This window comes from Nanorana parkeri, unplaced genomic scaffold, assembly GCF_000935625.1.
Source record: "Nanorana parkeri isolate BGI_ZX_2015 unplaced genomic scaffold, ASM93562v1 scaffold284, whole genome shotgun sequence".
In the NCBI taxonomy this organism is placed as follows: Eukaryota; Metazoa; Chordata; class Amphibia; order Anura; family Dicroglossidae; genus Nanorana; species Nanorana parkeri.
In genome coordinates, this window is record NW_017306552.1 from 790,982 (window position 1) to 851,188 (window position 60,207).

Consider the following 60,207-nt stretch of genomic DNA (forward strand, 5'->3'; position numbering starts at 1 on the left):
CCACCTCTTTTCAAGCTTGGCCCTGGCTCTGGACAGGTTAATAACACCTCCTAGCTCCAATTATACAAATGCAATGAACACCTGGTTGCGACTAACAGATTATGTGGATTGGAGCAGCATTCACCATATTTATTCCCAGATAATTTTTGTAAAAGTCATTCTGAATTGAGAAAGCTGGTTGGATGACCAGTGAAACATCCTCAAGAAAAATACAGCAAGTCCAGTTGCCTTTACTTATTTTTTACAGATATTAAAGTAAAACTTAGCCAAAATGTTTAATTTTTAGCTTTGGGTGTGTAAAGACAAAGCTGGATCCCATACTGGAACTTTGTCAACCTGGGCTGTGCCGTGATCTGAATTTCTTAGTTCCTCTTTCTAAAGTATACATTCCATACATTGCTAAGACGTTTCTAGTAAGGGGAAAGACAGTGGCACCAGCGTTATCGTACAGATTTATGGGTCGCCAGCCTCCATGCAGATTCTCAGAAGGAATAGATAAAGAATGCACTCTGGGAATGGGAACATGGACGTTCAGCTTACCTGGTCATGTTAGCTGGGAAGGGGCGAATTTCCAGCTGTGGACTACAGTCAATACCTGCAAAAGGGTTGGAGTTTTATCTCCACCTCTGTAATCCTATTTAACATGGCTGCAGCAGTATTAACTGGGTATTTACAATGCTTAATAGTTTCTTTAGTACTAAGCTGTTTTAAAGAACAACTCCGGGCACATACAATTTTTTTTTTTACCTTGCAGTGGGGCAGCCCTGCACTGCAAGAGGTAAGTGCTTGTTTTGGGCTAGCGGCTGGAATAAAGCAGAAGTACTTACCTGATCCTGGCTCCCTCTGGGCTTCTAGACCGGTCCTCGCAGCTTCTTCTCCCTTGGACCATTGACATCATCACGTCTTATGCAGGCCCATTGACATACATGAGACGTGAGAATGCCAAGGGACATTTTACAGCCAGAGTGGAGGGGGAGAGAGGTGAGAGCTGACCGCCATGGAAGTCAGGATCATGCAAGTAAAACTGCTTTATTCTAGCCCCCCAAGACAGATTGAGCACTTAAAATGACACTAAACTCAGGAATGAAACCTTAAAAATGCATTTAAGTATCTGAACTATTCATAAAAATGTATCTTATTTGTGTATCACTCGGCTGCAGATCCTCAAATCATCTCCGAATTGGTGCTGACACTGTCCTTCCTTCTGGAGGTTGACTACCTTTGTCCCCCATGGTCTCTGTGTGTGTTGTAACGTAGTCACCGCTCCAAGCTCTCTCCCATCATGGACTACAATCTCATGTTTAGTTTATTCATCTATACTGAGATTGTAGTCCATCACGGGAGTGAGCTTGGAGTGGTGACTACTTTACAACACACACAGGTAGTACATGGGGAACAAAAGTAGCCACCCTCCAGAAGGAAGGACAGTGTCAGAGCCAATTCAGAGATTATTTGAGGCTCTACAGCCGAGTGATACACAAATTAGATACATTTTTGTGAACAGTTCAAGTACTTGAATGCAGATGATTTAACGGCTGAATTTAGTGTCACTTTAGGCTGGGTTCACACCTAGGCGTATCGAATATGCGCGTTTGTCGCGCCTTTTTAAATGCGATTCGTGGTAAAAAAATGGCGACACAGGCGCGTTTCCGAGGGCTACCTGGCTGTATCCCAATGGATACGCGCGGCAAATACGCCCCAAAGAAGCTCCTGTACTTCTTTGGGCGTAGGGCGTTTTGTAGCGAATTCATACGGCCTGTAATACGCCCAGGTGTGAACCATACCCATAGGAAATAATGGGATTTCGGTGTTTGAGCGTTTTGCAGAGCGTAGGAACGCGCTACAAAACGCCCATGTGTGAACCGGGCCTTAATCCTTGCAGTACAGGGGAAGCCCCATTGCAACGGTAATTTTTTTTTATGTGCCCAGAGTTCTTCTTTAAAACAAGCTATATGGATCCATGTCGTGTGTGTGTGTGTGTGTGTGTGTGCTATGGCTCCATATCTCATCACTAAAATATAATATAATAGCATCATTTCTACTCCAATATTTCATCATTCTTTCCATGTCATCTGCCAGAGTGGAACCATACGTTTCACATTCGTCATATCTGTGATATTTGCAGGTTTACCTAATACAAGCTGTGGCCAGTAGGTGATCCTCTTCATTAGTGGATAAGTAACTACCAGCAACAAGGAAGAAGCTCCTAGACCAATGCTAAAAAGAATGTAAGAATGAAATGATTAAAGTAGATGTAAATCATTACTGAAGCACTGTGTATTATAAACAATTGCCATTTTTTAACATATTGTTTTCACCTTACTTTAATCTTCTGCTGCATTTCAGTGCTGCTGATCTCCCGCAGCCCCCTAGTAGCTACTTCCTGTCTACATGAACTCGAGCAATGCCTGCATGGCATTTCTCAAGGTGGGTTCCCTGACAGTGACAACAGTGGACCAGTCTGTGTAATGTACAGTATGCTGAAACAGCCACTTGTGATCTCCATCAGAAGCCCAGGTGACACAATTTCCTTACATAAACATGTGTGCCAGTTGGTGAACAGAGTCGTTTTCGGCTTAAACCTCTATAGAGCAGCTTCGCATTGTGTTATCCCTGTGACAAATGTTACAGAGAAGTAAACCTGTTCTTTGTCCTGCATGGACAGCCTGACTGTAAGGGGGGCAGGCTCCACTGGTATTGGCAGCGGTAAATCATGCATGAGACAGGGACACCTCGGAACAGTCCAAGCAGGTTTGTGCTGTACTTTTATTCAGCAAGGCAGCAAACAAACAGTCAATGCAGAAGGGCATCGTACAGCAGGTCCATAGTGTAAACAAACAAAACATCTGCTCATCCAGGCCACTAACTTAACTCAGGTCAGTTCCAGACTAACAGGGTTCCCCAACACAGACAGCTTAAGTACAGGTGATGCATGAATAAGTACAAGTATTGAATACGAAATGAATTACATGTTTTTCAACATATACATTGAATTATGCATTACTGTTACACCACATGAATATAATTGACCTTAAATATACTATACCAAGGTGTACAATAAGCGATACAGAGTCAAGTAATAGGAGAACATAAGATCCAAAGAAGATGAAAAGCAATATAAATGTCAATAATAATCTCACAAATAATAATATAAACAATGAGAAGAAGAAGAAGAAGAAGAAGAAGAGGAAGAAGACCAGAGCATCTATGTTAAAGGGATGTTTTATTGCAATTAATGTTGCAGTGCGGAAAATGAATCATGAATTAATGGAAGTGAAAGAGCTAGATCATGGATGTGAAAGGGGCGGTTATGCCAGTCATTAAATCAATGCTCGGCCCGTCGTAGCTAGTATGAACGCCTGTAGATCGTCTTTATGGTTCACGGTTAAATCTTTATGGATAAAACCTTCCCATTCCGATATGTCAAAGTTTTGTTCTGTGGTTTGTGCATTCTGTTCTAACAGGTCCATGGATAGAAACTTGAATAAGATATGGGTCAGGTTAGAGGAATTGGGAGGGTCTTTTGATATCCAGTTGTGAAGGATACACTTTTTGGCCCCAAGCAGGCAAGGGTGTTCCCAGCGTGTCAACGGCGGATTAAGAGGAGCGTTTACATCGGCAAATGAATGGAATAGGCATAGCAGAGGGTGTGTGTTTCGGGTATTGCCCGTAACTTTATGCATATACAATAAAGTATGATCCCAAAATTATGCAATTCTTGGACAGTTCCAGAAAAGATGATTTAAGTCAGGTAATGGAGCGTCGCATTTAGGGCAAGAAGTAAGTCTGTCGGTGTATGTGTTCTTAGGTTTGAAATTAAAGTCACAGTAGGCTCTATTTATCAGTTTAAACTGTATTTCCCTCCATGCCTCGCTGGTGGTGACTTTACGTATTCTTTGCCAACTCCTAGTGAGTATGGTTTGAACCTCCTGCGGGGGAAGATCAAGAAAGAGAGCCCATTGTATTATGTGGTTTTGGGGAGATTGATCGTCAGTGGTGGTGTGGTCTCTAAGTATCTTGTAGATATGTGACAGGGACATTTTTGATGGCAAACGTCGAGTTACCATGGTGAAGGGCATAGGTGCCGTGCTTCCAAGAGAGGGAGGCAAGTTTCGTCTAATGAAATACTTGGACTGGTAGTAGTGTAGTAAATGTGATGGAGGTATGTCATATATACTCTGCAAGGTGGTAAACGAGATGCAGTCACCATGAGGTGTGAGAAGATGTTGTAACCGTGATATTCCCCTCTCTTCCCATTCCTTAAAGGGTTTAGACGATGCCCCTTGTGGGAAGCCTGGGGTCGATGTTATTGGCATTAGTGGAGATACCTGACCCTGGATTCCCAGTAGTTTGCGTGTTTCCCTCCAAGTGATAATGGTGTCTCTGAAGAGAATGTTATGTTTTATATGAGCAGGGAGTAAAGGCAGTGGTGTGTGTATGATCCCTGATAATGACCATGGGGTTGTGGCCGCTTCCTCTAAAGTAAGGTTGGAGTAGTGTGACGAACTGAGTAACCAGTCTCGGACGTGTCTAAAGATGCATGCTAAGTTATAGAGACGTATGTTAGGTAAGTTGGTCCCCAGCTGTGAGGAGTGTTTGTATAGCTTGTGGGCGGCAATGCGGTGTTTCTTCCCCTTCCAGAGGAAATTCAAGAAGGCATTCATGAGGGCCTTGTTATCTCTATGTTGAAAAAGGATTGGCAGTATTTGCATGGGGTAGAGGAGGCGTGGGAAGCTAATCATTCTGATAAGGTGACTTCGCCCTAGTAGAGATAGGGGTAAGTCTTTCCACTTCTGTAAATCCTGCGTTATTGTTTTGATGAGTGGGGAGATGTTGATAGAGTATAAATTAGTGGCAGAGGGCGGTATACAGATGCCTAAATAAACAATGTGTTTAGTCTGTAGACGTAAGCCATAGTTCTTGACCCATTGGGACTCTGCACTATTGCAAGACCCATTGATATACATTAACTCGCTTTTCTCCATATTGATTTTTAGACCTGAAAAGGCCCCGTACCGATTTACGAGTTCAAACACAGTAGGGATTTGGGTCCTGGGGTGGGACAGTAAGAGAATTATGTCATCTGCAAACATGGCAATTTTTACTTCCTGAGTGCCAATCTGAAGACCTTTAAATGTGGATGGTGATGAGAGTGACCTAGATAAGGGTTCCAATGCTATGTTAAAAAGTAAAGGAGATAATGGGCAGCCCTGGCGAGTCCCCTTCTGTAGAATAAATGGGGAAGATAGTGGGGTTGAAGTGTAAATTTGGGCAGAGGGAGCCGTGTACATCGTGGAAATTAGATTAAGGAATGAAACGGAGAATCCCATTTTGCCCAGCACCTTTAGGAGCCACAGCCAATTGACATTGTCGAATGCTTTTTCCGCATCTAGGGATAAAAGAGCCATGGAGTGCGGAAAAGGTTTGGACAGTCTGGCGTGTTCCATGACCAGGATGATCTTCCTAACGTTCATGCCTGCGGATCGACCATGAACAAACCCTGACTGATTGGGCCCAATAAGGCGCGGCAGGATCTTGGCCAGTCTATCAGCCATTATTTTGGAAAGAAATTTGGCATCTTGGTTGAGTAACGAGATTGGTCTATATGAACCAGCTTGAAGGGGGTCTTTACCTTTTTTTGGGAGAAGTCTAATATAGGCTTGGTTAAAAGTGGGCGGATACACAGATGTTCGCAAAATGTGGTTGAAAAGTGGAGTTAATGTTTGAGGGGTTTCCTCAATCAGTATTTTATAAAACTCGCTAGGTAATCCGTCAGGACCTGGGGTCTTAGCCTTAGCCGCTCGTTTAATTAGGTCCTGGACCTCCTGGGCTGTGATATCTCTGTTGAGGTCGCTTAGATCTTCTTCTGACAGAGAGGGTAAGTCTATCAATCCCAGAAAAGAATCTCCCCCAGTAGGGTCTGGGAAGCTGGCAGTATATAGGTTCTGATAGAAGGATCGAAATATCTCCGACACTGAATTGGCGTCCTTTCGGACAACACCCTCAGAAACTATCAGGCAAGTGACATGTGTAGAAGACCTTTGGCCTTTGACCAGATTAGCTAGTAACCTACCAGATTTATTGCCGTATTTAAAAAAAGTCAGATCGGTGGCAGATCTAATTTGTCTATGTAGGAGTTGTATCCAGTGATCACATTGCTCTTTTGCTAGTAGCCAGCTTGAGCGGGTTGCCTCAGATGGATTATTTTTGAAGAGGAGGTAAGTTTTCCTGACGTTAAGACAAGCTGCCCTGTATTCCTTTTTTGCCAATTTCTTTTTACATGCCGCATAGGCCAAGATCCTGCCCCTAAGTACCGCTTTACCCGTTTCCCAAAACAATACATGGTCATGTGTATGTTGCATATTATCAATACAGTATTCATTCCACCAGGTTTTGAGCGCCTGACAGAATTCACTATCAGCATTCAAATAAGTGGGAAAACGCCAAACAACTGGTGGAGTAAATCAAACCTTGTAAGGATACCACGATATGAGCATGGTCCGATATGATTATGTCCTCAATGTCAACCGATTCTATTTTGTGGAGGATGGAAGATGCAGCAAGGAAGAGATCAATCCTGGAGAGGCTGTGGTGCACGTGAGAGTAGTGCATGAAGTCTCTTTCTAGAGGGTGGTAATAGCGCCACACATCTTCAAGTCCACTGGCTGACAGGGCAGATGTGAGATGTTTGTCTTGCGGGGTCCCAGCAGAGCTTGAGCCGTCAGACCGTCGGCGGTCTTCCAGAGGAGAGGGTACCGCATTGAAATCCCCTCCCACTAGAAACATAGCATCCGATTGTTGTGAGTTCGCTTTGTTGAGGATGAAGTCACAGAAGTTCTTGTTGTCTGAGTTGGGCCCATAAACGTTGAGGAGATCCAGTTGGCGGGTTCCGATGCGGAGAGAGAGAAGTGACCATCTGCCATCTCGAGTGTCCTGCTGGTGTTGAAGGACTTCGTGGGGGAGGTGTTTACTGAGGAGTGTTATCACGCCAGCCTTCCTCCCTATGGACGGAGCCCCAAAGACCGATCCAACCCAAGATTTCTTGAGCCTCTGGAAGTCATCGCCGGAAAGGTGAGTTTCTTGAAGAAGGGCTATATCAGCATGTAATTTCTTGAGGTGCCTGAGGATTTTTGACCGTTTGTGCGGTGATCTAAGACCTTTCACATTCCAGGAAATGATTTTCAGGGGGGGTCCCATCGGACATTTTTAGATATGTGAGTCCAGGTAGGAAAATGTGTCATCAAAGAAAGCTTGTGAGAGCCAGGTGTCCCAGTGCCCCTGGTCTTATCAGAATCATGTTCCGCAAATGGATGTATGGTTAGTGTGAATGCAAAGTCTAAATAACAGACTGTAATGGCAGGGGTGCCCCGTGCTGAATCCCCTGTAGCCAAAAGAAGGAGGTACTCTGATCTATAGATCAAAATAACAAAAAATAAAAAATTAAAGGTACAATAAAGACCTGCAACAAGCAGCAACATGTTGAAACTGAAGTAACTGTAGGGTGACTTCCTTTTTTCCTGAGAGCTTGCAAACTGCATGTAGGAGGTATATAGACCCCCCGGCGTGTAAATCGCCATCGGGGCCTACAACCACTAAAGAACTGCTGTGAGTTCTAAGTGCAAGTTCCGAGAATAAGGTCTCCGTCCCGCCAGACGAATGTTAAATGATGCGGCTCACCTTAAGCCCTTATGGAGTAGCATCTGATCTCTTCTTCCGTGGAGGACTCTTGATAGGTGAGGAGGAACCGGCGTCCGCCATGTTCTGGAGAAAGGTGCGCACCTTTTCTGGGGAGGAGAAGGACGAAATAGTGCCATCTGGGCATGTAATGCGTAGTGTGGCCGGGTATGCCAGGGCGAATTTAATCCTCTGATGGACCAGTGTTTGGCATATTTCGTGGAATGCTCTTCTGCGTTTGGTAAGGTCGGCTGAGTAGTCGGCAAACAATAGGATCTTGTGGCCTCCCGCCACCAGGTTTCTCTGTGTGCGATAGGCCTGGAAAATTTGATGTTTGTCCTCAAAATTCAAGTATCGGACAATGACCGGACGTGGTCTGTTATCATCTCTCGGCGCCCCAAGCCTGTGGGCCCGTTCTGCTACGCAAGGATGAGAGAAACTCAATGCCCTGGGTATGGCTTCTGCACAAAATGGGAGAAGATCGCACGGTTTCACTGATTCAGGTAGGCCTATGATTCGCAAATTGTTGCGGCGGGCCCTGTTTTCTAGGTCATCCAGCTTTTCTGACATTATTAGCATCTTTTGTGAGGCGGCCTAGAGGTATGTGCCGTTATCAGCTGTGTCAGTTTCTATTCTTTCAATACGCTGTTATGCAGAAGCCAATCTTTTATGTTGAGAATCTAATGCCGATGATATGTTTCCCAGATGTAGTTTAATGGCATCAGCTACAATGTGGGCAATATCATTTTTCAGGTGAGATGCTACCTCGGATGCCAGTTTAGTGTAGTCGATGGGGCATTGGGGTTGAGAGATCTGCATCTCACCTTCTGAATCCTCAGTGGCACTGTGTGAGGTAAATGCAGCCGGCGCCATCTTGGCTGCAGTATGTTCTCCCTCAATGCTGTCTGCTAGTGATCGTCTCGCCGTCTGGGGACGGGATACGAACTTATCCATGGCGGCCAGCGGGTTTGAGTAGTCCTGTCGGCGGTGTTCGGACATGTAAGGCGGCGGGTAATTATCTCGATCGGGTGTTCGGCGGGACGGAGAGAACGGGATCGCCGCTAGCTCATCAGGCGCCGGAACCGGAAGTCCTGTTTAGTATTTTGTCAGCACTCAGCCTTTTCACCCAGCGGCAGAGAGAGAGCCCTGAGCATCAGTCAGCTCACATATACTGTATATAGGCCTGTGGACAGCTGAGACTAATAATGAGGACTGGATACCAGGTACGGTGTGGACCTAGGAATGGAGGCTTTATCCCACCCAAAGCTCTTTAAAGCCTCCATGCTTCAGGATCCAGACCAGCTCTTGTCCAAACCAGACAAATTTGGGAGCTCCTCACTGTGTCTATGGGGGAAACTGAGGTAACACATACAGGGATCCCAACCTGAAATAAGTTGTTTCAGGGAGGTGCCCTTCTCATTTCAGGAAGGTGCCCTCTGTCAAAAATAGCACGCTGGCTATTGTACCCGCCCTCTGCTGCTGTCAGTCAGCAGAAGAGGACCTGATGCAGAACTTCAGGTCAACTTCTGCTGATTGACAGCAGCAGTGGGCGGGTGCAATAGTTAGTCTGCTATTGGCTATTGCAAATTGAATGCCAATAGCAATCCAGCTATTCATTCCTATGCCGTTTTTTTTTTTTCTGACTGACGGCGGCCCCGATAAAAAAAAAAAATAGATCGCAGAGAAAGGTTTACTCTGTTAGATCCAGCAGAGTAAACCTTTCTGGGAGAAAATGTTTCTCTCCCGGGTGTCCGGGAGCCGCTTTCTAATAGCGGGAGACTTCCGGAACATCCGGGAGCGTTGAGATGTCTGCACATATACACCAGCCCTGCCAGCCATTACCTCAGGTGACCACATGAAAAGTCATTGACAGTGTTCCAATCATGTCCACACATACTTCCATAGTGCCAGCTCATTTGCGGTTATATAGACGGGTCCCCTGCCTACTCCTGTGTTTTTATGTCTTCCATTACCAGCTCAGTCAGCATTGCATGCACGGTTTACCAGGAAATCTGCAAGCTCATACAATTTCAATATTCAGAATGTACAATCTCCCATTTTCAGGTCAACTCACCTGTAGATATTTAGACACAAAAGTACACATAAAGCCAAGCTCAGCTGACCGCCAAGGAAAACCAAGGACTGGAACTGTGAGATGTCACCCACTGCAATGGGCCGACTTGCCGTTCTCTCCACCTTCAGACAAAAAAGAAATCATATTTGGAGGCTCTTATAACCAACGGCTGAGGCTGTAAACTATCCTAAAATAAGACATATCTTAGCACTGGAAGCACTTACAAGTGTATGTAAAGCCAAACATTGCTTTTTAGTTTCAGAGTGGTAGAACCTCTCAACTTCTATTGATGTCTCGTTCCCTGTTGGGGGAATTCATCCTAATTTTTCTGACAGATGGGTGACACCTCCCCCGCTGGTCTATTGTATCCTGACAATGGCAGAATGCCCGAATATTAACTTCAGGTGATTGGCTGCAGTCACTGTTGGGTTGGGATTTTCAGACCTTCTCCTTTGATAAAAGTTAATTGAAACATCAATATTGTTTTTAATGGTGGGGGGGGGGCTGGGGGCAACACACTGGTCAAATATCAATATGGACAGCAGGAGGAGATTTCCCCTCACTTTTTGTTGTGTCTCTGGGATAGCTCCCTACTCTATCCCAAACCAAATAGTCAACTCAACTTTTTTTTTAGAATGTTCCAATAATCCAGGGGAAGGCAACTCCGGCCCTCCAGCTATTGTAAAACTACAAATCCCATGAGGCATTGCAGCCACGGAAATTACTCCAAGAGGCAGATGCATGATGGAATTTGTAGTTTCAACACAGCTGGATATCCAGAGTTTCCCTATCCTTATACTAAACTCTGCCCTGTGTTCTGCCAGGAAGACGGTGGATTCATATTTGTGAATTTCTTTTCCCCAGCCCACAGCCACCATGTTTTTATGCACTCCCTTTCGCTGACTGAGAGGTACATTTAAAACCCTACTCCTCCTACTGCCCCAACCTAGCACCGATATTCCATAGACCACCCTCTAATTCAGGACTTCAGTGCCATATGAGAATTACATCACACTGTCCTGTCCCAGGGGTGATAGGAAAGATAGGGATGCTGTATGTGTATGGGCCATTGCTGTATAACTGATGAGCAATCAGGCAACTTCATTTGTGCTTTAATAACATAATAATTACAAAAACTAATATGAGAGTATTAACACCCAAAACACACCTGCCAGACCCATGTGCACCCATTACCACATGTGAACTCTGCCCCTGCACTGATGAGTCCCCGAAACCTCCTCACCCAGACTAATCACCACCCACAACTAAAAATGTGCATCCATAACACTTACCTCCCCAAAGTCTTACTGAACTGCTGAGGAACCAGTTCTACCAATGGGCACCACCTATGCCACGCTGCGCTTAGTTTACTATATACATTCATACTTTATACTAAACATTCATATTCAATTTTCTCGTAATATTCATATTTCATTTTTTCAAAATTCTTCTTGCAGAAATCACACAGCATAAGGGCCTATGCCAAAGGGCTTGGGCTTGCTTTCCACTTGAATTGGAGGTGCTTCTGGGGAATGACAGGAATGTGCGACTTAGTGGTGACCTTCTTCAAAGCTGCATCAACCCTCTTCAAGCTGCTTTTGTATTCCGATTGACTAGCATGGAGAGAGAAGTAGTTCTGATACAAAACACAAACCTGTCAGCACTAGCCCTATGTCAGCTAATCAGCAATACGTTATTTCTGAATGTATTAAAGGGCCTGCTAGGCTGAATCAGGCTTTATATATGTCTTTAAAATGCCAATAATGGGATCTCCCTGCCATCATTTCTGACATTACTCCTGTCCACCTGGGAGCTTTGAGTGTTCCGTCCACCTCAGTGTGTTCCTCCTGTTACATTCGCTGTAACATCATGTACATACAAAATCCAAAGAGCCAAGAACTAAGCACAGAGATCTCTCCAATAGAGTTCCCAGGAGGTATAGGACCCTGTCAGGTAGCTTAAGACCCCTTTCAGATTGCTGGGGAGTCAAATAAAAAAATATACGTCTAATACAGTCCATTCACCTGCATTAGACATGAGGATGCCAAGGGACATACCACAGCTAGATCGGTGGGAAGAGAGGTGAGCACTCACCACCACAGGACCAAGGATCAGGTGAGCATATATTTTGTATTCCAGCACCTAGAAAAAAACGAGCAGTTAACCCTTGTAGTGTGGGGGTAGCCGCACTGCAAGGGTTAACTTTTTACATGCCTGGAGTTCATCTTTAACTCTCCAGCTTGTACTAAAAACTGAACTATTAGCTTTACGAGGACTGGTGCTTTAAATAACACCCAAAAATCTCCTATTTATTTCCCCATTTCTTTCTCATGTCCACCATTTAATACATTGGCACACTTTTGGCAGTCACATTTATATCTAGGCAAACCTTGACATGTCTATATACAGCATACCTTTCTGTCAAAATCTTTATCCCACATGTCATTAATAGTGCAGCCAGCACCCCGCATCAATATCGCTCCTGTGCCAAACAAGGCCAGCATAGAGAGGTCAGGCAGGCTCCCCGGATCTGCTGCCAGGGCAATGCTCCAGGTGCAGGGCAGGTATAGCAGCCAAGTTCCTGCAATGCATAAAAAAAAAAAAAAACAAGTTAAAATTGGATGACGACATTCACCTTTTGGGGTATATTTATAAGACAGTTCATCTCACATTCGCCAAACATTCATTACAGTTGAATCTTTTTTGTGAGTGTATGTGTTTTAAATGCCTGTGACCGATTTACTATCAGTGAATGTTTGGTGAAAGTCACATTCACTAGTTTAGAACTATGCCCCTTAGTGTTGTATACTATACCAGACTCAATTTGCTGCAGCTTGATGCATCTCTTGAGATTGAAGGACCTCCTCAATGGCATCACCAAAAAGTAATCCACCCATTACTATTGCCAAGACAATGCATTTAAAACCTTGACGTATGTTGCCTAACTGAACCTTCAGTCTGAATCTGTGAACACATTCCAAGTGCATAAAAAAACAAAAGGTGTGCTAAGCCTTACTGTTCAGTTTTCTTTAGAAAGTAGCCACGGTCAGAGTAGAAACACCTGTCCCCCGTAAGGACGCTGGAGAGAAGGACCCTCGCTCTCTGTGGAAATAGTGGCCCCTCTGCAGAGGTCCAATATGCTCCACCTGCTGAGTCAGAGCTAGAGCTTTTCAATTAACAAAACTCATGCTCCCTGATGATTGGACAGCTCTAGCTGTGACTTAGCAGAAGCCAGGTCACACCTCTGCAGTGAGACCACTGCTTCCACACAGAGCAAGGGACCTTCTAAGCAGCATGCTGGCAGGGGACAGGCTTTTCTACTCAGGCTGTGGTGACTTTCTAAAGAAAAGCAACAGTAGTATTTAGCACAGCTTTTGTTTTCATGCACTTGGAATGTGTTTAGCAGATTGAAACTAAGGGGGCTATTCACAAAAGGGTGAAGGGTTTGGAGAAGGCAGGAGGAAAGAACAATTAAGGCCAAAATAGCTGATTTGGAAACATTCTCCAATTCAGCTCACTTTCCAGTTCAGCTATGTTGTCCTAGATTGTTCCCTTCTCCTGCCTTCTCCAAACTCTTCACCCTTTTGTGAATAACCCTGTAAAAGTTCAGTTGGGCAACATGCTTCAGGGCTACAAATGCATGTTCTTCATCTACATTTCTCATTTAGGGCCCGCTCACACCAGTTGCAGTGCGTTCCGGCCCGATTCTGGCCGGAACGCACTGTTTTACTTTGCGGCCGACTAACTTTTTTGCCGGGCTGGAGGGGGCGTGGCGGGCCATTGAAGTGAATGGCACCGTAGCCACGCCCTCCGGCCGCAATGAGATCGCCCACACGGGCTCGCAAGGCACATTGTGCCTGCAGTGCGATCAAAATGCTGCAAGCACTATTTTGATCGCACCGCGATCCCATTGCGGCCAGAGGGCATGGCTACGGTGCCATTCACTTCAATGGCCCGCCACGCCCCCTCCAGCCCGGCAAAAAAGTGAGCCAGCCGCAATGCGAGGCAGTGCGTTCCGGGAAGAATCGAACCGGAACGCACTGCTTATGGTGTGAACTAACCCTGAGTGTTACATTCCCACTTTGCAGCTATGAATAAAATGATGTGCCGCGTTAAACATCTTTCCTAAAAAATGAGTTACATGGCTGTCTCTGACTCATATTTTCTGAACAATTATGCAGCTGTTGTCATCAGGACTTCTGTTCTGCACACATGTTCCAGGTCAGTTCTGAAATCCATTAAAATGAAAAGGATCACCAGGGTACAGGCATAGGGGAGTAGAGGGAGAGACCAGCCATGGCACTTTATATAGGTATCGTAGTAGAGGTTTCCATTAGTAAACATTTATAGATTAGGTTTTGATTTACATAAGTCATGTGTAGTGTGAGTTTTCTCTCTCACCTATAGGTTTATCCAGTCTCATAAGTCGCAGGTAAGGCTGGACATTTTTTGGCATTGACTGAACCAAAGTAGCAGCAGAAAAGGGACGCCTTGTTTCACAAGGGTTGCCCGTTTTCAGAGGTGAACTCTGAGACCTGTATGGACTCCAGGTATTTAGGAGGGGGGTGTATAAATAGTGTGCACAAGGCCAAGTCGGATGCAGTAATGAGTTTTTGTGGTGTTGGTTTGTGTGCAAACAGCTAGGCCAGGTGCTATACACATTAGAGGTGCAAGGTCTGTATAACGATCTATGCATGGACATACATCCTCGTAGTAGTCCCACAGGTATCACAGCCATCTTGGATATCCTACCTATAAATTAAAAGAACAAAGGTTATTAGCATCAAATTTGTTTTGTTATGCAAACAACTTCAGTATCTAAAGCAGTCTTTCTTAAATTGCCTCTTTTTTATTGAACAGATTTTTTCAAGAAAATAACATAACACAGTCATTATAGAGATCTTGCTGTCGAAGGTTACGTGTTATTTTCTCAAAACGTACAGCGCTAGCCGTCCTTCAAAGGTGAATATAAGAAATCAGACGTTAAGATCAAGATTTGACAAGTGCTATTAAAGAATATAAAATGTATCAAACATTCAGTGAAGGGGTGTATCTCAAAATACTCAATGTGAATGGTTGTGTAAACAATTTAAAGTCTATACAATATCAAATCTGAATTTATCAAATAAAAAGTGATAGGTTATGAATTATGTATCATGTGTGGGTGATTCTTGTTAATAAATAGTGAATGAACAAACAATGTATACCAATTAAATAAAATTAAATAAAATTAAACTTTTAAGGTTACGTGTTGCATAAGGTATAAATATACAAATACTGTACGAGCAGTCTTTCTTAACCAGGGTTCTGTGAAACCCTGGGGTTCCTCAAGGGGTTGCTAGGAGTTTATTGAGCAATTAGCAATTTCCATTTCTCACATAAATAATCCCCGACACCAATGATTTATTTAGCTATCTGTACGGGGCACTCTCCCCACTGAGCACCAGTGTAAAGGTGACCTTTTCCCAATGAACCTAATAATAAAGGGGACATTTTCCCAATGTAAGAGGGTCCTTCCCCCAATGAAAGAGGATCCTTCTCCCAATGACGACCAATGTAAGAGAGTCCTTCTCCTAATGACGACCAATGTAAGAGAGTCCTTCTCCCAATGACGACCAATATAAGAGGATCCTTCTCCCAATGACGACCAATGTCAGAAGGTCCTTCTCCCAATGGCCACCAATGTAAGACAGACCTTCTCCCAATGACCATCACTGTAAGAGGGTCCTTCTCCCAATGACCACCAATGTAACAGGGTCCTTCTCCCAATGACCCCCAATGTAACAGGGTCCTTCTCCCAATGACCATCACTGTAAGAGGGTCCTTCTCCCAATGACCACCAATGTAAGAGGGTCCTTCTCCCAATGACCACCAATGTAAGAGGGTCCTTCTCCCAAAAGAACACAAAACATTTTTTAAAGTCCCCCGACCCCCCCACATGCACACGCAAACATGCGTCGGGTATGCCAACGTGCGAAAACGATGATTCTGCCTATTGTGCCGCACATGTTGCATATCGCCGCGAACGTCGGAATGAGAGCAATAGTTTTAGGGCCAATTTAGGGTGTGGTTGTTTTCTGCGATTTCACAGGCGCGCGAAATTTAACTACCTCCGGGCCGGCCGTAGTAAAAAAACAGACGACCAGGAGCTCTCTCGATCTGAGCGGGCGTCTCTAGACGTCTGCTCAGACACGCCCCCTTGGCGCGTCAGGCGCGCGCGGGAAATGCCGGTATTTAAAAACGGGCAGCGATGCCCGTTAATATACATGCGATCCGCCGGCTGTAGAGCCGGCCGATCGCATGTATGGGGTGCCGATCGGGTGCCAAGGTCATGTGAAACCCCTTCACTACCACACATCTGGGAGGTCCCGTGTTTGGGCATACACAAGCACACAGCATATCACACATAGGACATTACACACACAGAGCAGAAGACACACAGCATATCACACACAGCACAAAACACAGGGCACAATACACACTGCGCAAGGCACAGGACATAACACAAACAGTGCACTGCGTATTATACACACATTACACATACACAGACTGCATAATACATGGGGCACCCAGACCCATCTCCATGCCCCCCACCCCCAATCTAATTACTTGCTGGCACTGCATAAGTAGCTCTCCTCTAGCACATGGTCAGTAGTTAGTCCTCCCTTGGGCTTCCTGTGTGCATTTCTCTTTTAAAGATCGCCTCATTGGTTTATAATGCGGCGGCCATCTTTAAAATGGTTTACAATGCGGCGGCCATCTTTAATAAGGTTTACAATCCGTCGGCCATCTTTAATAAGGTTTACAATGCGGCGGCCATCTTTAATAAGGTTCATAATGCGGCGGTCATCTTTAACATGGGCAAGACACACGGAGGTGAGCTACAGTGATGTGTCAAATGCTGTTCCCCCATCGATGTGTGTTACCTTTGCTGCTCGGCTATCTCTGTAACCGCTCCTCCTCCCTAGAGCAGCATCTGAATCTCCATAGCCCCGCCTCCCTCAAAGCTCCAGTTTTCTTCACAATCTTTCATGCTGTGCTGGCTGCGCTCTGCTCTCTGTCCTCTTCTATGCTCCAGAGGATGAAACAGGATTCCAAATAAACATATTTTTATTTATCAGTATATGTGTGTGAAACTGTGAATGAGAAACTTCCCAGACATATGATTATAGAGTATTGTCATTTTCTAGTCATATAAATTCCATACCGCTCATAATCCGCACCGCTCATCTGAAATTGTGTCACCACAAAATTGTTGCTGCTTGCCATAAAGTGTGAGGGCTATTGCAGTGCAGTTTTTCACAGCATTCAATGAGTGCTCACAATTTGGGAGTAAAGTTCAAAATCCATAGAGCAGGGCTGCGCTGGAAAGCAGTACCAGGTACGTATAGTACAACTGTACTGGCAGAGAGGAAGAACTGTTTGCCGAAAAATAAGTGTGGGGAGGGAGCAATTTTAGTGGTAATTCCATTTTCCCAAATGAATTGGGAAAGTAAACTTACCGTTCAATGCACATTGTGCGTGTTAGAGATTGCTGCTGCCTGGCTACCACAATATGGCACAAAGTGGAATGGTGGCAGCACTCACTCGACAGGGATGGTTTAACCCCTTCATGACTGAGGCCCTTTTTTCATTTTTTGATTTTGATTATAAATTTTTTTATTTTTATCACTTTTTTTCCACTTAACTTTATTGCTATCACACAGGGGCTAACAAGCAATACTAACTGACTTTTGTCTGACTAATCCATCACTTTTCACACGATTCAAAAAAGTTTTCCAGCCTGACAGATCGAGGAAATTCGGCCAAAAGTACAGTAATTAAAACCGTTGGTGTCCCATCAACTGATCGATTATCGCTCGAAAGACCATTCCTGGACGATTTCCGAACAAAAATCGATAGATGGACTCCTTTAGCATTGAAAAGCAAAAATGCAAATAGCTATTTTATAAATGTGCGGACTAACTTAATGAGTTGTGTCCTGATATACTTCTTTTTGTTTTCAGAAGGGGGTGCTGAACCATACAGTACCCTCCCAACCTTCCAGAAAAAAAAAAACATGCAATCTATCATCTATTGTTGCTGTACAAATGAGCAAAATTGATAAATAAATGAGAATCATCTTTATGAAGGTCATAGAATACCAACTATTAGTAACTTTGAACTGGACTAGTTCTTCAGCCTTGTCAACTCAAGGCTCCCTGCCTTGGAAATCACCCGGGATGTCCCCTGATTAAGGAGGAAGGAATGTATTCCCTCCCAGCAATTCGCAGGGGTGGAAACAGGTGTGGTGACATTGGGGAGAGTAGGTGGAGTGCGTGGCCCTAGATAGGGCCACATAGAGGATAATCATGCTTTCCCCTACAGGTGGAATGCAGTGGGAAGTGAGGTACCGAGTTGGTGTATGGACAAAGACCAAATGAAAGGTGACTGTGGGTCACATGGATCATAAAAGGACAATTATGTGCGCATATCGCTGCTTTCCCCCTCTTGCAGAACCCCTGCAGCTGATCTTTGTCCATTATTGACTTATTGTGCCTTGTTCTTCACTGTGCCTGTAATGGAGGTGGCCATTTTGGTAAAAGCAGGGTTTTTACTTCCTCGTGTCAGAGCCTCCAGCAAGGAGAAGTGAGCAGCACACTAGGGTCATCACCAAATCTCACTCCAAATCTAGTAAGACTAGAAGTCAGAGGCAGCAACACCTTAGATCTTACACTGCAGATATACAGCTATGGGGCTGTAGGCACAGGCAGTGGTGTCATACGGGGGGTGCGGAGGGGTGACACCAAAATGACTAACAATCATTTTAGTGTCACTCCCTCTAAAAAGTCGGGCACTCGGTCATGGACCGAGGGCCCGACTGTGTCAGGGGGTACAGCTGAGCCGTGAGCAGAACCCACTGGAGGTCCGAATCAAGGTACAAGAGGGGAATCCAAAAGCGCAATCAAGTCCAGTCCGGGTCGAGGCACGCGGCTAGGTGCAAAAACGGGAAGGCAGGCCAAAGGGTCAGTAACCGGGAATCCAGATAAGGGGTCAGGAATGGCAGCACTTGCAACCACAAGGGGCTGGGTGATCACACCATATAGGTAGAATAACTCAGCAACAACCCAGGGCTCTGACTGGGATTTATATCCAGGGGAACCTAGGACCATCCCCCGGTTGCCGAGATGATGAGAGGGAATGGGCGGACAGTGTGTGCTGGGAACCTCCCCCATCAAGGCCAGCACCTGACAGTACTTAATGGGCACGCACGCGCAGTCTGTCCACAATGCGTGTGCTCCCGCCACGAACTACAAAACACCTCTCCACTCCTCATCTTCAAAGCATAGGCAGAAGTAGGGACAGATGTGGACATGTGCCCTGGGTGCTTGACGGTACTGATACCCATGGTGCATACACATAGGGACAGTGAGAACCCCTTATCGTGAGCAACTACTGACTGGCCCTTACTCACTCTTGCCTGTTCAATGGAGGTGTCTCACGAGGTGGCGAATGCTTTTTTTTTCCTTTTCGAGGACGTCAGCGGCGCTGAGCGGCTGAGCGTCACTGTTGTGGGCGGAGCTACAGGCGGAATCCTCTGGGCAGTCGCTGGCCAACCACATTAGGACCCCACCTGGAGCGCCCCAACAGCAGTGACCCGACGCTCCTCCAGCCTGCCCAGAGGACGGTAAAAAGGACCCCACGGACGTCAGCGGCGCTGAGCGTCGCGTCACTGTTGTGGGCGAAGTCCTCTGGGCAGTCGCTGACCAACCACATTAGGACCCCACCTGGAGCGCCGCCCACAGCAGTGACGCAACGCTCCTCCAGCCTGTCCAGAGGACGGTAAAAAGGACCCCCCGGACAGTAAAAAAAAAAAGTGCAAGCTTCGGCGCTAGGCATCGGGGCATTCGGGGCATTTTGACAAGTACAAGTACTTGTCAAAATGCCCAGTATCGGGCCCGATTCCGATGCTAGCATCGGTATCGGGACATCCCTAGGCAGAAGGTGTTGTGCAGCACACAGAGCTGGGTGGTGTTGACAACAGTGCTAACTGATAACCATGCAGCAGAGGCAGCAGTGTGTACAGGAAGTTATCTGCTCACTGGATTTCTGGCAGGATTTTTTTTTTTGCACTTATCAGACACATTTAACAAAGCTTGCTATGGTACATACATATGGTACAACAAACCGAATGGGAGCAAATAAGAAGTTTATTGCATAGTGAAAACAATGCATCACGAAAAGACTTACATGCAATAATAAGCCAAGATAATGACAAGTTGCACATCAGCACATGACCCTGCTGACTTTTAGTGTGCTAATGATCGGGCCTCCTGATTGGTCAGTTAGGTCCCAGAATTTCATCATGGGATGCAGACTTGTTTTGTAAGTGGCCAACCTTCAATAGGTCCTTCTGTGCCTGCTAATAAACTGTGAGCTTGTTACTGCAACCTAAGGTGCTTAATATGTATTGTGGTGCTTTCTATTCTATTGTAACAGATTCATATTTATGATGGTCCCGGAGGTTTATGTGATGGTACAAGGACCTCTTTATAATAAGAAAGCAAGTTCTAGACGGCGAACCCTGCCAGCCGCACTCGGGCAGCATTTAGACGTTTGATGCTGTCCTTTAAGTTCTTCCTCTCTCTTCTCAAGTCATGCTTCTCTTGTAGGAGCACATCCAGAATCCCTTTATCCTGGATCAGCTGCATCATCTGAGCCTGAAGCTGCTGAGCGAACTCGTACAAGACGTAATGCTGGATCATAAGAGGGATTTGATTGGCCAGGCGAGTCGTTGCATTCTAGAAGACAGAAAATGAGTGAGGAGATAGGACATGGATGTCAAAGGTATTTTTAGGAAGAGTGCAGCCCTCTTAAAGTGTATCTAAACCCAAGAACCAAAATGTCCTATATTGGACCTTGCTTTTCCTTAGATGAGGTGGCTGCATTCGTTTTTATTTTTCAGGCTTTTTCTCCTTTCGTTTCACCGGGTTATCCTGCCAGTATCACACTTCCTGCACAGGGTGACAATGCTCACTCATCCTACTATATCTATTAGGGATGCACCGATACCGATACTAGTATCGGTGCTGAGTATTTGGGGGCGAGTACTCATACTTGCCCAAATACTTCGATGCCTAGCCCGATACTTCCGGTATCAGGAAGTCAGGCAGCGAGTCATTACACGTTAACCGGCTTCCCGACTGACCGGGAAGCCGACTCCATGCTCCCTCGTCACTTGTGACAAGGGAGCATGGAGCCGGCTTCCCGGCCAATCAGGAAGCCGGGCAGCGTGTAATGACTTGCTGCCTGGCTTCCTGATTTGTCAGGCAGCTGGTCAATCAGGTAGCTGGGCACCGTGTAATGACACGTCGCCCGGCTTTCTGATTGACTGGAAAGCCAGGTTCATGCTCCCTCGTCAGCTCATGACAAGGGAGCATGGACAAGGGAGCCGGCTTCCTGGCCAATCAGGGAGCCGGGCACCGCATCGTTACACGGCACCGGCTTCCTGATTGGCCAGAAAGCCGGCTTCATGCTTTCTCATCACCTAGTGACGAGAAGCATGGGGACGGCTTCCCTGCTAATCAGGAAGCCAGGTGGCGAGTGTTTAGCCTGGCTTGCTTAATGGGACTTCCGGGATCGGGATTCGGTATCGCGAGTACCGGGAAAAAAATATCGGTACTCGATACCGAAATACAGGTATTGGTGCATCCCTAATAGCTATATAGGATCAGTGTTGTCACCTTAGAACAGGACTACAGAATGCCAACCCTTCTGTCCTTTCCATAACATGGGCAGGAGATGTTCAGTTGTTCACTGAGGTGAGCTTAGCAGGGGTGATAAGTAGACCGGACACTTCCTGAAAGAAGTTGGGGTGCATTCCCCACACTGCAGATTCATATAAACAAAGGGGCAGCATGCTGGTGACATCATTGACCTTATGGGGGCACATGGCCATATCTGGTTTAGGACTTTGACCTAATATGGCCATATGGAATATAAGATCAATGATATCCCCGGTACCGCTCTCCTTGTTTGCGTGCAGATGCAGGGTGGAGAATGCCCTGGCCGCAGCTGACTGGGCCACACTGTTGGCTTCCTTCTGGGTTTGGGCCAATATCCCTATTAACAAGACCGCTGAGAGCACAGGCACATACAAGGTAATTTGTTTTCTGGCAGGATCGACAGGCATTTTTTCCATTTATAGAACACATATAGGAGAATTCTTTCAATGATATACTTAACAGACCAAAAGGGGGCAAATAAAGGTTTACATTCACTTTATCTCCCTTGTATTGTACTTGGTAGAGCAAACTCCAGATAAATATAAAAAAAAAACTAAAACTAATGCAGCTCTGTATTATTATTACATCAATAAATGTAATTTTCTCTAAAGAAAGTAGTACCTGAATGTACCTGAATGTACCTGAATGTACCTGAATGAAATCTGGTCGTAGTTTCTTAAAATGTCCAGAACAGAATTCAGACTGCGCTTCTCTATGCTTTTAAGGGCTTCTCAAGAGCCCTTAACTCTGATGCAAGCTGGCTCTTGGGAAGAGTTAGCAAATATCAAAAATGTCTTGATGGGTGGATGTCAGTCTGATGGGGTGGGTGTTCCTATGGAGGATGTATTTGTATGCAGCTCACAGTGGGAGGTTTCAGCAACTGAGGAAGTGCTATCCATCCAGAAAGCAGTGGGTGAGACTAGATGTGACCAGCTGCTGATTGACAGGTTACAGGCCACACCCCCTGCAACATTTTTACAGCCCACTGTAGTGCCAGCAGGCACAGCCTACATGATGGTGACAACTCTGCTTGGAATTCAGGAGCAGTGCAACTTTGTTGATACTACTTAAAGTATAGTGGGTCCCACTACACTCCTGACCGGTTTTAATCGAGCCCACGTTGGAAAGTTGGGGGTGCTGGAAGGGACCGCGAATGCCTCCACATATCAAACATATTATTATTATGTTCAATATATTATTATTATGGTCAATAAAGGAGATTGACTTTGATTTGCATTGGAGTGTGAGTGACTTTTGGTCGTTATCGTTGACACCCCATCACAGGAAGCTGCATTAAGTGTACTTCACTGGCAGGATTAATAGGGATTGGTGGGACTTTGCAGGGGCACTAAGAGAAAACTAAGTGCGGATGCACATATAGCTAAGCCCCCCTTCCACACACGTGTAGCATGTGAATGCGCACATAATCCTGTGATTTTGCATGTGTTCCCAAAAGCACATAAAACAAGAGTCGCGCTTGTGGTGCCATTCATTAGTAATAGCACCCCAAAACGCGTCTAATGTGCAAAAATGCACAACACTCACAACTCCAAAAGGTGCATGAGTTTTTTCGGCATGTCACGTGTAGGGCAGTCCTACGACTGTCCTATGTGCAAAAACACTCAAACACGTTGCGAGACGTGGCGCTTCATTTCAAGTGTGAATGGGGGCTTAGTGCTGCAACACATTTTTTTTAAATTGGAGGACATAGTTCTATACTAAGCTCACCATATATCTGACTGTGTAACCTACTTTAGATCTACCCAGGGCCAGATTTCCCACAAGGCCAACCGAGGCCTGGGACATGCAGTTCCGGGCGCTGGGCGAGTCGTTTTTTTTCTACATTTAGCCCCATTCTGCTTGGGCAAGCAGAGCTAAATGTACAGCGGGGAAGCCGCCACTTGTTTTGTACAAGTGATCTCGGTAATGTCACCGCGATCACTTGTATGCAGCCTGCAGGTCTTCCATTCTCCATGGTGGGTTTTGGCGGGTAAGGGGGGGCGCATTGAGGAACCTGGCCTTGGGGCAGCAGAGAGTAAATCTGGCACTGGATCTATCAACAACTATGTAGTACGAGAACCTGCCCCATACAAATTGAATATACTGTTAAGATAGGCCCCTCCATTATATACACTGCCTGGCAAAAAATCACCACCGGGATTTAGCTAAGCAAATAGGTGAGAGCCTTCCATTGGATAATTACTGCAGTGATTAATATGTTTCAGTTGGCGGCAAATTATGTAACACTAACTGATGCAGTGAGTAGCTTCTCATTTCTTAAACAACCAAGCCAGAAGACCTATCCTGAGGTTGTGGGAAAGATGTAATGGTTTCAGAAGGGTCAAATTATTGGCCTGCATAAAGCTAAGAAAACAACGAAGGAGATTGCTGAAAATACTAAAATTGGGTTAAGAACTGTCCAACGCGTTATTAAAACCTGGAAGGACAGTGGTGAACCATCCACTTTGAGGAAGAAATGTGGTCGAAAAAAAATCTTGAATGAATGTGAGCGGAGATCACTTAAACGTTTGATGAAATCAAATCATAAAAAAAATCAACAATAGGACTCATAGCTATGTTTAACAGGGAAAGTAAAAGTATTTCCAACCACACAATACGAAGGGAACTCGAGGGATTGGGATTAAACAGTTGTGTAGCTTTAAGAAGACCACTCATCAGTGAGGCTAATCAGAACAAAAGTCTTCAATTTGGTAGGGAGCATAAAGAATTGCACTATGGAGAAATGGAAAAACAGTCATGTGGTTTGAGGAGTCCAGATTTACCCTGTTGTAGAGTGATGGGCCCATCAGAGTAAGAAGAGGGTCGGATGAAGTGATGCACCCATCATGCCCTTGGCCTACCGTAGAAGCCTTGGGGTCAGTGTTATGATCTAGGGTTGCTTCAGGTGGTCAAATCTAGATTTAGCAACATTAGGCCCCTGAAAAAATGAGGTCAGCTGCTTACCTCGATATACTGAATGACCAGGTTTTTCCATTAATGGATTTTTTCTTCTGATGGCACATTGGGAATACTGTATTCCAAGATGACAATGCCAGGATTCATCAGGATCAAATTGTGAAAGAGTGGTTCAGGGCTAGTTCACACCAAGTATGGAGCAGATGCAGAGCAGAGCAGTTACGGAACGGATCAAAACTGCGTCCAATGTATTCCAATTATATTTTGGGCTCTATTTCACACCAGAGCGTTCAGTTCCAGAGCATGTGGAAAAACTGCACCATGCTCTAGTTTTTTTCTTCTCTGGAACGCGCCAAAGCGCATGCAAATGCATCACAAACGCATGCAAACACCCTGGAAACCACTGAAAGCCCATTTCAGGCTAAAAAAATGTACATAAACTCATGCAGATCTAGTCTGCATTTGGTGTGAACAAGCCCTCAGGGGGCATGAAACATCATTTTCACACATGGATTGGCCACCACAGAATACAGACCTTAACCCCATTAGGATTTTTTGGGATGTGTTAGATAAGATTTTATGCAGTGGTCTGACTCTCCCATCATCACTACAAGATCTTGGGGAAATATTAATGCAGCTCTGGATGGAAATAAATGTTGTAACATTGCATAAGCTTATCGAAACTCTGCCGCTGCAAATTCATGCCGTAATCAAAGCTAAAGGCGTCCCAATGAAATATTATAGTGCGTGACTTTTTTCTGGGGCCAGGCAGTGTAGTGTTGGCAGATCTTTAAAGGGTATGGTCAAGAACTACAAAAAAAAAAAATCTTTTATTTTTATATTAAATTGACATTTGACAAGTTCAATGTCTCTCCTAATAGCCAGACCAATCTAGACGTTTGTAAACTTATTGAAGATGCTCATAGGATCTTTTTCCTCAATGTACTACTCTAACTAAGCCAGCTGTCTGAACTCAAGCAGCAGGGAAAGAGACACAAAGCCAGGGCCGTCTTTAACGCAGGGCAAAACGGGCAGTTGCCCCAGGCCCAGTCGTTGCTGTGGGGCCCAAAGCAGCTGCCCCTTGAGCCTGCTAAAGATACACACGCAGCACCGTTCTGTTCACTATGCGATCGGCATTGCATAGTGTTGCTCCGCCCCTGCTGTACACTGAGTAGCGTGACCGCATAATGTCTCACGTGGGGTCACATCTCACGCAGGGTCACGTCTCTCGCTGATGTTTCCTCCTATTTGCTCTGCAGGAGGAGGATGTTGCAGGATGTTGCAGGAGGTGGGGGCGTGATGGGGGCATGGCGTGGCTGTTAGGGGCTGGAGGGGCCCGAGAAAATGTTTGCCCAGGGTCCAATCAGTATTAAAGGTGGGCCTGCACAAAGCACACTGGGAATCCAGAAGGTTGGTGAAAGTGATGGGCAGACGGAAGGCAGCACTCACTACATGAAAGGGATTTTTTTTTTTAAAGCAAGGTTTGATTGCATTATCAAAAACAACTCTAGTATGTATTCCTATTACAATGCTGATGTTAGAATAGGAGAGGATATGCTGGGACTTTACAACTCCTAAACACTAAACTAAACACTAAACTCAGGAGTCACTAGGCTGCAGATCCTCAGATCATCTCTGAATTGGTGCTGACACTGTCCTTCCTTCTGGAGGGTGGCTACTTTTGTTCTCCATGGTCCCTGTGTGTTGTAAAGTAGCCACCGCTCCAAGCTCGCTCCTGTGATGGATTATAATTTCACCTTTAGTTTACTTATTTATATTGAGATTGTATTCCATCACAGGGACTATGGGGAACAAAAGTAGCCACCCTCCAGAAAGAAGGACAGTGTCAGGACAAATCCAAAGATGATCTGAGGATCTACAGCCGAGTAATACACAAAGAAACGACATTTTTGTTAGTAGTTAAGATATGTGAATGCATTTTTATGATTTAACTTCTGAGTTTAGTGTGACTTTAGGGCAATTGTATTGCATATGGCCAGCTTTGGCTCCAAATGTCACCCTCAGACAAACTAAGGAAAGCAAAATAAGGGGGTAAATGTACATATTTTATTAGGTATCCCTGCAGAATTATAACCATCACGCCAAAATGTAATTCCTGCATGAGCCAAATTGTGATTGGTTCTTTAAAAGTTTAGAAGGACCTTTACCATGCACAGCAGACTCACCTTGAAATATGCCTGGATATGGTAGGACATTTCATCAATTGATAACTGCAGCTGGCTGGGCTTTGTTACAGGTTGCACCTGGGTACCCCCAAAGGAACTTGAAAATGTAGTAAATCCAACCTGGTGGGAAATTATGGGCTGATTTACCAGCAAAGTCGGATTTGTGGCCTCTTCTCTGGCCTCCTTAAGGGATGCACCATAAAGGGTGTCCTGGCAATAAATTATTCTTTCTATTTTGAACTGAGTCCGGATGGCTTTCTCGGCCTCCTTTTGCTGCACGCTACAGATATTCTCAATTTTACCCTTAAACAAGCAAGATTAGAAAAAATTAAAAGATGAACCCACAGAAACACGAAACTTATTCTAGACACACAGAAATCAGAATGGGAAATGTGAACATACAAACATAACACACACAGTGGGCTTTTTTTCCTTGTCTTGTTGCCTGAGTATGTCTAACTATGAGGTCTATTCACTAAGCTGCCATAGGCAGCCGAGTGAAAGACCGACTTGAAGTGAAGTGAGCCGAACACTGTTCGGCTATTCACTTCAGGCTGGTACGGCTGGTTTCAGCCGTATATCGGCTGAAATCATTTAAAATTTTTTCTTCCCAATTCCCTCAGTATATTTCAAACTGTTATCTACTATGCAAGCCTTAAAAAAAAAAAATTGTCCCCCTTCCCAGCAGCTTATCCATAAATTTCCATCACTCGCTGGATGCCGTAGGATATACCGTAGGACAGGCCTCAAAATTTCCACTGCGAGACCAGAGATGGGACACTACCGCCGCGGCAATTGCTCGCTTCTGTTCTCTCTTCTCATCGGCCGCTGACGTAGGATATACCCAGTATGGAAGAGAATGTGACTCACTCCATGTTGGCCAATGAGCGCTGTCGCACATGGTGAAGGAGGGCATAGCCCTGCACAAGCTACAGTGTAACTCCTTGCTTATAAAGGATTTTCCTTTGCTCCAACAATACATTACAAAATACAATTGCTGAGGAGCACAGGAAATACTTATTTCTTATGCTTTTCAATACCATCTAGTGGCCAAATTGCAGTATTACATTACATACATTCGACCTGATAAGAAAATCTGTGAATTGGTTTTAAATAGATCATTAAAGGAGAACTATGGGGTTAAGGCTTTTCCCCATAGTTCTCCTAAGGGTAACGGGAGGACACATAATTCATAATTGCCATTCATAATTCTCGCCTCATAATTCTCCTTTAAGCTAGTGCATCTAAAAAATAGCAGTGTTGTCAGCCTGCCATGAGCGCTCCTTTGAGCTGCCTATCTGAAGGACCTGTTATGCAGCCTCCTAGCAAATTGAAGGAGAATGAAATGCAGGCTGACAACACTGCTGCTAATTTAAAGTTGGCAGCAGCTTAGCATTGCCAGCCTGCAACAGGATCTCTTTGCAATGCTTTGCAAAATATTCTCAAAAGATGATTTGCTTAAGAAAACTGTATACAATGGGGCATGACGGCAAGCATACTGAAAAATAGGTTAAAGGAGAACTATGGGGTCAGTGTTTTTCCCCATAGTTCTCCTTAGGGTAACGGGAGGACACAAACTAGCGTCCTCCCGTTACCCTAAGCTCAGTATACCGCGAGCTGTAGCTGTATACTGAGATGCCACAGCCGGAGCGGATCCCGACCTCGACATCGAGATCCGCACAGCTGCGTGAGTGACATCTGGCTCTGCCTATCTAGAGGCAGAGCCAGCTGTACCGGCCCCCTCCCCCGTCCGTTTCGCCAGTCAGCGCTGTCAGATGGGAGCGGGGAGAGGGGAATCCAGCCCCTCCCCCTGTCACGACAGAGAGCCGTGACAGGATCGAGAGGCGAGCGAACCCGGTATGTGTTCGCTCAACTCCCGATCTACTGAGCCGACCTGTGACAGTCTCATTGTCACAGGTCGGCTAGAACTATGAGGTGAGTGGAACATTTATATCTTGGCGGTGCATTAATGCACATGCAGTATCCTACGATATGTTGTGCAACAATGTGCAGCCTTTAAGGCAGCCTATTTAATTAAGGCATCCTATTTAAAACCAATGCCAAAGCACCCCAACTTGTCTAAAATCACAGGTGACCCTTTTTTTAAAATGCACTGTACTACTGTGTGCTGCGATGCGTTGTGCTACCATGTAGATACGTGTACTTAGTGTGTTGGGTTGCCAGTAAAAATGCATGGCACCGCATGCATGTTATCTGAATTACCGCAGGGCGGAGGTGTGAATCTGGCCCTTGGGTTTACAGTGCATACACAAAAATGTTTGTCTGCCGCGGTGCTTTATTGGCTATAGTTATAAAATGATATGTTGGTGAGGGAGAAGGGTCAGACATAAGACTTACCTTGGCACTTCTGTAGAGATTGGGAAATTGTAAAAAGTGATTTGAAGCGATATTACTGAAGGATGATCGGATGAGCTCTGGAAAAAGTAAAATACACAATGAGTTAGAGGAACTTGACCTTGAGATGCCATTTCTAGACCCTGGTACCTGGAGCCCAATCACCTGCATCTTCTACATCATGCCCTGGGTCACAGGCTGGAAACCCCCATTATTATTTATCAGGCTTATCCAAAATGGCAGTAATAGTCCATAGACTGGGATTCTTTCAGCACACTTAGATACTCCTACTTTCCCTGTAGTATTGGTTCTCAGAGCTAACACCGTAGACCTCTTTGCATTTCCAAGGCAACCCAGACTGTGCATCTTCTTGCCACAAACAATACCCAGTTATTAACAGCAAGCAAGGGAAATATGTTTACTGATCTCCCAAGTTTCACCCCTGTGAACAAAAAAAGTGAATCATGAAATCACAACACACTGAAAAGTGTACAAGGGTGCTTTTGGTCCTCCTCCAAAAGAGGAAGGGCTACTAATCCCTGAACCCCTCCGAGGGAAATGCTCCTGACAGGGGCAAGGCAAGGCAACCCAAATCCACCTAGCCAAAGCAAGGCGGACCCCAATCCTTAGGGACCTGTCGAAACAGGTCTACCAAGTACTAGGTGGGACTCTCCTAAAGAGAGACCCCCAAGTGGGGGAAAGTAAAGAAAACCTATAGAGGCCACAGAACCTCTCCCCTAACGAAATCAGGGCGGCCCCAGAAGGTACCCACTCCCTCAGTCTTCTGCAGGGTCAAAAGTGCTCTTGTGCATAAAAAGTGCTTAAAAAAATAAATAAAGTGCCAGTGTAAGGACATGGCAGGCCTTCTGGCCAAGATAAAAAAATTGCTCCAAGCTAGCCAAAAGGCCTGCTCAAGATGCGCAGTGCAGATAAAGATTTTAGGTGCTGTGACCTAGTGACAGTGAATCACAGTGGAGTCCCAAACTCATAGTGATTTTCTGGCACTTCTGGGGTGCCACCCCCAGGGTGCACAGCACCTCCCTGGTTGCCATTCTGGAGAGATCTGATCCTCCCCACTGCATGCAAGCAATATGATCCTCTCCACAAACCACTGCATCTGCCAGTAGGGGCTGAGAGAGAGCAGTGGGGATTGGAGGGTGCACAGAGACAGTGGGTCGTGGGCGGTACATAGAGGGGATCTGATTGCGGGCACAGAGTGTAGAGATTTTGTGACCTGCATCGCTTTCAGCTGGGTGGGGGGGGGGTGGGGGGTGGACAACTCAATCACACATTGAAAATATGCTTGCATACGGAGACGATCCGGGGACAGCAGCAATCAGACAACGGCAGCCCTCAAATCAGGCTTTTTAGATGGCAGCTTGCTCCTCATTAGGGCCCCTAGAGCCCCAGCGAGCGGTCGTCTAATTAGAGAGCCGCAACTGCCCTTCAGACGCTCCGGACCCCGGTGAGACCTGTGTAGCCCCCCAAGAGCCGCACAGCCCCCTCTGAGAGCATGTGCAACCCACCTGAGAGCCCGCAGAGCCCACCTGAGAGCCACACAGCACCTCTAAGAGCCTGTACAGACCACCTGAGAGCCCGCAGTGCCCACCTGAGAGCCGCATTCTCTCTGAGAGCAACACAACCCCCCCGAGAGCCCATACACAGCACCTCAGAGGCACACAGCCCCCCTGAGAGCCACACAGCACCCCTGAGAGCCCATACAGAGCACCTGAGAGCCCACAGTGCCCACCTGAGAGCCTGTACAGATCACCTCAGAGCCACATAGACCCTCTGAGAGCCCAGACAGACCACCTGAAAGCCCTCAGAACCCCCCTGAGAACCACACAGCCCCCCTGAGAGCCTGTACAGACCCCCTGAGAGCCGGCAGAGCCCACCTGAGAGCCGCAAAGGGCTCAGAAAGGTTCACCATCACTTCATAATATCACTTTAAACAATGTATCATTGAATGCAATTAGTACTTCAACTTGGAAAGGTATCAGCACAGCAGCATTCAGACTGGGAGAGGGAGGGGGTAGCACTAGGAGCTAATCAGGTGTGTTGCAGGAGATGATGAGTGGAGAGAGATGATCACATCGGTCTGCTGCTGCTCCATCACTGTTTAATCACAGGCAGGGTGAAGAGGTGATCAAGCTGTAATGTCTAAATGTGGTATGAAAAAAAAAAAAAGATCACCCGCCTGACTGTGCCGCGTGGCAGAGGTTTGTACATCTCAGAACTGGATAGAAAGACATACAAATCCCTTGGTAGGTGAAAACAGCTTTCATATATATTTCCTCTGTGTGTTTAGCTGTTTGACCGAAGTTCAGCTTAGAAGAATTCAATAAAACATGCAGAAAAGGGGAGATTTTAATGTGACATTAAAGCCAAAAAAATGTTCCCCTCCCCCCATGTAAATGTCAGCACTTACCTTAAATTATGTCTCTTATTCTGATCTTCTTCTTCTTTCCCCATGTTTTCATGTGTCACTCCAGCGGTGCCGCGGCTCTCCGATCCAGCGCTGACTGCTCTGTCCTTCCGATCCAGCGGTGTCTGCAAGCGGGTGCACGCGTCCATAGACTTACCTTGCGTCTCTGCTCGTCTCCCGGCCGAGAATCGGAACTGCGCCCCAAGATCCTTTGCGGCCGTACGATCACTTCCTGATTCTCGGCGCGGGAGCGAGCAGTGATAACGAGGTAAGTTTAAAACTAGTTCAAGCTTTTTTTTTTAAACTTCTTGCCTATATCTACTGCTTGCTAGCAGTAGATATAGGCAAAAAACTGGAGGGTTTAGAACCCCCTTAAGGTAAAATTAGGCAGATTGGCAAACACAAATATCCAGCGGAAATACACAAATGGGACTGTTTTACCTGCCACTGGATTTGAATTTCTGTCCATTCACTCCAGGGATTTAAACAGCACTGCCAGAGACAGCACAACCCTTTTTTCTGCTGCAGTTAAGTAACTCTTACAGGTCTAGTCCCTCCCCCAGCCTGAGAATAAACAGTGAAAGGAGAAGCAGTACACCGATGAGCTTATCTCTCCCTCACTCTGCTCTGTCCTCTCATGAGTATCTCCCATGAGTACTGCAGCACACCTCATTGGCTCCTTGTGCTGCTTCTCCCTCTCCCGGTCTGAGCTTTTCTGTACAGGGGATTGCAGGAGGCTGATACCAGGTCAGATTCAGCAACTTACATTGCTTGCTTCAAACAAAATAAATATAATAATGTATTTATGAATACAGATCTGCATTGATTTGCATATTTTATATCTGCCTGGAGTTCAGCATGAAGGGATAACTCTAGAGAATGCCCCCTTGTAAGGAGGTTGGCAGATATGAAAGGATCACACAAAGCTATGGCCTCTGATCACCCGTGTAGGACTTTGTACCTGTGATGTCATTCAGCTTTATAACTGCTGGATCTTCAAATTCCAGAATTTGCTTCCTTGCGATATTTTCAAATGTTTTGAAGCTGATGAATCCGATCATCTCCCGCCCGCGATACTGATTCTCATAGACATTGATGTCCTTCTTTATTTCCTTAGGAACTGAAATAACAAGGGACAATTACAGAACCATCCAGAGTGAAGGCGGCTGAACCACAACGTGCACGAGTACCATGAATGCGGGAATGTCACCCACAACCAATCAGGCTGTACCTATTATTCTTATATCAATTATTAGCAATATAAAAGCAAGATATAATTGGTTGCAATGGGAAACAGAGCCCACTCTATCACTAACAGGGCTATTCACAAAAGGTTCACTTCAAATTAGGGATGCACCTATACCGATATTGGTATCAGTGCCAATACTGAGCATTTGGGTGAGTAGTCCAAATTTTCCAATACTTACCCTGATACCGGAACTTCTGGTCAGAGTGAGATTCCCTCTGACCTGCAGTGCCACGAAGGAGTATGGAGCCGGCTTTCTAGCCAATCAGTAAGCACGCCATGACCCGCCTCCTGGCTTTCTCATTGGCTAGGAAGCTGGCTTCACTTATCACTAGGCAGCCTGGCTTCCTGGCGAATCAGGTAGCTGGGCGGCACACTATGACCCGCCTTCCTGATTGTCTAGGAAGCCGGCTTCATGCTGCCTAAGGACAGTGCGAGGCAACGTGGTTTCCTGACCAATTGGTCAGGAAACCAGATTGCCTCGCAGTGTTGTGAGGGAGCGTGAAGCCGGTGTTCTTTTGATAGAATACCGGCTTCCGGATAAGCTAAGCCCATAGTACCTCGGGATGCCAGTATAGTTATTCGATATCGGCGAGTACCAAAAAAGAACTTGATACTGAAAAACGGTATCGACTAATCCCTACTTTAAATCTATCTTGCTGCCCATCATTGTGTGTAAGTCAGTGCGGCCATTTTCAGCATTACTCACATTCATTGACTGCAGAGTTCAGATGAAATTCCCAGAGATGAAAGCGTTTACGGATTTCAGTAAAAAGCTTGAGATGTCTGTTGGTGACCACCTCTTCACCTTGGGTGGCTCGGCCAATTTCTAGAGCAAACTGCGTAATTCTCTGTTGGGGGCAACAATACCAACCCATGTCACACAAATTGCAATACAATGAAGAATTTCTCTAAACTTTTGCCCAAACTTGTATAATCATCATGAACTTCCCTGAATTTCCTGTCCAGTGCAAGATCACAAGGGAGCAGTGGCGTAACCAGAGTTATGGGCGCCCGGGGCAGAACATTTTTTTTCGCCCCCCCATAGGAGGGTCAGCAGGGGTGTGGAATTCCTATCTCCCACGCCCAGGACATGCAGTTCCGGGCACCGGGCAGGTAATTGTATTTTACATTTAGCCCTGCTTTGGGCAAGCAGGGCTCAAATGTACAGCGGGGAAGCCCCTGCTTGTTTTGTACAAGTGATCTCGGTGATGTCGCCGAGATCACTTGTATGCAGCCTGCATACAGGGGGTGCATTGAGGAACCTGGCATTGGGGCAGCAGAGAGAGTAAATCCGGCCCTGCATACACAGCTTACTAGCACACAGAAGGGTGGCTCCATAGGACCCTGCAAGGGAAAGGAGTCACCCTAAAACAGGATATCAGGACCAGTGCTCAGGGGACCAGCATCCATTGTAACTGATTTAATCAGCATTTCAAGCAACATAAAAACCTTTTGACTTTAATATCACTTTCAGTCTAAGTAAATATATGAATTGTTTGTGTGAATTTACTCACATGGATTTACATTTGTTAAGCAATGTTTGACCTGCCAATGAATGAAACATAGTAAACACAATGTAGCAATTATTTCTCAATTCAATTACTGAACACTGCTCAGTAGCTTACATTTACACAGTTGTGGCTGTAGCAGTGCGAGGGGCAGCAGCAAGGCCTGAGGGCTTGTTCACACCAGAGCGGTTAGCTGTTGTAACACACTGTATCGCATACTAAACTCCCCCCTGCCTTCTGGGGTGGGAGGGGGCCTGGCGGTGCATTCAAGTCAAAGGCAATCGCAACAAAATAGTGCTTACAACATTTTTGGCGATTCGTAATGGACCGGAACGTAAACATTGATTTGCCACGTGTTCTGGTGCGGGCGATCGCACTGTGAGCCGGGAGGGAGGACATGGCTGCGGTGCCATTGACTTGAAGTTGCAGAATGCAGGGGGGAGTTTAGTATGCGATACAGCGTGTTCCAGCAGCTGACCGCGTTGGAACAAGCTGTAATTAGTGTGAACAAGCCCTCACTCTCCCTGGACGCATTGATCGTGCATCCACAGAGGGTGAGTGATTCCTAACCAACTTTAGGGACAGGGTGTATGGCATTTACCCTGTGTACCTTGATAAAGGTTTTGGGGTGTATGTCACTATATAGGTGCTACCTGATGGACCTGTGTCTTTATTCAACCTCACCTACTATATAACTGTGTTGTACCATCAAAGTCCATAGCTTATACGCCCCAACAATGAACTTCTCTTATTTGCTCCCTTTGGTCTGTTATATATACCAGTGACGTGTGGTACCTTCACTTCTTGGTGAGGCATTCCCCAGCCCCGCCCCCTGCACACCCAGCACCGCCCCAGCACACCAAAGCCCCGCCCATATTCCACCGAACCCCCGGCTAGTATGAAGGAGGAAGGGAGACGCCTCCCTGTCCCTTACTTGCGTGTCACTGCTGAGGCATCGAGATCAATGGCCTCAGTGGGGTTTTTTTCCTTTTTTTTGATTGGACAGCTTGGACTAATGGCCCTTTGCCATTGGTCCAAACCATCCACAGAGCTCACGCCTCTAACACAGAGTAGAGGCTGTGACAGCTCTTGCCTCACAAGTTAGGTTACACAAGCAGTGGGGAAGCCCGCTGCTGTGTAACCTAACTACCTGTCAAAAGCCGGATGCAGCGCTGCCTGTAATTAACAGACAGCACTCCGTCCATGACAGGTTACACAGCGGGGAGGATTTCTCTGCTGTGTAACCTGATAGAAGCCGATCTGAATGGAGAACAAGCTGTCAGCTTCAGACTTAAAGCTGACAGCTTTTTCCTCCATAATACTAGGCAAGGCTCTGCCCCACCTACCTCCCCTGACCGCATGTCCCTGATATATACCAATGAATACCTTTTGTTATATTCATGCAAAAACCTGTTGGTCTGACTTCTGTTCAGAAGTCCAGTGGGTTAGGACTACAAAACACCTCCCCCTATGTTATGGAAAAGAGGAGAAAATAAGTATTCCATAGTCCTTTAGTCAAACTTGAGACCTGGAGCAGGATTGTTTGATATCTAAGAAACTGCTGAATACCAGACAAAGTTTGGAACAACCACACAAAAATCAGGAGAGTTCTTAGTTTCTCAGTGTTGTGTCTCTTACCTCTATGAGAAAAGCAAGCCTCTCCGATTCATTGTCAGGGATGCCTGTGCCAATTACTTTTAGCTTGTCTTCTGCTTCCTTTAGTTTAGTTTTGACCTGTTTCTGTAGAGCGGCAATGTTTTCTGGAAAAAAAGAGACAAACATTAAACCTAAAAAATTATGCAAAACTGCACGTCTAACAAAGTCTAAGGCCTTGTTCACACCAAATGCAGAGCAGATCTGCATGAGTTTCTGCACACGCAATGCAGTGGGTTGTGCCACGTTTTTGATGCGTTCCGGACCGTTTTTGGTTAAAAAAAATAAAATGTTTTAGTTTAACATGGGCTTTCAGTGCGTTCCAGGCGTTTGCATGTGTTTTTGATGCGTTTGCATGCATTCCAGTTAAAATAGGGCCGGCTGCAGTTTTTTTACCTGCTCTGGAACTGAATGCTGCGATGTGAACTGGAGCTAAAAATACCATTGGAATACATTGGACGCAGTTTTGCTCCGGTTTGTAACTGCTCTGCTCCGCTCCTGCTCCGCGCTTGGTGTGAACAAGGCCTAAGGCCTTGTTCACACCAAGCGCACTCCAGGTGCAGAGCAGTTACAGCCCGGAGCAAAACTGCGTCCAATGTATTCCAATGGTATTTTTAGCTCCAGTTCACATAATCATCACATCATCATGTCATCAAGGGTTTGAACAGGGAGCAATGTAATGTACAACACAGGGGTAAGCAACTCCAGCCCTCCAGCTGTTATGGACAGGGCAGGATTTACTCTCCCAGGGTTTTTTTTTCACCTAACTTTATTGCTATCACACAGAAGAAAACAATCCCCTGTGTGATAGCAATTGGAGGTGACAGGTTCTCTTTATTGACCCTGTCACCTCCAATACAGGAGTTCTAGCACAGCACTGTGCTGGAACTCCTGTGACAGGTGAGAGGGGAAGAGCACAGCTCTCCCCTCTCACTGTCTACACGGAGCGGCAGGGTTACTGCAGTGAGGAGACGGACTCGGCGGCGGAGTCCGGAGAACGGAGCCAGAGGAGAGAGGTAAGTGCAGGGGGGAGGGGAGGAGGCTGCAGACTGTTTACATGTGATCTTGGCAACATCGCCGAGTTCACATGTAAACGGACAATCGGCTGCCTCACACTACATTTAGTCCTGCTTGTACAAAGCAGGACTAAATTTAGAGAGGGCAACTTACTGCCCGACGCCCGGAACTTCCCCACAAGGACACCGCTGCCGCCCCTCTGTGCCCTGCCGCCCCGAGGCCGGGCCTCGGTGGCCTTGGGGGGAATCCGGGCCTGGTTACGGACCTACAAGTCCCATAGGCATTGCAAGACTCGGACAGCCACAGGCATGATGCCCAGAGGCAGAGGGATGATGGGATTTGTGGTTAAAGCACAGCTGGAGGGCTGAGGTTGCCTGCCCCTGGTCCACATGTGTTGCTAACTCCAAGTTCCACCGTGATTAATGAAAGGTCTGAAGGGTTAATCATGTCCCCTAGTCTAGGGGCCACCAGCCCAACATATTTTATTAGCACTGGCCCAGGAGGTATATGCCCCGCTACCCGGCCCCGTCCTCCCCTGACATGAGAATTGTGAGCTTGCACAGAACAGCTAAATGTATGTGCATACCAAGCAAAGGAAAACTGTCAGCCGCTCAATCAGTCCATGCACACTGCAGCATTTCTATGCCAAGTCCACTTTGCCATAATGGGGAAGGTGTGGTTCTGCCACAACATTTTTTTAAAAAAAGCAACTTGCAGAAAGGAGGCTATCTTTGTGGCTGATTGTCACACTTTGGATGTACACCATCAGATTTACTATTGCAAGCAGACAACTTACATGAATATGCTCCACCAGTTCCACTGTGAGCTTTTCCGCCAGAGTTGGGACTGTAGCATAACCTTCTTGTAGGAGAACTCTGGAGAGAATAAAAAAAATAGCAATGTTGATTGAGATAGATTGTAATGTAACTAAAGCCAAAAAACTTTTTTTCATTTTGGACGGAGTAGATCATGGTTAAATCCACTGCCCTTCTACCTGTGTCCCATTGCAGAAATTTCCTTTTACTTCCTGTCCTGTAGTTACAACAGGAAGTGGGAGGAAATCTCTCCAAAGTAACAAAAATCCCCTTTTAGACGTTGTCACCTGCAGTGCCCCCATTGACAGATTTCTCATACCATTGGCAACTGAAAACCCTGGATTCTCTCTCACTTTCAGTCCTGGTGGTCTCCAGGACAAGCAGATATCCCTTCCCCACTCTTTCCAAAACTAAAAAAAAAGTTCTGGCTATACATCCAATTTAAGGGTGTTCTGCTTGTTCAGGGTTACAAAAATAAGGACAGTCCCATCAATACAGGGGCAGCCGGGAGGTCAGCAACAATACCTGAACTCTTCTTGGTTTTCAAAGAAAGCTCTCTCGTTGTTTATGGCATCCTGCAGGGAAAGATTGTTCTGGATTTCACTCTGCCCTCGACACTTCACGATCCTGTAGCCTTTCTTAAGCGGGTACACCAAGTTTCTTACCACACCTACAACCTCCTTTTCTGCTCCCTTGTCAACCAAATCCGGCTTAGTCAGGATCCCTGTGAAATACAGGAAGATATCTCATCACTGGTGACCTATGTCAAGCCGATTAGCGTTACTTTGTTGTCAGATAATGTAAGGTGATTCTGTGCCTTCTGGTAACTAACCACTAGATGGCACCAGGTGATCTTTGTTTTATTTGTGCCATGGGCAAACTATATACCGGTAGGGCATTAAACTACCCAAAGTTCTTCTTTAAAGACAAAAATTTTGTATATTGTAGCTTACAGGTCCTTAGATGTGGTGGCTGCATTAGTTTTCTTTTTTCAGGCTTTCTTCCCCTTCATTTTCACCTGGAAATGCTGCAAATACACTTCCTATCACTTCATTCACTACACTCATTTCTCCAATATATCTACTCAGGGAGCCATGATTGTCACACAGGCTGGGCTTCAAAACATGAGTGCTTTTGTACATCTCCATTAATTGGTGGATTCATGGGACAAGTAGTTTATAAAAGAGAGATAACATGGTTTACGCTGACGTTTCAGCTCACAGGAAGTGACAAGGACACGGCATATCTGGCAAGATCAGAAGGTGTTATCTGGACCTGCTAAAAATGTTCATGGCCTGAAAAAGAAAGCGAATGCAGTCGCCACATCTAAGGGCTGGTAAGCCGCAATAGAAATGTTTGGGGTTAAATACGATTTAACTTTTGTCTAGATAAAGTATTAGGAGGGTGAAGTACAGGCAATAACAGCGCCATTGTTTTTAAACAGAGCTCATGGTAGCCGCACACCTAACCACCCATTTAGCTGTCTGTGAAGGTTCTCATTAATCCACGTCACACCTCCTAGACAATGTTTGAACAAGTCATTCTGAATTGAGAAAGCTGGTCGGATGTCCAGTGAAACGTCTTTAAGACAAATACAGGAAGTCCATTCGCCATGACTTATTTTTTACAGATATACCCATTTAGCTGATAGCACTAACTGCTGATTCTATACAACTGCTGTAGTTTGTCTCCCTCTCATCTGCCATTTCTAATAACAGAGACAGTTACAGCTTCAGTGTATCTGAGGTTCCTGAATGACAGATGAGAAACAGAAGAGAGAGAGATCTATGCCATAAAGCAGGTTAAGTACCAGGAATGTGCTGTCTGGGGAGGCAGGTGAGGCAGAGCCTCACCTGTCACTATTGAACTGGAAGTAAAAGCTTTCAGCTTCAAGCCTGCCTGCGGTGTAACCTGTCATGGATGGAGCGCCAACTGGTAATTACAGGCATTGCTTCATCCAACGTTTGACAGCCATGTTAGTTTACACAGCAGCAGGCTTCCACACTGCTGTGTGTAATCTAACACACTGAGGTCCGAACCACAACAGCCCCTGACTTGGAGTTAGAGGCTTGAGCTCTGTGGATGGTTTGGACCAATGTCAAAGTGCCATTGGTCCAAGCTGTCCAATCGAAAAAAAACAAACAAACACTGACGGCATCCATCTAGATGCCTCATCAGTGACGAGCACATGAGGGAGAGGGAGCAACTTCCTCCCTCCACACATAGTTCAGTGACTGGGCCTGGGGTCGGGCGGAGGCAGGCCGAGGGGGTGCCTCACCTGCCACGGACCTCATTGCACATCCCTGGTAAGTATATGTGCAGGGGAACCTCTATACAGTTATCACAGGTGTACAAACAGGAAATTATTGCATACCTAGTGTCCGCTCTCCATCGGGGTCCACTTGCTTTGCTAACTCCAGAGCTTCAGTGGTTGCGATATCCACATTACTGGGGACCACGACCAGATTAATGGTCTCCTGTCTGCTAATGTACTTCTTGATCATCAGCTTGATCTGTGAAAACAGGACATTTTTTCCAGTTAAAATATAACCAAATATAGGCTAGGAGTGCAGGTCTACTCCAATGTCATATTTTGATGGTAGTCCTGCCTAAGAGCAGACGTTACAAAGCTTCTTCAGTGCCCATTTCTGAATTAGTTCTGGGATCTTCTGAAATCATTTTTAGGATGTTGAAATCTTTATATCCCAGTCCTAATCAGGTTAAAAAAAAACAACAGAAGTACAGAACAATGTTGTACTCCTTGCCTCTGGTGGTAATCAGGGAGAGCTGACGAAGAACGCGCCGGGACATAAGAGAGGACTCTACGTTCTGAGTACCCCATGTCTAAGGCAAAGATCACGAATGGACAGCAACGTTTCGGAACCATAAGTGGCCCCTTCATCAGGCAAACAGAGTCACTCTGTTTGTCTGATGAAGGGACCACTTATGGTTCTGAAACATTGCTGTCCATTAGTGATAGCATGTATTTATAGCGTCTAAATAAAGGCGTACTAATATATTGGATGGGTGAATACTTCTACATTGGATTCACGCATCACCATTCGCAGGTCATACGAGCCCCCAGATGTAGAAGTAGTCACCCACATAAGTAGTCTTATCCTATTGGAATTCTGGTCTGGAGTGCGACACAAAGTATGCTATTAAGGCTAAGATCAGTCTCGTTTTGCATGCCAGTGGCCATAGGCAGAGAGTTTGTGCAACAGGAGACTGCGTTTGATATAGATATGCGAGTGCAATATCCTAGTTTTTATATTAGAGAAAGATCTACACTATGCCAGAGTGCTTTGTTTTTTCTTTATCACTGCTTGCTGCTATATTTATTAACCAATTCAAAATGTGTTTATTGCTTTACATTCATTAATGTGGATTTGTTTTGGTTTTGGTGAGTTAGAATGTCTTTAAAGTTTTAAGTGTGGTGTTGCAGGACGTTAGAGTGTGTCCGGATACCCGTGATAAGAATAACGGGAAGTCTCTCCTCTGGAAACTCTAGAAGCAATGCAAACCTGACAGTTTCTAGCCCTTTGGCCGTTGGATTGGGCTTTAAAGTGTGTGTATAGCCCCTTTTTTTTAATTTAGATAGAGTAGGAGAGGGTTAAATCCCCCAATGCATACACACACCTTTTCATTTTGCTGCCTGTGTTTTGATTTCCTTTACTTCCTGTCCTGAAGACATAACAGGAGATACAAGGAAATCCCTCCAAGGTGAGGAGAATTTCTGAATTAGAGAGTTGTCACCAGAATTGTTGTTCACATTGGAAGATCCCCCCCCTCTTGCTTTAATGATGCTAAAACTGTGGATTTCCCATCACTTTCTGCTTAGATGACAATGGACACCACAGCCAATTAGGGGGGTGAATCTCCCTAGTGGAGGCTCAGGCTGCCATGAAAACATGACAGAGGATCCAACACTTCTTTCCAAAATTTAAAAGAAAAGGTTTTGCCTTAAAGAACTCTGAGAAAATCAAAACGTCCCACTGCAATGGTAAATGTGTTATTTTTCCTGTGTTAGAGTTCCCTTTAAATCACTGTGACATGCAGCAATAGTAAATAATAGTAATAAAATAATATTAATAATAAAAAGTAAAATAAATAAATACTATAACTACTACTACTAATAATAATAATAAAAAGTAAAACAAATAAATAATAATAATAATAATAAAAGACCTCCAGATAGCACTTTAAAGCCAGCCTGACTGCACCAGCCCAAAAAAACAAAAAAAAACAAAACAAGGGTTCAAATGGGCTTTAACGCTTGCTTATGTGTATGGTGTCTGCTAAGAGCCTGCTAGTCATATAGAGCCTCCTATAACTGTATCCCTAATGTAATCATATTGTTGAGTCAAGATTAAGTTGTGCTATGGTTTTATTTCTTCTTTTATGTATTTTAGTATTTATAGTCCTGTAGAAGATATTACACATATCTGGTCATACAATTAAGGCCATAAGACGAACCTGCTGTCCAATATCAGGGTCCTGGTCAGGCAAAGCGACCCGTGTGATTCCCGGCAGATCGATCAGTGTCAGGTCTGGGACATTTGGGGACACAACTTCCAAGGTGATCAGGTAATCCTTGACACCTTTCCCTACTCCTGCTATGAAGTTTTGGGCTACAAAGCATGAGAGATAAAACAAAAATTATCAGGATGCAGCCATTCAGATTTACTTATGTGTATTTGTTAAAAGGAAAAAATAAATAAACAAAACTAAGCATTATCACAATACAATAACCATTTGCCCAATTGCTGTTGTCTCCCAATCTCGTCAAAGAACTCCGGCTGTCCCAAGAATGCTGTTTGTACATTTTGGATATGGATATTTTGACCTGGATATCTTTCGGGTGTATGTTTTTAAATCCCGCCCCTGTAAATGTTTGGTGAAAGTCACATTCACTGCTTTATGTATATACCCCAAAGTTATATAAAGACATATCTGCTTACCAGTGGCTTCTGTGTGGACTGTGTGGACTCACACAGCTTGTCTTGGGGGCATATTTATTGAAAAATATCTATCACTTTGCTCATAAGGAGTGGCAGGTTCTCATTACACACCACCCTCACCTACTGATACCCATGTTTACAGCACTCTCCTGATGCTCCATTCCTAATGGGGTCATCAGAAAATAATCAGTGCTTCTGGATGTGAAGGAGCGTGTGATCTGCTACCCTTCCTCCTAGGATGCAGTGCCGGTACCAGAGCAGCTGATTGCCAGACCCAGGGGCGGACTGACCATTCAGGCACTGCCTGAAGGCCCACGGCCAGGAGGGAGCCCGTCACCGACCCCCATCCCCCACCAGGGGCAGATTAGGATAGGGTTGATTGGAGCACAAGCTGGAGCCTGGCTGTTAGATTTACATTTGATGACAGAAGGAGAGGGGATGTGGGGAAGAGTGGGATCAGAAGGGAAATGTGGGAGCAGAGGGGATGTGGGGAGAGTGGGAGCAGGGGGAGATGTGGAAGCAGAGGGGAGATGTGGGAGGATAAGGGATACGGGGGGAGAGGGAGGGTAGAGGGGAGATGTGGAAGGAGAGGGGATGTGGGGGAGAGTGGGAGCAGATGGGTGTTGAGGGTCACAGGTGGTCTCTTCACTGGCAGATCGGGGGTAATAATAGATGGGGATGGATTTAGCTAATCAAATAATGTGCTATAAACAGGCAGGTTGGGTTCAACTGCAGTGTGCTTTTTCATCTGCACAGTGTAAATACCTTTGTCACATTTGTGGTCGGTGTGAATACCTACAGTATAACATTGCTGCTGAGTGTGAGTAGCTCCATTACATTGCTGGTCAGTGTGAATACCTCTGTTACATTGGTGGTCAGTGTGAATACCTTCGTTACATTGCTGGTCAGTGTGAATATCTCTCTTACATTGGTGGTCAGTGTGAATACCTCTGTTACATTGGTGGTCAGTGTGAATACCTCTGTTACATTGGTGGTCAGTGTGAATACCTCTGTTACATTGGTGGTCAGTGTTAATACTTCCATTACATTGGTGACCAGTGTGAATATCTCTGTTACATTGGTGATCAATGTGAATACCTCCGTTACATTGGCTGTCAGTGTGAATATCTCTGTTACATTGCTGGTGAGTGAGAATACATCCGTTACATTGGTGGCCAGTGTAAGGCCTCCTAATTTTATTACACAGGATTTTTGCCACCTTCAGCCCATCAGCAGCCACAACAGATGTCGCAGGACTCAATAGTCCATTCCGTGTCACATGATGTTTTCTATATATTATATATAAAATGTGCATGCAAGTGTAATTGGTCGATTCTACAACTGACAAATTTGCAAGCAAAAAAGCAAGTGAAAAGTTTAATTTAATCTTCCAGTTTGCTTTATTTATGTAATTTGGGGTTCAGTGAAAAAGCCTGTTTATTCTGTGTGCTTAAGAGAAGCAGTTCCAGCCATCACATTAGGGGTGAGTTAATTAAATGTTTCACCAAATATATCAAGCTAATTTAAAGGTTGATCATTTTGTATGGCCCACGAATGATGTCATAAATATCCAAATGGCCCTTGGCAGGAAAAAGGTTCCCCTCCCCTGATGTAGGGCATTTGGCTTTGTAGGTTGAGGTATCTAGAGTTCACTAGGGCATTTGGCTTTGTAGGTTCCAAGTAACTAGAGCCCACGTAGGGCATTTCAGCTTTGTAGGTCAAGGTAACTAGAGTTCATGAAGGACATTTGGCTTTGTAGAGTTGAAGTAACTAAAGCTCATGTAGGGCATTTAGCTTTGTAAGTCAAGGTAACTAGAGTTCATGCAGGACATTTGGCTTTGTAGGTCGAAGTAACTAAAGTTCATGTAGGGCATTCCAGCTTTGAAGGTTAAGGTAACTAGCATTCAATGACAGAAAGGCATAAACATATTTTCTGGAATTGGTTTAAGGAACAATAGCTTCAATGCCAAGACAGCTGTCCTCTAATCTTGATATGCTGGAGACTTATAAAGACAAGAATAATCTACTGTGCTTGGCACAATCTAATACAAGTACAGGGTGGCATTATCAGATTTTTGGAGGGAAGGAGCATTATTTTTACAATAGAATAATAAATCTCCAATAGTGGGTCTCCTATATTGTATCATATATTAATGACCTCATGTCCCCTTTAAGGTAGATCCCTGCTTCCCTAGGCTTTTGGACACCTTGTTTGAATCTGCTACAAATCCACAGTGATTCTAAGATGACACTATGAATTACATTATGGACACTTGCTGATCCCATGACGTCCTCCACATCCGTTGATTGAATTGTTGGCACTTGCAGGGAGGTGAGGGAACACATACTGGGTTCCCTCACCTCTCGATCCTGTCACGGCTCTCTGCCTTGACAGGGGGAGGGGTTGGATTCCCCTCTCCCCGCTCCGATCTGCCAGCGCTGACTGGCGGAACAGACGGGGGAGGGGGCGGGTACAGCTGGATCTGCCTCTAGATAGGCAGAGCCAGCTGTCACTCACGCAGCTGGGCGGATCCTGTCATCTAAGTCGGGATCCGCTCCAGGTGCGGCGTCTCAGTATACCGCGAGCTGTAGCTTGCGGTATACTGAGCTTAAGGTAACGGGAGGACGCTAGTTTGTGTCCTCCCGTTACCCTAAGGAGAACTATGGGGAAAAACACTGACCCCATAGTTCTCCTTTAAAGCATCACCACTAAAAATGAATCGTTTAGATACATATTTATTCTAAGTTGAAGTAGAAGACTTTATCGCAAAGCCAATGCATTTTGGGGGTCACAGGGTGTCCCCTTCATCAGGGCATTAAGGGAGGTAGTAACTACCAGAAAACTGTGTGTTTTTTTAACCAGGCTGTTTGTTTATTTGTTAGAACACAGAGTCTCTCAGCAGCTGGTTTAAGCAGCAACCTGTCTTCCTGTACAAGCACACCTTATTACTTCTCCTCAAAGAAGAGTGCTTACCCTTCCAGACTTCATTCTCCACCTGAGCTGGACTTGTAAGTTCTATGCTTAGTGATAGATAGCTTATTTTGCCACACCACTCTGAACCCCTTCGGGACTTTTTCAGCTTGAGCTCCAGGGGACAACGTGTGACGATACCTGTAGAGAAAATAAATTGGTATCACAAAGTTATTTAGGAATATACAGTATAACTTGCATTGAAATGCAAAGGGTTAGTGCAGTTTGTGCTTCCCCTTTGATAAGGCTGTACTATGCTGCAATCTGATTTAGATGAGGGGTTTTTGGTTCCCTTTAGTCTACCTTTTCATAACCTGACTGATTATACTTTCTCATTGCTCCCCCAAGCCCTACCCCATATGGTTTTTATGCACCGCACTGATGGTGGCCTACAATATCTGAAACAGCTGCTTGCAGTGTGTAATAGATACATAGTAGGCCAGAAGGCAAAGAGTAATGGTTTGCATGGCTCCGCCCCAAATGCTAAAATGAAGATGATTTTTTTTGGGGGGGGGGATTTGTTATGGAAATGAGGCACATGGCTACCTTCTGTTCTAAGTAAGCTCTACTGTACTTTACATGAAGAATTTTTTGGCTTCATTTAGCTCACCTCACCACGATATGTTTGGTTATACTTTCACATTTCTTTAGAGAGGTTGCAAGTTTATAAACTATTTTGTTATAATATTTTGTCCTTTATTTATTTATATTCTTTATTTTAGAAACAAAATATTAATAGAAGATTCTCCTTTACTATATAGTGTGCAGGGCATGCTGGATCTCCTAATAAGCAAGCCCAACACTAGTTCTGCATATGATGACTGTTGCTGCATATTAAAAGGAATATAGATGGGGACTGTCTCTGTTAGGAGACAAGGGGATATTCCTCCTTTAAGTCATTTTGCTGTGTGTGTGCGTGTGTGTGCGTAACCCGATGTCCACTTAATCAGGTCTGTTCATCTGAACGTGACTCTCAGACTACGCACCCTACAAAATTCATATCCTGGGTCTCTCACAATGCTACACTATGGTGGTAAGGTATCTTTCTGTCTTTGGGACCAGCCGCAGTTCTTGCCCTGCAGAACGGTCAATACCACTGTGGGATAACGAGCACTACCGACCAACGGAGGGGATCGTCGTAACTTCCTGAGGTCTCAAAAATGTTCTCATTGTTTAAAACAAATCTCAAAATCAGAAGCATCGCCTGCTATTACTGGGTCACATGCGACCACCTGTATACAGAGAACATCCATGTAGGGGCTGTATTGGTGGAAGTTAATTAACCTGCCTGCATGTTTTTGGCTTACTGGAAAAAATGGATATAAATATAACACAAATGATACCAATAGATAGGAATTCCTTACCGCTGCCTCTGGGGAGACACACTCCGGACAAAGCCTCCAATACAGAACTTTTCCCAGAGCTCTGATCACCAATGACCGCGATCGCTGGTAAGGCCAGGTCCTTCTCCACCCCCAGCGCCCGCAGTGAATCAATGAGGTCGATACAGGGGCGGATCTGATATTCATATTGCTGATCTAAAACATTATCCGACTGTTCCTTGAAGAGAACAAAAGAATATGAAGAAGATTCTCATTTACAGATAGCAGGAGTTCATACATTTCAACTTCTGGGTTAACAATCAATCATCTTCAACACTACAGAACAAATCCAGTTAAAGGAGCTGTAAAGCATATATTATGTTATACCATCACCATTGTAATAGGAATACTATACTGTAGTTGCTTTTGATAATGCAATTAAAGGTTACTTGAAAATATATGTAGTGAGTGCTGCCTTACATCTGCCTATCACTTTCAACAACTTCCTGGATTCCCAGTGTGCTTTGTGTCTCTTTTCCTGGTGCTTGATGTGATGCAATCTCGATTTCTCAAGACTACATATCCCATCATGCATTGCTTGCAGCAGGCAATGATAAGGTTACATTGCTCAGATGTTGTCATGCTTCAGAAGGCAGGCCCTGTGAGAGTGGTGACACAAGGAAGTGCATATTCACAGGGCTGAGTGAAATTGTAGTACACTATATTGCCAAAAGTATTGGGACACCGGCCTTTACACACACATGAACTTTAATGGCATCCCAGTCTTAGTCCGTAGGGTTCAATATTGAGATGGCCCAACCCTTGCAGCTATAACAGCTTCAACTCTTCTGGGAAGGCGTCCACAAGGTTTAGGAGTGTGTCTATGGGAATGTTTGACCATTCTTCCAGAAGCGCATTTGTGAGGTCAGGTACTGATATTGGACGGGAAGGCCGGGCTTGCAGTCTCCGCTCTAATTCATCTCAAAGGTGTTCTATCGGGTTGAGGTCAGGACTCTGCAGGCCAGTCAAGTTCCTCCACCCCAAACTCGCTCATCCATATCTTTATGGACCTTGCTTTGTGCACTGGTGCACAGTCATGTTGGAACAGGAAGGGGCCATCCCCAAACTGTTCCCACAAGGTTGGGAGCATGAAATTGTCCAAAATGTCTTGGTATGCTGATGCCTTAAGAGTTCCCTTCACTGGAACTAAGGGGCCAAGCCCAACCCCTGAAAAACAACCCCACACCATAATCCCCCCTCCACCAAACTTTACACTTGGCACAATGCAGTCAGGCAAGTACCGTTCTCCTGGCAACCGCCAAACCCAGACACGTCCATCGGATTGCCAGACAGAGAAGCGTGATTGGTCACTCCAGAGAACACGTCTCCCCTTCTCTAGAGTCCAGTGGCGGCGCGCTTTACACCACTGCATCCCACGCTTTGCATTACACTTGGTGATGTAAGGCATGGATGCAGCTGCTCGGCCATGGAAACCCATTCCATGAAGCTCTCTACGCACTGTTGTTGTGCCAATCTGAAGGCCACACAAAGTTTGGAGGTCTGTAGCTATTGACTCTACAGACAGTTGGCGACTTCTGCGCACTGTGTGCTTCAGCTGACCCCGCTCTGTCATTTTACGTGGCCTACCACTTTGTGGCTGAGTTGCTGTTGTTCCCAGTTGCTTCCACTTTGTTATAATCCCACTAACAGGTGACCGTGGAATATTTAGTAGCCAGGAAATGTCACGGATGGACTTATTGCACAGGTGGCAACCTATCACGGTACCACGCTTGAATTCACTGAGCTCCTGAGAGCGACCCATTCTTTCACAAATGTTTGTAGAAGCGTCTGCATGCCTAGGTGCTTGATTTTATACAACTGTGGCCATGGAGGTGATTGGAACACCTGAATCCAATGATTTGGAGCGGTGTCCCAATACTTTTGGCAACATAGTGTACATCCTTTGGGCGTCTTCAATAAGTACGTTTACAAACTTCTATATGGAAATGGTTATTAGGAGTGGGATAGAACTTATGGAAATTCAATATAGCAACAACTATTAATTTTTTTCATTTTTGACCATAGATACCCTTTAAATGTGAAAAACTATGATTAGCTCTACTATAACCTGGACAATGTAAACCTACACAATACCCCTTTCCTTATGGACCCCACAGGGGTAGCATGGTTAGCTGTGACTATGTCCTTAAATCTATCCTGATGTGAATAGTATTTGCAAATCCACATTCATCACCCACTTGGTTTCTGCAAGTTGTAATAGGGTTAGCCACCATTAAAAATATGGCACCTATCCTGCCACAGCCAATATTATTTCTATTACATTGTTATGTATTCCAGTGTATTTTATTATGTTATGGTATATTCCTGACATCTAGTGGTAGAATAGTGCTACTACAACTTATTTTTCTTTACACATTTGGTATTTCCCACTGTCCTCCCCTCCTGTTTAGTGTCAGTTGGCATAGTCTTAGATAGACTCTTCCTGCTTCTTCCATGTTCCCTCATTGCAGAGTCACACGTCAGCTCTATTGAACTGAGTAATGCTGAATGCTCCTGATCTTCTCCCTGCAGGGAGCGGTGAGTGTCAGTCACGGCTCCCAGCAGGGGTTCCCCTCTCCGATCCTCCAGCGCTCATTGGAGGAAAAGACAGGGGAGGGGGCGGGCACAGCTGGCTGTGACTCCAGAGAGGCAGAGCCAGTTGTCAATCAGGCAATTTGGGTTGTATCAGAAAATATTGTCAGGATCAGTCCTGTAGCCCGCTATATGCTAAATTTTGGGTCAGAGGAGGACATAGTAAATGTCATCCTGTGACCCGAAAGAGTACTCTGGGCAAAAAAGCTGGGGCTATAGTACTCTTAAAAACATAATCTCACAATTACATTGGAGTAAATTGGAAGTTATATGTGTACATACCATTGGGTCATCATCAGTCAGCTGTGATGCCAGTCCAAAGCAGAAATCTGAAATTTCAAACAAAAATCTTTAACGGCTCAGTATTTACCAAAATTATGATAGAATAAAGTTTTCTGGACTGAGGGGTTTATTCTAGAGTGTCAGGATGGAGCAGAAAACATTTTGCTTAGCACTGCCCTCACGTTTAATGAACTCTACAGACCTTTTCATAGATCTGCTTTGAGAAGGAGAAAATAAAGAAGTGCAAAATCTGGACATGCAACAGGCAGATCTGTCTACTCTGATGAACATATGCACCATCATTAAAAATAGGGATGTACCGTACTTGGTACAAGTACACGTACAGATACTTTTCCAGCTCCAAGACTAGACTAGAGAAAAACTCAAACGTTAGGAGGCAGCTGTCATTTGTAAGGAGCACACGGAGCTCCTGGGATCCGTTCATCTCGGTTTTAATGTATGATTTTGTTTTTATAGACATACTGTATATTAGAGATGTACCGATACCAGTTTTGCAAGTACTGATACTTCAGCACCCTGCCAGCCCCTCCCATCTGCCTGCATTGCATATTTCTCTATGCACAGATAAAATAAGGTACAGGTGAAACTCGAATAATTAGAATATTGTGCAAAAGTAATTGCAGTAAGTGCTGCAAAAGGGGCCCAAACCAAGTACTGAGTACATATGCATGCTCGTACTTTTCAGAGGTCCGATATTGTTCTATGTACAATCCTTGTTTTATTGATTGCATGTAATAATCTACTTTTTTGAGGTTGTGGATTTGGGGTTCTTGGGGTTTTCATGAGCTGTAAGCCATAATCATCACAATTATGACAAATCACGGCTTGAATTATCTTGCTTTGCATGTAATGAGTCTATCTCATATATTAGTTTCACCTTTTAAGTTGCATTAGTGAAATAAATGAACTTTGCACGATATTCTAATTATTCGAGTTTCACCTGTATGTAACGAATACGGAAAGGTTTTTGGTTTTTTTATTTCATTAGTATGCTGTTGAAGGTCAAGAGGGAGGAACCAGGAAAGGAAAATAGTACAACTGGCATCATTATTACTTTTTAGATGATCTTTATACTGTAACTACAATGAAAAAAGCATGCTGGATTGGTGCAGAAAATCACCTTTTTGTAACTGGTATAAAATAAAGCTTACAGATTGTAAATGTTCAATAGGCTGGTCAACATACAAGTCCCATAAGATATCCAGCAATCTTTCTGTGACGGTGGTCATACAATCCTCTTGTGGCAGCAAAGGAGTCCCTGTACATCAGCCATACATCAGCTGGCTTCAGTTCAGTCGAACATGCTCAGCATGAACGGCTGAGCCGAAGTGAAGGAGCGGCTCGACTCAGCTGATTCAACATCTGGATCGGCTGAGCTGAACCTCCGGCAGTTCTCTCGATGCCATTCGCCGCTATTCTCATAGGGGCCGAACGGCAGTGAGTGAATAGCCGAATGCCGCTGAATGGCATTCGACTCGGTTATTCTGCTTGCTACCTCCGAGGTAGTGAGCAGAATAATAACAAAACAGCGTGGGGTCCCCCTCCCGATCCATACCAGACACTTTAGGGGGGACCCCAAGTAAAACAAGAAAAAATGCGTAGGATTTCCCCCAAAGTCATAACAGGCCCTTTAGGTCTGGTAGGAGTTTAAGGAACCACACCCCCATAAAGCATATGGGGGAAAAACAAATTCCTAACCCGACCCTTAATCCGAGCTCAGGCCTGGTAGAGCAGGAAAGGGGGGAGAGGAGCGAGTGCCCCCCACCCCCACCCCACTGCCATACCAGGCTAAATGCCTTAGGCACTGGGACAAGTGCCTCTTCTCCACAAGTCCTGGGGCGTTGGTTTTGGGGGTCTGCGGGCAGGGGGGATTTTTGCATTGGGGCACCCCCTTTAATAAAGGGGCACCCAGATGCTGCCCCCCTTGTGAATGAGTAAGGGGTAATCATTCACTAAAAGGTTAACAATATAAATAAAAAAAACACTTTTGAAAAAGTCCTTTAACTGAAAAAAACACAACAAAGGTTTTTGACAAGTCCTTTAATAGAAATGACGATGGCGACTCTCCGAAATCAAAAAAATCCCGATGCCCGCTCACCTGTATGACAGCTGGCGGCAAAAAGTAAACAAATGAGCAGAGCTAGTGGTGACATCACAGCTGGCTCCGCCTATTTGTTTTGATTTGGCCGCCACCTGTCATATGGGTCGGCCAAATCAAGACACCTGGGTGGAGTCAGATGTGATGTCACAGCTGGCTCCGCCCAATTGTTGGCATTCAAGCGTCCTTAGGTCATTTGAGGACACTGGGCTGTCAATGAATGACAACAACTGGGCGCCTTTGGTTGAACCTGATAGGCCATAGGCAGAGGAGTCATTGTATGGTCAAATAGGAGCAGTATAGGGCTCTGGTTCTGGTTGGCCCCTGGACTAATCACACATACTTGCAGCACCAAGTCTCCTTACCTTTGCGAATCAATGACGGATCAAGGGAAAACCCACAAGGTTTCATGTTGGAGTTTGGCGACTTGATGAGAAAAAGAAAAAAAAAGTATAAGGAATTAGAATACGAATCATGTTATTGGTTGTTACGTGGTAGGAGGAATGAATAATGAGAAGCTGTTCAAGAGTAGTGTCATTATGTATATATAAAGAGGACCTGTCACCTGCACCACACATAAAGGGTAAGCTATTTAAGGAGCATAGGCAATGCTTATGGGGTGTGCCTGGGCACGCCCTAATCGCAACACCGAAACAGCAGGCACCGTGTTTTACTCACTGTATAGTGTATGCCCAGCCCAAGGGTCACCATACACATTGCAATCTGACCATACAATCTTTACACAATCAACTATAGATTTATCAAAACAACGTAATAGGACAAACCAATCCATTCAGCTAGCATCCAATCAGGCCGGCCCTTGCCATACATAGTTAATGGTAGTTCTGAAGGAGATTGTCCAATCAGATTGTACAGTGTATGACAAGCCCAAGATGCAGTAAGAAAATACTGTGACAATTTTTTTAGTAAAGAAGGTGTTAATGAAACAGAGAGAGGCTTATATTCCAATAGTCATACCAGCTGGGTCTTCGGAAGACGCCTGGTTAGACGATCAGAGTCCTTTTTGACGCGACGTTGCCGAACGTTCATTATACTGGCTATCAGGTCGCCTGCTTCCTATTGTCACAATGTTGCACCTAGCGTGAGAAGTCAATGGGTTAAATCCTAGAATTCTAGTGACTTCTTTATGACTTTAAGAAGAACTCCAGGTATGCAAAAAGTTAACATTGTAACGTTATCATTGCTTGGTGGAAGTAATGCATGATGGGATACGTAGTCTTGAGAAATCAAGATTGCATCACATCAGGCAGCAGGGAAAGAGACTCAATGCACACTGCGGGTCCAGGAAGTTGGTGAAAGTGATGGGCAGACGGAAGGCAGCGCTCACTACATAAAAGGGATTTTATCGAGTCAGATTTGATTGTATCAGACACAACTATTACAATGCCGATGTCATAACAGGAGAGGATATGCTGGGACTTGAGAACTAATGTAACTGGTTTGGATCTGCGGGTGCTCAGCAAGTTCTCACAAATGGCTTTATTCTGTACAGATGACTTCGGTTACGCTGCAGTGGTCCCGGGGTGAAAAGAGTATGCAAAATGGACTGTCCTTGGCCAAGTAGCTTATAAAGCTGGTGTAGGGGCAAAGCTTGGCATCAACGCCATACATAGCAGGGTTATGCACTGAAGGGGGAAGAGTTGGAGAAGGGAACAATCTAGGACAACATAGCTCAACTGGAATTGGAGAATTTTTCCACATAAGCTATGTTGTCCTAGATTGTTCCCTTCTCCGGCCTTCTCCAAACCCTTCCCCCTTCAGTGAATAGACCTGTTGGAGTGGGTTTTTCTAATTGCTGTTTTCATTGTCAACACTTCTAAACATCTCATCTAAAAGTAGGGCCCCAGAGCACTGAAGTAAGCAAACCTGTGCCACTCCTACTCCATGTTTAGTGCAAATTCATCATTCTCAATAATTCTATTATTAACCTGCTGCATATATCTTCTATAAACTCACATTCATGCAGACCATTTCCTGAAAATCAAATTCCTTTACCTACATAACTATGTACACCCATAATGTAGGGATGCACCGATACCGGTTTCGAGTACCGACATTTTTTTTTACGCTACTCGCCAATACCGAATACCAAGTCCCATTCAAGAAGCCAGGCGGCATGTAAAGACTCGCCACCTGGCTTCCCGATAGCAGGGAAGCCGTCCCCATGCTTATCGTCACTAGGTGATGAGAAAGCATGGAGCCGGCTTTCTGGCCAATCAGGAAGCTGGGCGCTGTGCAATGACGCGTTGCCCGGCTTCCTGATTGGCCGGGAAGCCAGCTCCATGCTCCCTCGTCATGAGGTGACGAGGGAGCATAATGCCAGCTTCCCAACCAATCAGAAAGTTGGGCAGCGCGTCATTACACGGCGCCTGGCTTCCTGATTGACCAGCTTCTGATCAATCAGGAAGCCGGGCAGCGCATCATTACATGCTACCCAGGTTCCCGATTGGCCGGGAAGCCGGCTCCATGCTTTCTCGTCGTGAGCAGGGCAACACATCATCACACGCTGCCCAGCTTCCCGATTGGCCGGGAAGCCGGCTCCATGCTCTCTCATCACAAGTCGCAAGCCGGGCAACACATCATCACACGCTGCCCAGCTTCCTGATTGGCCGGGAAGCCGGCTCCATGCTCTCTCATCACAAGTCGCAAGCCGGGCAACACATCATCACACGCTGCCCAGCTCGCTGCTTGGCCGGGAAGCCGGCTCCCCCCTCTCTCGTCACAAGTAACGAGAGAGCATGGAGCCAACTTCCTGGCCAATCAGGAAGCCAGGCAGCGTGTAATGACGCGCTGCCCAGCTTCCTGATACGGGAAGTATCGGGCTAGGCATTGGAGCATTTGGACGAGTACTCACCCAAATACTTGGCCTCAGCACCGATACTAGTATCGGTATCGGTGAATCCCTACCAAAATGTAATATGCCCGTCTTTAGATGTGGCAGAGGCATTCGTTTTTCTTTTTTCAGGTTTTTATCCTTTATTGTGCCCTGGTGATCCAGCCAGTAAAACATCTCGGAGCCGATTTAAAAAAGATTCGCACAGCATATATCTGGGCAAATGCCATTCACACAACATTACTGCTGTTTGATGGAGCAAAGGAATTCCTAGGCTCCTCGGCTCCATCTAGTGGCAGTAACACTGTGTGAATGGTGTTCGCCCAGCTATACCTTGGGCGAAACCTTTATAAATCAGCTCCTTCCTGTCATAGGGGACAACGCTTCTGTACTCTACTGTACCTATGGAGGAGCAGCGTTGTCAATCTAGGACAGGAAGTGTGTTAGGACTAGGACAATCTAGTGGCAGTAATGCAGTGTGAATGGAATTTGCACAGCTATACCTTACACAAACCCTTTATAAATCAGCTCCTTCCTGTCATAGGGGACAACGTTTCTTTACTCTACTGTAACTATGGAGGAGTAGCGTTGTCATTCTAACTGATGGCTGCATTTGTTTTCTTTTTTCAGCTGATGATCCAGCCAGTAAAACACTTTGGAGCTGATTTATAAAGGGTTCTCCCAGCGTACAGCTAGGGGAATGCGGTTCGTACAAAATTACTGCTGCTAGATAGAGCCAAGGAGTATAGGAATTCCTATGCTCCTCAGCTCCATCTAGTGGCAGTAATGCCATGTGAATGATGTACAGCACAGTACTGATGTCACTGCTACTTTTACAAGGAAATAACTGGTTTGTCAGACAGAAAAGTGAGGGGAACTCTTGCTAACAGCAGACTAATAAAGTCAGGAAGCGTTAGAACCCCCGTCAGGTTTTCATGGCCATTTGTGTCCCCTCAGATTTACTCTCGCTGTTTGTCATGGTGGCCATACCACAGAGACAAAGTAATGACAAATCCAAAATGTATCCACTGTCAAAGGAACAGGAGTTCAGAGGAAATATTCCAATGGAGACACTTATTTCCGTGATACCTGTCTAAGAAGGGGATTCCTCTTTTAGAGAACTTTTAGAGAATTACTTTCATTTCTTGTTGTGCCAGGACAGGAAGTGAAAGCAAATGTACCCAACGGGACACATACAGAACAAATCAAACTGGCAATGGTTGTAATCCTTCCCTACTCAATTCAAAACTAAAACAAAAAAAATGGGGCTATGCATTCACTAAAGTCAGATGGTTAAGCACTGAATCCAGAACTCCCAGAGGGCTCTATTTATTAAGGTTTTTCTTTATTGGGGAAGCAACGAAGGGCTATGTCTATGTCAGGATTTTTTTGCGGTGTCCCCACTGGGCAAATCTGCCCTTACTTCCTGTTCACTGATCAGCTGGAGAGAAGATGGGACATTTCTCACATAGAGTCACAAACAACCATAAAACCTGACACACGTTCCACCTTTTTACGCTCTCTGGAGTTTCACACAATCGCACAGAAAACGCACACGTATCACCTGAAATAATGTGTCCAGTAAGGCAGAGCGCCCTGCGTCAGGTCCTGTAACCTATAGAAGCCAATCAGAAATCATTTTCATTGTAGTAGCTGCTGTGAACAGATGAAGGGAGGAATGTGATTGGTTACTAGCAATTACTGCACTGTACTAGCCCAAACTATGTGTTTGGGCTAGTACAGTGTTGAGAGGTAACAGTGCTAAACACTGATAATAGAACATTATAGTGTACAGCCAGTGCAAGTTCAGTACTCACCAGTATGGATGGCTCCCGAATCCCGGGGGAAGATGATGACCGGTGTGGCCAGCTCCTGAATGCTGGGGTACAATGATGACCGGTGTGGCCAGCTCCTGAATGCTGGGGTACAATGATGACCGGTGTGGCCAGCTCCTGAATGCTGGGGTACAATGATGACCGGTGTGGCCAGCTCCTGAATGCTGGGGTACAATGAGGATTCGTTTCTGATCTAATGTTCTTTTAAAAGCTCTTCTTCCTCCTCCTCCTTCTGGGCTCCCTATTTTCTATACTCCAGGAAACGAAACTAATAAGGAATCTCTCCCCTGTATGTCCTCCGTACACTCAGTTTCTGATTGTAACCCCTTCACTGCCACAGGTGCCTGTACATTCCGTGTAACCCCTTCACTGCCTCGTGTCTGTAGGTTCAATGTCCTCCCTTCACTGCCACATGTGCCTGTAGATTCTGTGTAACCCCTTCACTGCCACATGTGCCTGTAGATTCTGTGTAACCCCTTCACTGCCACATGTGTGTGTAGGTTCTGTATCTCCCCTTCACTGCCACAGGTGCCTGTAGGTTCTGTATCTCCCCTTCACTGCCACATGTGTCTGTTGCTTCTGTGTAACCCCTTCACTGCCACATGTGTCTGTAGCTTCTGTGTAACCCCTTCACTGCCACATGTGTGTGTAGGTTCTGTATCTCCCCTTCACTGCCACAGGTGCCTGTAGGTTCTGTATCTCCCCTTCACTGCCACATGTGTCTGTAGCTTCTGTGTAACCCCTTCACTGCCACAGGTGCCTGTAGGTTCTGTATCTCCCCTTCACTGCCACATGTGTCTGTAGCTTCTGTGTAACCCCTTCACTGCCACATGTGCCTGTAGATTCTGTGTAACCCCTTCACTGCCACATGTGTGTGTAGGTTCTGTATCCCCCCTTCACTGCCACAGGTGCCTGTAGGTTCTGTATCTCCCCTTCACTGCCTCATGTCTGTAGGTTCTGTATCTCCCCTTCACTGCCTCGTGTCTGTAGGTTCTGTATCTCCCCTTCACTGCCACATGTGTCTGTAGCTTCTGTGTAACCCCTTCACTGCCACAGGTGCCTGTAGATTCTGTGTATTCCCTTCACTGCCACATGTGTCTGTAGGTTCTGTATCTCCCGTTCACTGTCATAGGTGCCTGTAGGTTACATCATGTAACCCCTTCAGTGCCACATGTGTCTGTAGATTCGGTGTAACCCCTTCACTGCCACATGTGTCTGTAGGTTCTGTATCTCCCCTTCACTGTCATAGGTGCCTGTAGGTTACATGTAACCCCTTCAGTGCCACATGTGTCTGTAGATTCGGTGTAACCCCTTCACTGCCACGTGTCTGTAGATTCGGTGTAACCCCTTCACTGCCACATGTGCCTGTAGATTCTGTGTAACCCCTTCACTGCCACAAGTGCCTGTAGGTTCTGTATCTCCCCTTCACTGCCACAAGTGTCTGTAGATTCCATGTAACCCCTTCACTGCCACATACTGTATCTATAGGTACAGTGTAACCCCATCACTGCCTCAACTGCCACCAGGTTTCATGTAACCCCTTCTCTTCCTCGAGTGACTGCAGGTTCTCTGTAACCCCTTCACTGCTATTAGTGTCTGTAGGGTGAGTGTAACCCCTTCATTGACACGTGCCTGTAGTTTTCAACACCAACCTATGCCCAGGCCTGCTTGACCTCTGACTCTCTGCCATGCAGCTAGAGCCACTCTTAGGACTCTGAATGGTAGGACCAGTGAAGAGGGAGAATTAGGACTCTGATGTGAATGGGGTTCTTAATGTGAAAGTGGGGCTCTCTGATATGAAAAGAGGACTGACCTGAAAGGGGAGGACTTCTGATGTAGAAAAGGGATCTGCGTATGGAAAGGACAATTGTTAGATGTTTGAGAGTGGTTTGAAAAAGGGTAGGCTTTCACATAGTTTAAAAGGGAGGGTATATTTTTATTTGTTCTTTTATTATTCATATATATATATATATACCTAATTTACCCATAATTATTATTCAGCCTTATTGTTTGAATTCAGCACTAAAATGTATTTTAGAATGCTCAAGTGTACTATATTCTGGTTACAATGTAAAGCAACAATATACCTATGGAAAAAAAAAGGCAAAAAACCTATCTTTTATCATTAAAAGCAGTCTTGTTCCTAGACTTTAGCGGTGTAATCAGGGACAATGATGTCATCAGTATCCAGTAAGCAGGAGGCGCTCAGCCTCCCCTCCTACACTCATCACTCACCCAGATTCTCATACACTTGTAACTAGGGATGCACCAATATATTGGCCGCTGAAACATATCGGCTTAATGCCGAAAGCGCCATTTTTCTGCGGATACAGCGGTTCATCCATTCTTTCTCTCCTCCCCCAGCGGGAAGGAGAGAAAGTGTCACAAGCGGCCGAGCGCTGCGGGAGGAGAGCACTGTGAGCGGCCGGGATCTCTCCTCCCACATCGCTCAGCCTCCTGTCTAGGGTTGCCACCCATACGGGATTCACCTGGACAGTACAGGTTTGGAATCCTGTGCTCGGGTGGCACCCTGGCGAGCAGCAGGGAGCAAGCGGCAGTCCGCGAGTGCCGGGCGGCACTGTCTTCTGTAGCTGGACTCGCCCTCTCTCTCTCTCCTTCGATCCTCCGTGGCTGGCACTGTGTCGGTCGGAGGAAGTGACGTCACGGAGAGAGCAGAGGGGGAGAAGTCATCCTCCGGCAGCTGGCGTGGACGGTGTTTTTTAAATAACAATTGAAAGGGGGGAGGAGATGGGGAAGAGGAAAAGGGGCCCTGTTGTTTTGGCTGCCCAAGCACCCCTGGAGGTGTTAGGGCCACTTCACACCAATTGCGGTGCGTTCCAGAGCGGTAGCTGCTGGAACGCACTGCAATCACAAACTAAACTCCCCCAGCCACGCCCCTTGCCCGCAGCGTGATCGGAAGCATTGCCTGCGTTCCGGTCCAGTGCGAACGCAAAAAAATGCTGCATGCACTATCTTTTTGCGTTTGCACTGGACCGAAACACAGGCAATGTTTTGCCACACGTCTGATTACACTGATTACACTGCGGTGGGGGGGGGTGGGAGTTTAGTGTGCGACTGCAGCTCCCACTCTGCAACGCACAGCAATTGTTGTGAACTGCCCCTTATGATTTTTTGAATTAAACATGCACGTAAGTTAAATTTAGTGCCCCAAAACACAATATAAAATTATTTTGTTTGTAAAATATAAAAGATGAGGTTACGGTGAGTAAATAGATACCCAACATGCTCAGGTTAAAAATTGTGTGCGTCCGTGTGACAGCGTTTCAGGAAGGAGAGCACAATCTACATCACCTCCTGTTCGTTCATGATTGTAGTTATAGTAAACATTCTCTGTCCTCATGTTATGAATGAAGAGGAATACTCAGTATAGAGGATTCCTGTTCATTTATAACAGGGGCTGCAGAAAGAGATAGGGTTCTCAATCTCTTTTTCCATTTTAAAAGGGAAATATCAGGGGTTTAGACCCCCAATATTTCCCAAAGCCCCTAAAAGTAAAAAATAAATATATTTAAAGAAAAATGAAATAAAAATTAAACGTTTATAAAAAAAAAAA

At 45.4% G+C, this 60,207-nt stretch overlaps 2 protein-coding genes across 2 annotated transcripts in view; both read right to left on the reverse strand.

The window, feature by feature from the left end:
* Positions 1 to 14,495, reverse strand: part of COQ2 (coenzyme Q2, polyprenyltransferase) — a 23,012-nt gene extending 8,517 nt beyond the window's left edge. Inside the window, exons 1-4 of the mRNA XM_018557460.1 lie at positions 14,150 to 14,495; positions 12,163 to 12,329; positions 9,749 to 9,870; positions 2,132 to 2,217 (exon numbers count right to left, since the gene is read on the reverse strand). Of these exons, the coding sequence (XP_018412962.1) occupies positions 2,132 to 2,217; positions 9,749 to 9,870; positions 12,163 to 12,329; positions 14,150 to 14,486 (712 nt within the window). The 5' untranslated portion in view covers positions 14,487 to 14,495. The remainder of the gene's footprint in view (positions 1 to 2,131; positions 2,218 to 9,748; positions 9,871 to 12,162; positions 12,330 to 14,149) is intronic.
* A 5,783-nt stretch (positions 14,496 to 20,278) lies between these two features.
* On the reverse strand, positions 20,279 to 52,994 carry LOC108787801 (interferon-induced GTP-binding protein Mx-like). Its single transcript, XM_018557446.1, has 16 exons — positions 52,923 to 52,994; positions 52,310 to 52,370; positions 49,826 to 49,872; positions 46,934 to 47,129; positions 45,573 to 45,710; positions 42,114 to 42,268; positions 40,012 to 40,150; positions 38,163 to 38,361; positions 37,615 to 37,697; positions 35,791 to 35,912; positions 33,351 to 33,492; positions 32,357 to 32,515; positions 28,974 to 29,050; positions 26,736 to 26,918; positions 26,616 to 26,675; positions 20,279 to 20,529 (listed from the first exon to the last, which is right to left on the reverse strand). Exons 1-16 carry the CDS (start codon positions 52,992 to 52,994, stop codon positions 20,299 to 20,301), a joined length of 2,064 nt encoding a protein of 687 aa, XP_018412948.1. The 3' UTR covers positions 20,279 to 20,298.
* Between the last annotated feature and the right edge of the window lie 7,213 nt (positions 52,995 to 60,207).

Bases quoted from the DNA above. Each gene is read 5' to 3' on its own strand.
- LOC108787801 (XM_018557446.1), bottom strand. From the start codon at position 52,994: ATGAACGTTCGGCAACGTCGCGTCAAAAAGGACTCTGATCGTCTAACC. The intron at 47,130-49,825 runs GTATGTACACAT...GTTCTCTTCAAG, and splicing joins TGACTGATGATGACCCAATG to GAACAGTCGGATAATGTTTT. The intron at 29,051-32,356 runs GTACAAAGTCCT...TACTTTTTCCAG, and splicing joins AAAGCTGAATGACATCACAG to AGCTCATCCGATCATCCTTC.